The sequence below is a fragment of the Lampris incognitus genome, chromosome 20, assembly GCF_029633865.1.
Source record: "Lampris incognitus isolate fLamInc1 chromosome 20, fLamInc1.hap2, whole genome shotgun sequence".
Classification (NCBI taxonomy): Eukaryota; Metazoa; Chordata; class Actinopteri; order Lampriformes; family Lampridae; genus Lampris; species Lampris incognitus.
Window position 1 is genome coordinate 4,964,243 of NC_079230.1, and position 72,089 is coordinate 5,036,331.

General features: G+C 45.1%; 2 protein-coding genes across 2 annotated transcripts; both read right to left on the reverse strand.

Moving 5' to 3' along the window:
* Positions 1–14,742: 14,742 nt before the first annotated feature.
* LOC130130952 (uncharacterized) lies at positions 14,743–25,796 on the reverse strand. The gene is made up of 3 exons (XM_056300816.1): positions 25,718–25,796; positions 15,372–15,680; positions 14,743–15,026 (listed from the first exon to the last, which is right to left on the reverse strand). Exons 1-3 carry the CDS (start codon positions 25,785–25,787, stop codon positions 14,743–14,745), a joined length of 663 nt encoding a protein of 220 aa, XP_056156791.1. The 5' UTR covers positions 25,788–25,796.
* A 10,112-nt stretch (positions 25,797–35,908) lies between these two features.
* Positions 35,909–54,597, reverse strand: LOC130130873 (SLAM family member 8-like). Its single transcript, XM_056300729.1, has 7 exons — positions 54,478–54,597; positions 50,020–50,328; positions 49,487–49,762; positions 41,972–42,076; positions 40,487–40,548; positions 40,299–40,361; positions 35,909–36,105 (listed from the first exon to the last, which is right to left on the reverse strand). Exons 1-7 carry the CDS (start codon positions 54,545–54,547, stop codon positions 35,965–35,967), a joined length of 1,026 nt encoding a protein of 341 aa, XP_056156704.1. The 5' UTR covers positions 54,548–54,597; the 3' UTR covers positions 35,909–35,964.
* Positions 54,598–72,089: the final 17,492 nt, after the last annotated feature.

A 72,089-nucleotide genomic window follows, 5' to 3' on the forward strand; every position in this document is an offset into this window, starting at 1 on the left:
GGGGTAGACCCAGAACTCGTTGGAGGGACTACATGTCCAGTCTGGCCTGGGAACACCTTGGGATCCCCCAGGAGGAGCTGGAGGGCGTTGCTGGGGGGAGGGAGGTCTGGAGTGCCCTACTTAGCTTGCTGCCACCGTGACCCGACCCTGGAGAAGCGGCTGAAGATGAATGAATGAACGAATGAATGAAAATCAGATGTCCACCTTCTGAACTGTCAAAGAGAACATCATAAAAGAAATGCAGGCAGTAGGCCTATGGATTACAAGTTAAAGTATAGTCTATGTCTATACGTGTCCCACATTGTCCCACACAAACACACTGTTTGTCCCACATTTGATTTGTTGGCCTCTGGTCACCCTACAGGCAAGCCAGAGTAAAAGAAGGTGCCACAGAGACACATCTGGGCAGTCTGTCAGTAGGCTTGTCTCCTTTAGCTCAGAAAAGTAAGTGACACTTCTATCCCATCTTGGCTCCCACGACCGTCTTACCCCTGCAGGCCCCATGAACCCCACCTCAATGGAAAAGGTTGCTTTTTTTTTTAAATAAATAATTTCCTTGATTCTATGGATGCACATACAGTGTGGTGTTCAGAGTGTGGCAGGCTCAAAGGGTTCACGTAAAGGGAAACGTACAATAGACTAGACACCTGCCTACAGTATGTAGACCTGTGTCTCTAGAAAACACGTCTCAGTTAAGCGCTTTATTGGCGAACACACACAACAACACACAAAATAAATTCAATGAACATAATGTAGTATTATACAGATGTACAATGTGCTCTTTTATTTCTTAGCAGAATTATATTATTTGGAGCCCCGTCTCACCAGTCTTCGTACAAGAACACGATACTACGCTTTCACATTGCGTGCAGATGATACGTCAGTGCTTTGCGTTAACTTCTGCGGAGAGCTGATGCGTCCAAATACCACGCGTCACCTTGAACGGTCATGACGTCACCAGCGAGGCTCAGTTCGCCCAGTTCACGTGGTGCGCGGACAACCACAAGCAGGTAAGCAGGGCAAACAATCTTTTGTAATTAAATCATGGTATTAACGGTAGTACTTATTTCATTAACTCTAACCCTGACCCCAAACCTAACCCTGACCCCAAACCTAACCCTGACCCCAAACCTAACCCTAACCCTGACCCCACACCTAACCCTAACCCTGAACCCAAACCTAACCCTGACCCCAAACCTAACCCTGACCCCAAACCTAACCCTGATCCTGACCCCAAACCTAACCCTGACCCTGACCCCAAACCTAACCCTAACCCTGAACCCAAACCTAACCCTGACCCCAAACCTAACCCTGACCCCAAACCTAACCCTGATCCTGACCCCAAACCTAACCCTAATCCTGACCCCAAACCTAACCCTGACCCTGACCCCAAACCTAACCCTGACCCTAAACCTAACCCTGACCCCAAACCTAACCCTAACCCTGAACCCAAACCTAACCCTGACCCTGACGCCAAACCTAACCCTGACCTTGACCCCAAACCTGACCCTAATCCTGATCCCAAACCTGACCCTAATCCTGACCCCAAACCTAACCCTAATCCTGACCCCAAACCTGACCCTAATCCTGACTCCAAACCTAACCCTGACCCTGACCCCAAACCTAACCCTGACCCCAAACCTAACCCTGACCCTGAACCCAAACCTAACCCTAATCCTGACCCCAAACCTGACCCTAATCCTGACCCCAAACCTAACCCTGACCCCAAATCTAACCCTAACCCTGAACCCAAACCTAACCCTGACCCTGACCCCAAACCTGACCCAAATCCTGACCCTGGCATGCCCGCGCTTCTGGTGGACCGGGCAAACTGGGACTCGCTGGTGACGTCGTGACCGTTCAAGGTGGCGCCTGGTATTTGGACGCACCAGCTCTCCACAGAAGTTAACGGAAAGCACTGGCGTATCATCTGCACGCAAAATGGGATTTTGGCGTAGGCGCTGCACGCGAAGAGTACTATCGTGCTATTTGCAGCTTGGTGAGCCCGGGTTGACAGTTTCCAGGTGACGGAGAAGGAAGAAATAGGGAAACACCGCCTGCGTATTTCAAATCACCGAGGAACGTATAATCCCCTGCTAAAATACAGGACGATTCCGTATTTTAAGGGACGGGTGGCAGTATAATCAAGCACAAAACCGTCCAGAAATAAAATAAACTTCGAGTATACTATTCTTTGTAAGGGATACGCTTCCGTTTTATTAAATGCACCAAACCACACGACCCCTGTGTTTTTTAATGCTCCGAGTCTATTTTGTCCCGTTTTACTGAAGTGCATCTGCACAGACAGCTGTTTAAATCACACCAACACCCAGCTGTATGTGTTTGGAACTTATAAACCGTACTTACGTTGACTGGTCAAGGCCCCGGCCTGTCTGTGAGCTTGTCTGTTTCACTACAGGCCGATTCCTTACTTCCACGGTTGGCGTAGAAATAAAATCAATCAATACATACAAATATCAGTGGCGGCTGGTGCTAAAAATATGTGGGGGGGGGGGCGCAATGTACCTTTGCACAGCACACCTGGCAGCTGCTTTAATGTCCACACAGTCACAGAGTTATTAAGCAGGACCATGTAGCCTATAGATTTTATCAGGGTTCGTAGACGGTGGATGATTGACGGTCGAGACGAGGCGTCGCGGTGGGTGTGAACATGATTGACAGCCACGAGAATTGTCCAATCACATTAGATCAAAAAAACATTAAGACAATACCAATTCGCTGCTAATAAAAGTGAGAGTGTCTGGGGCGCCCCCTGGAAAATCTGAAGAAACCAATCAGACAGCAGCCTCAGGTCACCTGCTCGCCACAAGTTTGAAGGCTTACATAAGGTATCGTTTGGCCGGCGCCCCTCACCCAGGAAGTATATTGTAACGTGCATGGATAAGTAGACGCGTCGGGCCCTTTAGTCGAGCGGTTAGCGATGTCTCCCGCGGTGTGGGAGATACGGGTTCGCGTCCCAGCTGCGGCAGTTCCTGTGGTTGCCTCCCGAATTCGCTACAATATGTATTCAGACAGAACACATATTGTATTCTGTCTGAGTACATACCCAGCCACTGAGGATGCACAAGCCAGTGCAACCTTAGTGCCCGACAAATGGGGAAGGTTGCGTCAGGAAGAGCATCCGGTATAAAATCTTTGCCAAATCAAATATGCGGATCATAAATAAGATTTCCAACGACCGCCACCGGTACTGTTAACCAGCAGGGTGCCGGTGGAAACTATGCTACTGTTGGGCGAAGGAGAAGGAGAGGGGGGAAGTCATGTCCAGAGGCAGTGGGAGAGGAGGAAGGGTAGGAGTGTGGAGGTGAGAGTCAGAACTTTGAATCTTGGCACTATGACTGGTAAAGGGAGAGAGCTGGCTGATATGATAGAGAGAAGGAAGGTAAATATACTGTGTGTGCAAGAGACCAGGTGGAAGGGGAGTAAGGCCAGGAGTATCGGAGGTGGGTTCAAACTCTTCTACCATGGTGCGAATGGGAGGAGAAATGGGGTAGGGGTAATTCTGAAGGAAGAGTATGTCAATAATGTGCTGGAGGTGAAGAGAGTGTCAGACAGAGTGATGAGTATGAAGCTGGGAATCGAAGGTGTATTGCTGAATGTTATCAGCACATATGCTCCGCAAGTTGGGTGTGAGATGGAGGAGAAAGAAGAATTCTGGAGTGAGTTGGACGACGTGGTGGAGAGGGTAGCCAAGGAGGAGAGAGTGGTGATTGGAGCAGACTTCAATGGACATGTTGGTGAAGTGAACAGAGGTGATGAGGAGGTGATGGGAAGGTATGGAGTCAAGGAGAGGAATGTGGAAGGACAGATGGTGGTGGATTTTGTGAAAAGGAAGGAAATGGCTGTGGTGAATACATATTTCAAGAAGAGGGAGGAACACAGGGTGACGTACAAGAGTGGAGGAAAGTGCACACAGGTGGACTATATCTTATGTAGAAGGCGCCATCTAAAAGGGATTGGAGACTGCCAGGTGGTGACAGGGGAGAACGTAGCTAGGCAGCATCGGATGGTGGTCTGTAGGATGACTTTGGAGACCAAGAAGAGGAAGCGAGTGAAGACACAGCCAAAGATCAAATTGTGGAAGTTGAAGAAGGAAGGCTGTTGTGTGGAGTTCAGGGAGGAGTTAACAGAGGCACTGGGTGGTAGTGAAGAGTTGCCAGATGGCTGCGCAACCACTGCAGAAATAGTGAGGGAGACAGCTAGGAAGGTACTTGGTGTGTCATCAGGACAGAGGAAGGAAGACAAGGAGACTTGGTGGTGGAATGAGGAAGTACAGCAAATTATACAGAGGAGGGTGGCAAAGAAGAAGTGGGATAGTTAGAGAGATGAAGAAAGTAGACAAGAGTACAAGGAGATGCTGTGTAAAGCAAAGAGAGAGGTGGCAAAGGAAAAGGTGTATGGTGAGTTGTATGACAGGTTAGACACTAAGGAAGGAGAAAAGGACTTGTACTGATTGGCTAGACAGAGGGCCCGAGTTGGGAAGAATGTGCAACAAGTTAGGGCGATCCAGGATAGAGATGGAAATGTGCTGACAAGTGAGGAGAGTGTGCTGAGAAGGTGGAAGGAGTACTTTGAGGGGCTGATGAATGAAGAAAATGAGAGAGAGAGAAGGTTGGATGATATCAGGAAGTGCAGTGGATTAGCAAGGAGGAAGTGAAGGCAGCTATGAAGAGGATGAAGAGTAGAAAGGCAGTTGTTCCTGATGACATACCTGTGGAGGCATGGAGATGTTTAGGAGAGATGGCAGTGGAGTCTTTATCTAGATTGCTTGACACAATCTTGGAAAGTGAGAGGATGCCTGAGGAGTGGAGAAGAAGCATACTGGTACCGATTTTCAAGAACAAGGGTGATGTGCAGAACTGTAGCAACTACAGAGGTATAAAGTTGATCAGCCACAGCATGAAGATATGGGAAAGAGTAATAGAAGCTAGGTTAAGAGGAGAGGTGGTGATCAGCAAGCAGCAGTATGGTTTAATGCCAGGAAAGAGCACCACAGATGTGATGTTTGCTTTGAGAATGTTGATGGAGAAGTATAGAGAAGGCCAGAAGGAGTTACATTGTGTCTTTGTAGATTTAGAGAAAGCATATGACAGGGTGCCGAGAGAGGAGGTGTGGTATTGTATGAGGAAGTCGGGGGTTGCAGAGAAGTATGTAGGAGTGGTGCAGGATATGTATGAGGGCAGTGTGACAGTGGTGAGGTGTGTGGTTGGAATGACAGATGGGTTCAAGGTGGAGGTGGGATTACATCAAGGATCGGCTCTGAGCCCTTTCTTGTTTGCAATGGTGATGGACAGGTTGACGGACGAGATCAGGCAGGAGTCTACATGGACGATGATGTTCGCGGATGACATTGTGATCTGTAGCAAAAGTAGGGTGCAGGTGGAGGAGAGCCTGGAGAGGTGGAGGTATGCACTGGAGAGAAGAGGAATGAAAGTCAGTAGGAGCAAGACGGAATACCTATGTGAATGAGAGGGAGGACAGTGGAATGGTGAGGATGCAAGGAGTGGAGGTGATGAAGGTGTATGAGTTTAGATACTTGGGGTCAACTGTCCAAAGTAACGGGGAGTGCAGTAGAGAGGTGAAGAAGAGAGTGCAGGCAGGGTGGAGTGGGTGGAGAAGAGTGTCAGGAGTGATTTGCGACAGAAGGGTACCAGCAAGAGTTAAAGGGAAGGTTTACAAGATGGTAGTGAGACCAGCTATGTTATATGGTTTGGAGACAGTGGCACTGATGAGAAGATAGGAGGAGGAGCTGGAGGTGGCAGAGATGAAGATGATAAGATTTTCATTGGGAGTGATGAAGAAGGACAGGAGTAGGAATGAGTATATTAGAGGGACCGCTCAGGTTGGACGGTTTGGAGACAAAGCAAGAGAGACAAGATTGAGATGGTTTGGACATGTGTGGAGGAGAGATGCTGGGTATACTGGGAGAAGGATGCTGAATATGGAGCTGCCAGGGAAGAGGAGAAGAGGAAGGCCATAGAGGAGGTTTATGCATGTGGTGAGGGAAGACATGCACGTGGCTGGTGTGACAGAGGAAAATGCAGAGGACAGGAAGAGATGGAAACGGATGATCCGCTGTGGCGCCCCCTAACGGGAGCAGCTGAAAGTAGTAGTATTCTACTACTTAGTATTCAGACAGAAATCCACCAAATACCATTTGAACCAATATTTAATGCTGCTGTCAGACGCTCACAGACTGAAAACACTTTTATTTCATAATTATTTACATTATGCAACAAAATTATATTTAACATGTTTAAGTAGATTTTCATGTCTTGATGTTTGAAGGGGGCGGCGCCCCAGCGCCCCCTACTGGCCAGCCGTCACTGTTACTTATCTCATGTCTGCTCCTCCACTCCAGTAAATAACTGCTTAGCTTCTATTTTTTCCTCTTTTAAAACACAGCTCATTAATGACTGACTCCATAATTTCTTTAAGGTCATTTGCAGTTAGCATTAGTTATTAGTCGTCATTTCTTTATCAACACAAAGGAAAGCGTGAGAAAAACAGGACAATGAAAAACTCATTCCACACAGATGTCATTTTCTTTTAGAAATAGTATTGTTTCTTTTTACAGTATTTACAGTGTTTATACATAACTGGATTGGTGGAACATGGGCTTGCTAGCTGTCAGAGGACCAGCGCGTCTGAAGCGCCGAGGCCTGCCGGGGGCCCGGGGGGGGGAGGCGGAGGTGTGAAGAGGAGGAGGCGCAACAAAGTTCAAGTCGGAGCGAAATCAGAGATCAGATTCACATTTTCCTGTATAAAAACCTTAACCACGGCATAGTAAAACACCCAGGAACTGTTTTCCCATTTGTAAATGGCTAATATTGTGTTTTATCCCTTTATCCATAACTGTACCCAGCTGTCTCAAGAACTGTGAGGGAGTGGACTAGTGCTCGTTAATATTCATGAGCTGACCTTTGAGTGACAGGTACAAGCAAAGGGCGGTGGTAAGCAAGGGCATTGGAACAGGGGAGGGGAGAAGTCCCCCTCGATGTGGGGGGGGGGGGGCAAAAAAGTCCTCTCCAATAAACAAGAACACCCACTACGAGATATGTGCACGAATATATTGTAACGTGCATGGATAAGAAGACACGCTGGCCGCTGGCTGGCGGGTCTGACCCTTTAGTCTAGCGGTTAGCGATGTCTCCTGCGGTGCGGGCGATACGGGTTCGCGTCCCGGCCGCGGCAGGTCCTGCGGTTGCGTTGTCCCTACGCGAATTCGGGGGGCAGTCTGGGAGACCGTCGCCACAGCCGGGACGCGAACCCGTGTCTCCCACACCGCAAGCGACAACGTTAACCAGTCGACTAAAATGGCCGATCCGTCAGTCAAGGGCCAACGTGTCTACTTATCCATGCACATTACACTATACTGTGGCGAATACCGAGCTACATTGTCGCGACAGGGGTTGTTGTCAGGGTTACTAGAGAGGGAAGCTGCCATTGGGTGGGCACGCCATGTCGCGGGGATAGCCAGCTTGACCCGGAAGCGTAAGCAGTTGTTATCTGGACTCCTACAAGTGTACACGTGAGTCGAGCTGCTCCTCCCGTCTGTGCCGGGACCCGCCGGCTTACAACCCCGAGCCAATCCCCATACCAGCAGAGAGCCAGAGAGTGATCAGCTAGACCCCCTTTCGTCGCTGAACACCGGAAGGGTGAGTCTACAAACATCAAGTTAACGTCACGCTACCGAGCGTCGGGACGGCGGGTTAGCATAGCGCTGTCGCTAGCCGCCATCGCTAGCTAACAGTAGGTAACGGCCGACCGGTCTGTCGCGGCATCGTGTGTTCGCCCACGCCGCTCGTCAACACTGAGGTGTAAATATCAGCCCGCGACAATATGATATTGGACATATTCTCCCTGCATGTGTCGGCATTCATGTCATTCCCATCCCACAATATGTAAAAGTATTAGTTGTTAACAACAACAACAAGCCCCCCTCCATGTCTTTGGTACTGGGACGTCATGGTGACGCCCGCAGAGACGTGACTGCGGTGACGTGGCAGTGGCGCTGACGGCTGGTCAAGGAATGACGCAACAGCAGGAGGCGATAATGCTCCATCTGGTTGCAATTCGCCATTAATCCAAAAGAAGAAGAAGAAGCAGACGAAGAAGAACTTTTCAAGGCAGCAACGACGAATCCTCCCCCGTTCATCGTCACTCACAGGTTTGTAAATTCCCTCACAAGCTAAGTGTACTTACCCATTTTTAAAAGATAAACACGTGGCTATGATTAAACCTGAGCTTGAAACATATGTATTTAATTAAGTAAATTTATTTTTGCTAACTCCGCTCAACGCTAGTCAGTGAGCGGGAAGGCTAACTTTAGCTAGCAGAGGCGTTGTGATGGTCACACGCAAATAAACTCTAGAGGTTGTAACGGTGATACGGGACGGGTTACTTTAACCGGATTGTGAATACTGAGTTTTATATAGCCTGTACATTCATTTCACAGTACTGTGTTTTATATAGCCTGTACATTCATTTCACAGTACTGTGTTTTATATAGCATGTACATTCATTTCACAGTACTGTGTTTTATATAGCATGTACATTCATTTAACAGTACTGTGTTTTATATAGCATGTACATTCATTTCACAGTACTGTGTTTTATATAGCATGTACATTCATTTCACAGTACTGTGTTTTATATAGCATGTACATTCATTTCACAGTACTGTGTTTTATATAGCATGTACATTCATTTCACAGTACTGTGTTTTATATAGCATGTACATTCATTTCACAGTACTGTGTTTTATATAGCCTGTACATTCATTTCACAGTACTGTGTTTTATATAGCATGTACATTCATTTCACAGTACTGTGTTTTATATAGCATGTACATTCATTTCACAGTACTGTGTTTTATATAGCATGTACATTCATTTCACAGTACTGTGTTTTATATAGCCTGTACATTCATTTCACAGTACTGTGTTTTATATAGCAAGTACATTCATTTCACAGTACTGTGTTTTATATAGCCTGTACATTCATTTCACAGTACTGTGTTTTATATAGCATGTACATTCATTTCACAGTATTGTGTTTTATATAGCATGCACATTCATTTCACAGTACTGTGTTTTATATAGCACGTACATTCATTTGACAGTACTGTGTTTTATATAGCCTGTACATTCATTTCACAGTACTGTGTTTTATATAGCATGTACATTCATTTCACAGTACTGTGTTTTATATAGCATGTACATTCATTTCACAGTACTGTGTTTTATATAGCCTGTACATTCATTTCACAGTACTGTGTTTTATGTAGCATGTACATTCATTTCACAGTACTGTGTTTTATGTAGCATGTACATTCATTTCACAGTACTGTGTTTTATGTAGCATGTACATTCATTTCACAGTACTGTGTTTTATATAGTATATACATTCATTTCACAGTACTGTGTTTTATATAGCATGTACATTCATTTCACAGTACTGTGTTTTATATAGCCTGTACATTCATTTCACAGTACTGTGTTTTATATAGCCTGGACATTCATTTCACAGTACTGAGTTTTGGTAGTTTGGTAACTTCATAATGTGTTAACCAACTAACATGGTTTGCCTCAGTGACGTACAGATGTCTAGGCTTTACGTGTTTGTCTCAAATAGCTTAAAAATTCTTCATTTAGCTGCCGAAATTAGAAATAATATGAACAATCTTCCGGGGGAGGCTTTATCATATGGCCATGAAACATGTTTTTCTTTGCTGAAAACTGTTGTAAGATGGCAGTTTAAAACCGTTTTTTTAAAAAAGTTTTCCAGGGGACATGCCCCCGGACCCCTCTATAGGGTTTACCCCCCCCCCCCATTATAAAACTCTCCTACATCCTTGGTGATAAGGGTAGGCAGAGTGTCGTATTTTGATGACTTGATCTAATTGGCTGCTTGCAAATAAGTGTGATGACATCATGAGTATCCGGGGGGGGGGGATTGAAGAGAAGCTGGAGGGGAAGTTCTTTTAAAAAGATGAAGAAGTGAGCTCCACCCTTTATACACTTTCTTAGTAGAAAGAGATGGCACAAAATGATGATTAAAGTAATAAGTGATGTTAAAAATATTAACGTTTCAATTTCAGTCCTACTTTAAGCTCCAATCACAAATAAAGGATCAATAGCTCATTTAAATAAAAGCGTTCTTCCGTCATCAGAGTGTCTTTTGTTAGTTTACCACTTCTACTTTATTAAAGATGGTTTTTACTACAACTAAATAATCAACAACTGAACTGTTTTGTTTTTCTTTTTTGTTGTCAGCAGCCATTCCAACAGATGAGCTGTCATTTTATCCAGTGATGCAGTAAAGCTTGTCAATTATTTAATTCACAGTATCGCACACATAGTACATATGCAGCAGTACACATACAGTTTCCATCATTTATGTTAATTGACACCTGTTATTTTCTAAGAGTTCAATAAAGGGTTGAGTGAGTTTACTTGATTGTTTATGGTTTCATAGGCTGAGGGTGGATTTGCTGGGTTAATTGATGTTTCCTGGAAATTTGCAAGCACACACACACAATACAAAAAGTGTCAGAAGGAGAATATGTCATTATTCCTTGAACATTGATACTTTTAGCATCTGTAAATCAATGAAAGAAAGAAAAAAAATTTGGGCTGAACACTATTAGTGACGTCAGCATCAATTTCATCAGCGCCTGTTAGTGTATGAACAGTCTGGCGTGAGGTTCATGTACAGACACCCAACACAAACAGTCAGTGACCCCTGACAAAGTGTGCGTCTACATACAGTATATATGCACATCTGAACCAGTCTGCTGAACGGTAAGACTGATAAATAATAAAAAAAATGTTAAAAAATGTTAGATAATTAAAAATATATAGTATGAATTGGTAGTCTTTGCCAGAGGACTCTTTCTTACTTGCGCGTTTTCGTTTGCAGTAACAGAGAGTCCCGATGACAACCGAGAACAGACAAACCACTACTGCCCTGGCCACAATGTCATGCAACAGCAGTGGACCTGCAAGTGAGGATATTATCATTATAATTGCTATCATTCATATTGTTATCGTTATCACTTTTACATAAATCATCATTATTATCATTCATACAGTAGCAGTAATAGTAGAAATAGTAGTAGTAGTAATAGCAGTAGTAATAATTGTAGTAGTGGTAGTAATAGTTGTAGTAGTTGTAGTAATAGCTGTAGTAGTAGTCTTAGCAGGAGTAATAGTTGTAGTAATAGCAGTAGTAATAGTTGAAGTAGTAGTAATAGCAGTAGTAATAGTTGTTAAAGTAGTAGTAGTAATAGCAGTAGTAGTAGTAGCAGTAGTAATAGTTGAATAGTAGTAGTAATAGCAGTAGTAATAGTTGTAGTAGATGTGGTAATAGCAGTAGTAATAGTTGTAGTAGTAGTCATAGCAGGAGTCAACCCTCCCTTCTAACCATCTCTCAGCGTGTTTTCATTCTTGTGTGAAATAAACTGCAGCTGAACTAACTTCACTTAAATATGCTTTGTAATTCAAGTTGGATTGAATAATAGATGAAGATTTACAGAAACACGGTGATTAACCCAGCCCTTGTGCTGGTTCTTGTCTTCCTTAGTCACGTCGCTTGTAGGCATGTCTTCTAGGGGCATTGTGTAATATTTCAGCTTTACGGAAGTCATTGTCTCACCAGGGGATTTTGGGCATAGTGACTGAAACACCCCCTCTCCCCACATCTCTGCATTTTGTAACACAGGCTGCCTGGGGCACCGTAAGGGGGGGGGTAGGACGATTCCAAGGGCCCAGCACTGACAGGGGCCCTTCAGAGAACACTATTATTATTTTTATTATTATCATAAGTAAGTGAATGTACTTAAAATTATAACTGTATGTATTAAAAAGTTACAAATGAAACAAATGTGTTTTGTTTCTCCATTTTTGGCAAAATTATCAGGATGGATTGGCCTTATTTCACCCTTCTCTCTATGCATTGCATGGTTCAGTCTTACAAAGCGTGCTAGCCTAGAACAGTTGATTCAAGTAGAATAACGTTAGGTGACGAGATGAAGAGATGTCTTCCAAACCTAAATCAGGTTGTCAGAAAAGAAAAGAACGACAAAAAAAGCTGCGAGTGACATTAAGGGGCGACAGCTAGTCACAAAGTTTTTTCAAAAGAAAGGTATTTATTCATGACCCCTTCCTTTGGTGCCCATAACATGTAGCTAGCTAACTTAGCCAACGTAGCTATTCCGTGTGGCTTAATCACTGCGTGGATGATCTAGCTAACTTCAAGTAAAGTTAACTTACAGTGCAGTGTCGGGGTAATTTCAGTTAAATATTTATTGCCACCACAAATGAGATGAGTGCAAATTTGCTCCAAATATAACTAGAGCTCAGTGAATTTGTAGCCTATATCCAGCAGCTAGTATGCTAGGCTAGATAACTAGCATAACATTACATGCTCACAAGTTTGTTCACTCCTTAATCACATCTGCCCTCGTCATGCACAGATGCAGCTTCAGAATCAGAAACCCTTCCATAAACCCAACCCCGGTTGAAGGAGAAGGAGGTGAGCAGTAGGGGTTTGGGGTTAAGGCTCATACAAACGGATTTTGAATATTTTAATGTATGATGTATTACCATGTGAGCAGGTAGCTAGCTTGCAAGCAAGCATTGAATACAACTTCAGCTAATAGTCACATTTAGTTCATCTAGTTCTTCCAGTAATTGCAATAACATTGACCACTGGCACGTTAAAATAAGGTTGTTAGCTAACTAGATAACATTTAAGATAGCTCATCTGGTGTAATATATTTATGTTAATACTATTATAGGACAGATTATGAATGATGTACCTTGTGGTTACTCTAGAGCCAGGGCCCTCTTCAAGCAAGGCAGTCAGAGAAGAGAGCAGAGGTAAAGAGGTAGAGGCAGAAGAAGAGGCAAAGGACAGTGACAGCAGCACAGATGAGGAGGAGGAAGAGGTTCCATGATGAGACCCCCGAAAAAACAGGTCAGGAGGACAGGCCAGAAACAACATTTTGTAACACTGTTTTTCACTGCCATGGACCAGATAATAAGTGACTTGGACACTCGGTTCCAAACCGCAGCAAATATTGTTGAAGAATTTGCGGCCATACCTAAAGTAGGGCAGTTGAGTGACAGTAATATTGCTTCTGTGTGTCTGCCACTGATAATGAAGTACACAAAGGACCTCACACCTCGGTTTGAGTGTGAAATCAGGCATCTTAATACAATATTTTTTGCCACTTTCCTCTCTGACTGTACCTCTCTTGCTCTCCTGAATGCAATCTATAAAATACAACTCCAGAGCATTTTTGGAGAGGTTTGCAGTGCTCTTCGGATATTTTGCACTCTCTCAGTTACCGTTGCTGGTGGAGAAAGGGTATTTAGCAAACTGAAACTGATCAAGAGCTATCTGAGATCAACAATGTCTCAGGAGAGGTTGAACAACCTTGCAATACTGTCAATCGAAAGAAAGTTGGCTTTATCACTTAACTTCAGGGATTTGATTCACGATTTTGCTAGCCAGAAGGCCCGGCATTTGGCTTTTGGCATTTAAGTCATGGGCTGGGAGAATAACATTTAGTTTCACAGCTATAGACCTACTGTAACAACTGCCCCGGCGTTGTTACATTGTAATAGCCCATGTCTTGCCTGTTGCTGATTACATTGTAAACTAGAGATAAACTAGGCCGGGAATAGACGATGTCGGAGAACGTAAAGTAGGCTAAAGCTTTATAAGTCAAACGTATTTCCTCACCGTTGACACTGTGGATTAGTATTTCCAAGAGCATGCAGCCAAGAGCTGTATGGTAAACCAACAGCCATGGACTCCACATAGTTTTATAGTTGCGCTTCTGTTATTTAGATACAAATACCACCCCATTGAATTTATATTTTTACTTTTTGTATGATTGTACTTTTTGTCCTTGTGTTTAAATCTTCATTTAATTGAATAAGTTGATGAATGTTGAGGGTTTTTTTTTTTTTACTGGATTGTTGATTACTGTATTTACTGTATTCTGTTACATTTACAAAAGATAGCCTTCAGTGGATTTCTTGCAGTGCATCAAGTAATCTTCTATCGATGAAATAGTTCTTCATCAAACATCAAATTCAACTGGGTTTTCTAGGTTGATGGGTGGTTTAGGTGGGTGGGGGGGATGGGGGGCCCCAATATTATATTCTTTCATGGGGCCCAGAATCTCTAGCAGCGCCCCTGCAGGCAGCAGACCGGCTGAACTGTTGATGTGGTAGTTGGATTCCCAGAGGCCCATCGACTCTGCAGGCTGTCATGGTAAACCCAAACCCCAGTACGAACCCTCGATTTATCTCCTGAGGATGCTGGGAAACGGCAGCTATCGCTAAAAATGCTGCCACCTTTCCATTGAAAATAGTTTGTCCATTGTCTATTCTTTATAATTATTATTCATTTTTTAATGTAGTTGTAATGTAGTCAACTAGGTTGACTTTACAGATGACCCCTGAACCATAAATCCCTCATCTTTCTATCCTAAGTTGATTAAAAGTCCCACTTAACCATCTCCTGTTCGACATTTTCCAACTTGGATTTGATCAAACTGTCAGACTACATGAACGTATGTACGTGATGGAGTAGTACAGTGAAGAGTAGAGTTACTACTGCTGTTTACTCTCGGTGAAACACTGTCATTAGTGTAGTGAGAAGAAATGAATACTGTGGTACTTTGTGGAGGAAGGAGCCATTCGTCTACATACCCGGCGGGGCGTCTGTAGACGTGGTGTTTACACACGTCACCATTTTTAATGTAGACGTCTTGTTGAATCTGTTGGAAGCGTTGCAGATGACAGTCTCGTTGTCTTGCAGCTGCAGGGAGACGAAGACTTTGGCGCCTGTGTAGCTGTGACTGCCGACAGTCAAGCTGAAGGACACACTGCTGAGATGGAGGACGCTGCACTCAAGGAAAACGGTGCAGGAGCTGTTAGACTCATGCCAGGTAGAGTTAAGCCATATGACTGGCTCCATAATGACCTCTGAAAGACATTAAACACAGAGACAGAGAGAGAGAGACAGAGAGAGAGAGATGGGTGGATGGATGGATGGATGGATGGATTAATGATGGATGGATGGTTGATAGATAGATAGATCGATGGATGGATGATGGGTGAGTGGATGGATGGTAGATAGAGTTGTAAATGGGTGAGACATGAGGACAGAAGGATGGATAGATAAAGAAAAAACACGGACAGATTGAGAGAAGGAGTGATAGACAGAAATATGAAGAGATAAAGACAGTATGTGTGTGCATGAGGCAGTCGTGTCACAGTACCGCCGGGTATTTTCTGGGATGGGAGACGACGATGTGAGAAGCAGCTTACCGTAGACTTGCAGAGTGATGACGGTCGAGGGTATTAGCACTCCATGTCTGTCTGAGCTAAACTCATAAGTCCCTGAGTCATCAAGGGTCAAACTTTTCAAGATTAAAGACAAATTTTCAAGGTTCATGTCTATTGTTCTTTCAAACTCTGGAACTTTGTGACTTCTGTTATCATACCACTCTATAATGGTCTGCTGTTTGAATCTCCATTCTGCATAGTTGACCCCTTCACTTGATGAGCATATGGGGAGCTCCACATTTTCTCCAACCTTTCTATGGATTGTATCGTTGCATTTATTGGCCTCCACATCTGGAAAAAAAAACAGAACAAGCTGAATCTTTTTGAAATTAGATTGGCAAGATTGTCATCTTTTGTATTTTTTTTTTTTTAATTTATTTCTGATTTTTCCCTTTTTTTTCTCCCAATTTAGTGGCCAATTGATCCCTATTTTAATTCAAACACCCACCCTCGTATTACATGCGTTCGCCAACTGCATCTCTCCGGCCGGCAGTCTCGAAGGAAAGTGCCTCCCCACTTTCGTGACAAGGCGAATCCAAGCCGAACCACTGTTTTTCCGACACACACAGAGACGCATTCACATGACGAACACAAGCCGACTCCGCCCCCCTCCCGAAGACAGCGTTGCCAATGATTGCTGCTTCATTGAGTCCGGCCATAGTCGGATCTGACGAGACCGGGGCGCGAACCCCAGTCCCCAGTGGGCAACTGCATCGACACCAAGCCGATGCTTAGACCGCTACGCCACCGCGGACCATCTTTTGTATTTAGATGCAATGTGGCTAATGATTGTTTCTGCTTGGAGAAAAAGAAGCAGACATCAAATGAGAGATGACAGAACTTAAAACTGTACTCAGTGAGAATGTATGTGGTATAAATCAACATTAAGAAATAGGATAATAGTTTGTGCTTTTGTCAAAAAAGTCCAAGAAGTCTAGGTCTCACACCTCTGGGCGCAAGTACTTCCGATGGCCTCACGGTCTCACCATCCCACTTCTGACACCAATGTAGGCGGGAATCGCCGCAGCCGGGACGCGAACCCACGTCTCCCACACCATGAGCGACTGCGCTATCCAGTCAACTAAAGGGTCCGACCCGTTAGCCAAGGGCTATCAAGTCTAGTCATCTGTGGTCGTTACACTATCCCCTCTTTCAGGAAGTGCGTCCCTGCGCTTCAACATATCCAGACTGTCCTCCACCAAAAAATTACCCCATAGGTCGTTTGTACAAGCAGCTTATTACGACCTATAGTTACATTTTAAAGTTAAGCAACCTCTAGCAGTTGTGTAAATAATGACAAGCTGGTGTCTCAGGTGTATTGTCATCATATGACCTTTGACCTTCATTACCAATCAAAATCTGACGAGCCAAGAGAGGAGGGAGTGGTCTACACCTTTCACTGAACATCTTAGCTCTGGTAAGTCCAGCAAGTTTATGTACCGGTACTGAATTGTATTTGGTTAAGTTTTTTTAAGTAATCGTGCTGATTGTCTGCAATAACGTTACATGTGTAACCAAGTTAATTCAGTTTGACGTTTTAGTTACAAATCGGTTGCGAATGCCACTGAAGGCATGTGATTTTACCTATCCATAAGGTGCTGGTGCTAGCACACATGCAAACATTCCAGCTAGCTAACAGTTAGTTCGTGCTCTAATTAATGCAACATTCCTGCATCTGAAATAACTGCATCTGCAAAACTGCACTGACTATATATTCTGCTACTACTACTTTAGGCTGCTCCCGTTAGTCGCCACAGCGTATCATCCGTTTCATCCATTTCCATTTCTTGACTGAATCTGCAAAAATGCGCTGACTACATATTCTATTGTTCTCAAATTATTTTTATCACCATTTACTGACCACTTGCCTTCATTAGCCTATCTTTGAGGTGTTGTAAAAAGGATGTCAACAAGTAGATAAAAACCCACAATGCACAGAGGTGAAAAGTATCTGTGGCATATCTCCTGCCGCCAGTAGGGGCACTAATACAGGAAACGTCCCTGTGGGTCGTATTAGAGGGTAGGAACAAACGACCTATGTGGTCGTATGGGTTGGAGGACTGACTTGTTGGCATATCAGCTCCCTCACGCCTCTGGGCACATGCGCTTCATATGGCCTCATGGTCTCACCATCCCACTTCTGACACCAATGTAGCAAATTCAGGGGGCAGCCAGGAACCGCAGCAGCCTGGACATGAACCCGGGTCTCCTGCTCCACGGGTGGTTGTGCTAACCAGTTGACTAAAGGGTCCGACTCCGAGGCGGGCAAGGGCTAGCGAGTCTAGTCATCCAAGGTTTGTTGCAATCCTTTGGACTATTTTGTGCTCGTCACTTAACCTGGAGCCCGCCTCCTTTGAAGCACATTGATAATATATTATTCATGGTCATCGTAAATGCTGTTAGTACATTATTCCACTGATGTATTCTAATCGAAACTGGATTCTATTCTCTATATTGTTATCTGCTATGCCTTTTACATTGCATTTTAAATCTGATTTGTATATTGTATTGTTTTGGTCCTGTACCTTTAATCATCTAGCTATTGGGACCCCCAGCCCCTATTAATAGGACTCAGGTGTGTGCCCTGCCCTCCTTATTGCAGGCTGAAGAAGGTATTTTACCAAAACGTTTCTTTCTTTTTGTTTCTCACCTTACACCTATTTGGGAGGCACTTGTGTTCGCACAGCATTCTTCTTTTGGCTTATTCCCTTATTTTCAGGGGTCACCACAGCGGATTTCATCATGTGAGGGCACAGCACCATTGTGGACCATTTAATACTTGAGAAGATTTTTGCATCCTCAGTGTTGAAATTCCTGTGGTTTGTTATCAGTGTGCGAGCATTTTTCTGTATCTCATAATATCAAACGTAACAGAACAATGCAACGTGCCACAGGAGCCCAATTGAGACACCAAGCTAATACAGTGACCCAGTGTACCAAGCTGTCAATTGTTCATTTAGTTCAGTGCTTCTCAATCAGGTCCTCAGGTACCTCCAGTACTGCTGGTTTTCTATTTTACCTGATAGTTCCTTACATTCATCTGTTGTCCAAGTTGTTCTAGTCAAAGCACTTGAAAAGAAACAAAAAGCCATTTCAATAATTTACCTGGACAATAAAGCAGTTGTAAACGTTAAAAGGAGTTATGTACATTACACACAGGTCAGACTGATTAAAAATTAGTATTAGATAGTAGTTAATATGGATTATAATGATTACTAAATTCAAATTTACGTGGGAATGTTTTAATTCATTGTGAACAGTAGTAGCATGATAGCCAGATAGGCTCCTTGTCATTCTGGGTGAACCTGCACTCCCCGACTCACCAACGCCTAGCGGTTTAGGCTACATTGCAGGTTTAGTGTAAGGCTATGGGCGATGATTGGCTAGTTTTGTTGTCCGATTTTTTTTGTTTGCAGCATCTAATCAGGGAATTTTCAGACCTGGAACAACGGGTGAACTATTAAAGCAGAAAAATCCTACTTCAGTGCTATGATACTCTCCTACTTATCATATGGACCTAAGTAGCAATGCCATACAACCCTTAAGCCTGTTCTGTCTATTTACAAGGTACGAGCCAGAAAAACCATCATGTACCAGCACTGCAAAATTCTCAATAAATATGACATAAACTGGGAGAGCCTCATGAAATACACATATGCATGTCTGATGTATAAGATTGTCAATTATAGGGCTCCTCTGTCACTTGATGAAATTATTAAGCAAGAAACCATAAAAATCAGGAATGCCCTAAAATGGATCTACTACATACTCACCCATACACCAATCTTGTTTTACAGTAGGGGACTCTAAATTCTGGAAAACCTGGTACTGATTTTCAAGACTAAGGGTGATATGCAGAGCTGTAGTAACTACAGAGGTATAAAGTTGGTCAGCCACAGCATGAAGATATGGGAACGAGTAATAGAAGCTAGGTTAAGAGGAGAGGTGATGATCAGCAGCAGCAGTATGGTTTCATGCCAGGAAAGAGCACCACAGATGTGATGTTTGCTTTGAGAATGTTGATGGAGAAGTATAGAGAAGGCCAGAAGGAGTCGCATTGTGTCTTTGTGGATGCAGAAAAAGAAATAGCAGTCTTTGTAGAGGACACTATAAAGGCTACATTGTCACATTTTAGTGGCCCAGCAAGAAAGGAGTTCTCCCACATCTGGGCTTTAAATGATGAAGAATACAGCCACCTGGTCACTTACAGGCCTTGTGGCCTGTGTAGAGCGCTTCGTGGGACTTCGAGCCAGCCTCGTACAATATTCTGAGAGCACTGCAAATGGAAGCGAGGGTCCTGTTCGCTATCAAGAAAGTTGCGGTACATTGGGTGACATGCTGCAGAATCCCAAATTAATTTTGTACTTACTGTTTCTTAACTCGATTTTGCCGCTGCTGGCTAGAATTAACGAGGCACTACAGATGGAGAACGTGAGTTTGTACTCTGCCTATAATAACATCCAGATCCAGAAATACATGCGTGTAATTCTGAACCCATTCCTGTTTAACAGAAATGATGACACCTCGTTAATTGATCCAAGAGACTTGAAAATTCCAAATGCAAGTTTCAACCAATTCATTGACAAATGCAAATGTGAACACCATCGCTCAGATTCAGAGATACTTAACTTCAACATTGCGTTTCTCAACTACGCAAAGAGGCTACAAAATGCCTTCCGGACAAGATTCCCAGAAAGAGAACTGGTCAAACAAATGCTCTTTCTTGAGCCCCTGAACCCCAAACCAGCAGAGAGCGATACGGCAAATATCACGCAGAGGTTCGCAAAACATGTCCGTTCCCAAACTGCAGTCATAGTACCTTGTCTTTTGCGAAGATGATGGCAAAAAGACATGATTCATGTCTGACTGATGCAACGGTGACACTGTCAAATTCTGGTGCCATCTGTTTGAGAACAGCGAGGAGTACAATGAACTGAGCAAACTTGCAATATCCCTGCTCACATTAAGCGCAGACACCTGCAGCTGTGAGTGAGGTTCCAGTCACATGAACGCTATTAAATCTCAAACACAAAACAGACCTGGAGCATGCCTCATTGATGCCTGTCTTAGGATTGCAACCTGCCCAGATACAACGGCTGACTTTCCAGTCTCCCAAGTTTTCATCATAACAAGGTCGGGCACTGTTTTTTAATGTTAGAAATACTATCATTTTAAAATCATGTAGCATATTGAAATATGTACTATGGCACATTGCGAGGTTTAACATGCAATTGTGTGTTTCTGGTAATATGTGACCACTTCAAATTTTGCGTGTCCATGGTAAAAATCGCATTTTGACCAAAAAGTCGATCACAAGCTGACACGGTGATGACCCCTGAGACACACCATGAAAAGTATGATTAACTACTACTACTTTCGGCTGCTCCCGTTAGGGGTCACCACAGCGGATCATCCGTTTCCATCTCTTCCTGTCCTCTGCATCTTCACACCAGCCACCTGCATGTCCTCCCTCACCGCATCCATAAACCTCCTCTTTGGCCTTCCTCTTTTCCTCTTCCCTGGCAGCTCCATATTCAGCATCCTTCTAATATACCCAGCATCTCTCCTCCACACATGTCCAAACCATCTCAATCCTGCCTCTCTTGCTTTGTCTCCAAACTGTCCAACTTGAGCGGTCCCTCTAATATAATCATTCCTAATCCTGTCCTCCTTTGTCACTCCCAATGAAAATCTTAGCATCTTCAATTCTGCCACCTCCAGCTCCCCCTCCTGTCTTTTCATCAGTACCACTGTCTCCAAACCATACAACATAGCTGGTCTCACTACCATCTTGTAAACCATCCCATTAACTCTTGCTGGTACGCTTCTGTCACAAATCACTCCTGACACTCTTCTCCACCCACTCCACCCTGCCTGCACTCTCTTCTTCACCTCTCTTCTGCACTCCCCGTTACTTTGGACAGTTGACCCCAAGTATTTAAACTCATCCGCCTTCGTCACCTCCACTCATTGCATCCTGACCATTCCACTGTCCTCCCTCTCATTCATGCATAGGTATTCCGTCTTGCTCCTACCGACTTTCATTCCTCTTCTCTCCAGTGCATACCTCCACCTCTCCAGGCTCTCCTCCACCTGCTCCCTACTCTCACTACAGATCACAATGTCATCCACAAACATCATAGTCCATGGAGACTCCTGCCTGATCTGTCCGTCAACCTGTCCATCACCACTGCAAACAAGAAAGGGCTCAGAGCCGATCCTTGATGTAATCCCACCTCCACCTTGAACCCATCTGTCATTCCAACCGCACACCTCACCATTGTCACACTTCCTTTGCACCAGTAATGAGAGACGATATCAATGAATCACACAACGCAGATGGAAACGTGCGGCAGCAGCCATTTAGTTAAAACCGGAAGAACAACCCGGACTGCAACGCAGGCAGACCGGAAGGGGGGCTTGGTAACTGTAGCAACCACAACCACTACTGGCGTCACCCCTTTTTTCCCAAAAGAAAGACCCCTCCCTTCACACAGTACAACAATACCACCACAGAACACCAGGCAACATCACAGCTCAGGCTATATAACTAGACTTGTAAGGTAAGACAAAACATTATCACCAGTACACACAAACAACTGGCCTAAAATTCAAAGTCCTCTAAATGCCGCGGCAAGCGCCGGCGACACTCCGAGCATCGAGGTGCAGCATCAGGTGCAAGAGCAGGCACACACTCGCCAGGGGAGCTCCCCCCAGGCTTGACCTCGATGGGAGGAACAGTCTCATCCCCCAGCCTCATATCGTTATTACAAGGCAGGCAAGGTGCAGGTGGGGGCTCGGCAATGGCTGGTGGTATGCCAGGGCAGTGCGGGGCAGGGTTGTCCCAGTCCTCATCAGACGCTAAATCGTCCGCGAGGGGTTCAGAGGCTGTAGAGGGACCTTCCACTGTGTAGCAGTCACCCAGCCTGACCCTGTAGGAGGTGCGACAGAGTTGAGACCCCGTGAACATCTGGATATTGCACCATGAACCATCCACGCTCATGACGAGGTACCTGTCACGGGCCTTTGACTTATTCCGATCACCATACCGGTACACCAGTTCACCAGGTCGAATGGCGGGAGGTACGGCCACACGACCAGAGGGCACCTTTGACTTCATGCTGTACAGATGGTTGGTGACACGCTCCAAGTGTTGTTTCAAGATGAGGTCCCTGGTCGACCACAGGCAACTGCCTATGGGAGAACTGGTAACGCTGAAGCAGCATTCCACGGGCAGACAATCCACGCGACCTAACATGACTGTTCAGGTTGGCCGTAGCGACAGAGGGTAACGGGAGTAACAGCCCTATAGTTAGGCTCGAGATGAAGAATCTCCCCCTGAATCTCTTGAACAGCCTTCTCCGCCACTGGGTTCTTATTGACATTCTTGGCGTTGCCCACCTCAACAACTAGTTTGTGCATAGCGAGGGCCCCATCCCCTGCCAATGCAGCAAAACCAGGGGCAGGGTCAGTCCTGATCACAGCAAAGGGGCCGTTGAGAGGGCACAGACCCATACACAAGCGGGTTAAAGCGTCCCTGAGAGTGTCTCTGCGCTCGTCGTCGATGAGACAAGACAGCGTGAAAGACGTGACACACTCCCGGACAATCAGAATGAACTGGCGGTCCCGCCTGAACACATCAGCCGCGAAAGAAGACCCGACGACTTCCGGAGGGTCACTTGTAGACTGGTCAGATACGAACGCAGGGGCTTTCTTCAGAGCTGCACACTGGTGGCAGCCGCTGGAGACATGTTGCACAGCAGAGTCCATATCCAACGTGTAGAAGTAGCATTGCACACCTGTCTTCAACTGGGTGCGGGTGGGGTGATCGAGCTTGATATGGAGAGAGGTCAGTAGGCCATCGAGGACAGACCGAGGCACAACGATGCAGTCCGTTGAGGCTGCGAGGGGTGTGTGCCGGTGAACAGCTAGGAGGCCATCCTTAGCCACTGTGGTGACGTTCAGGTAACGTTTCACATCACGAATGTTAGTCAGCTTCTTGGATGGAGGCGTACCCTGACGGAGGTGAGCGCGGGTCCGTCTAAGGTCAGAGCATCCTGCCTGTATGGCAAGCCAGGCCGACCTGTTGGTGAAGGGCAGAGGTAGGACAGGTCCCATGTTCACCCTGGCCTGTAACGGACCCACAGCGTTGTTATATCCTTCAAAGTGGGGATCAAACACTACATCAAACTCTCTATGCAGGGCGCGGAACTCAACTCTGATGTCAGCAGGCATGATGTTATCTGGGTCCAGAGCGACAAGGTCAGAGGACAAGGCTGACATGGTCGTCGGGGCCAGTTTGGGGGGATCAGCTGGCACGGCGGCGTCACTGAGTGACGGGACATATGTAGCGCGGACATGGCATAGGTGGTGGCTTTTCTGGACCAGCCGCAATTCGCCAGTGAGATTTGGAACACGGATCTTCCCGGTCACACCCTGTAGCAAAGTTGGGGCAGGCCACTGCTGTGTGTCAGACTGGTCACATGAGACATCGACGTGTGGTTCAACAGCCAGCTCACTGTCCACATTGCACAGCTCAGGAGGCAGCTCGAGCTCGATGTACTCCCCTGGCCACACAGTAGATTTATCCGGAGCGCGGAGCACGTGCGCGCCGTACGGCATGCCTGTCCATCGGTGTTTGGAGGGTGCCGTAGCGGTCTATATCCTCGCCCAAGCAGATGTAGTGTTTGGCTGGTCTGACGGAGACGTCGTTCTTTTCCATAAAGGGAATTCCAGCCAGGATGTCAGAGCTGAGATTCTCCACGACGAGGCCCTCAAAATAGAGGTCATGGCCATCTCTCTGGAAGTGTGTCCGTGTCTCTCCCAATACTTTCAAAAGGTACGAGCCAGCTGCTTGGAATGCGGACTGGGTACTTCCTGTGACGGTGACGCCCAGCCTGGTCGCGCATGAGGCCCTCATCATGTTGCCTGTTGCCCCACTATCAACGGTGAGACACACAGGGCAGTGTTCATGGAAGGCATCGAGGTAAGAGACTGTTTGACACGTTTCACACTACTAGATGGCGCTGGCTCACCACTAACGCACTCCTCTACCTCATCATCAGTCTCGACCTGCTCTCCCAAAACCTGACGCGACTTTGCCATGTACATTTTATCCTGGGGGGGGGGGCAGAAAGGAACATTTGCTGAGGAAGTGATTATCAGGCCTGCCGGCACATTTACAAAGGGGACATGACCTCCTTGTCCGGACAGGGATAGATTGCTTTGACTTGGGGAGTTCAGACACAGCCCCGGTGCACTGAAAGCCCTAATGTAGAAGAATAGCTTGCCATATGCCGTCAATAGATGTGGAGTGCCTGACTATGCTGTGACGAGAGATTACAGAACAATAATTGGCTAGCTGTCCCAACATTAGCTCTAACATGGCTACCTTCTGTTCTTTATTGCGACGTCGGGACAGGGGGACGTTTTAGACTTCTTCTCCCACTCCACGCCATCGAGCAGGAAGGGGGCAAACCCGGCGTCGAGCGACAGTATATAAAGCAGGTTCTGACGCCAGTTCTCAACAGAATTCACCGTCTCGGTCTTTGTTAAACACCACTGCTTCGGTGCTCCGTGTGTCGCCATGCTGCCCACTTAGCTAGCACAACTGTGTCTGAGCTAGCTCAGCTGCGTCTGGTGGTAGACGTAACTACCCTGTGATTCCCCTGGAAGGGCTACTGCGATTAGTTCGGTAAATATCAGTCCTTGGGACGTAAGTCTGGTAAGCGCTGCCACCACGCCAGTAATGAGAGACGATATCAATGAATCACACAACGCAGATGGTAACGTGCGGCAGTGGCCATTTAGTTGAAACAGGAAGAACAACCCGGACTGCAACGCAGGCAGACAGGAAGGGGGGCTTGGTAACTATAGCAACCACAACCACTACTGGCGTTGTACATATCCTGCACCAGTCCTACGTACTTCTCTGCAACTCCCGACTTCCTCATACAATACCACACCTCCTCTCTCGGCACCCTGTTGTGTGCTTTCTCTAAATCTACAAAGACACAATGTAACTCCTTCTGGCTTTCTCTAATAAATGAAAAGTATGATTATATGTAAAAAAAAAAAAACGAAAGAAAATGGAGAATAACAACACTGAAAAACCCACACATACATTTCCACAGAGTCAGCAAAGACGTCTGGGGAACCAACTGTTGAAATGAGACGCAGCCATTTAATGAACAACTGCATTGCACAACTGCTCTTACATGCAGTCTGCATCTTCAACATGTTTAACAAGGATGATGTACAATATGAGACACCTGGATCATTGATGTCTGTGATACAGATTGGACTGAATGGCTGATATGAGGACGTACCGTGGAGGAGCAGCAGGATGAGGCTGTATCTGAAGAACCAGAGCAGACAGGAGACGATACCACCAGCCATTTCTGTGGAGCACCGAGCAACTTCTGTTTCCTCTTCTGGTGAACTACCTGACTCATAGCACATACCCCCTGACAGAGAGAGAGAGAGGGAATTTAATTTTAAAACCAGTCTATTTAACATACTTTTTAAACAAGTTTAACAAGAAAAAATTTAACGAAATTATTTAACAAAAGACATCTTTTTAACAATATGAATAAAGAAAAAAAAAGGTGAGAGAGAGAGAGAGAGAGCGACAGACAGAGAGAGAGAAAATTTGAATTTACAACAACTATTTAACAAGAAAACTAACTTTAACAACAAATAATATCAGACATAGTCACTACTTTAAACAGTTTCTTCATTGTCAATCAAACGTGGCATCACCATTGATAGCGAGGTCATTATGTTAACAAACATGGAGCTGTATGTATTTCAGGAGAGGTGAGGTTGGTGGTCATACTCATGTAGTACATCACATTTTCACACAGTCTTGGGAGTTAGGCTATGACAAGGGCCCATTTAACACACATGTATCTGTTTTTAGTTGTAATTTTGCAGTATGCTTTCCATAATATATCATTCTTTTACTTTCACTTTCACCCTCCAATGTTGTATTTTTGGAGGGTTTGTATTTTTCCAGTTAATACTAATTTTTTTGCAATTAGCAGTCGTACCCCAAGAAGATATTTTTGGTTTCTTACAAGGTCATCTGGAACAACACCTAAAATATAGCAAGCTGGATTTTGTGGGAAATCAAATCCCATAATATTTTGAATTTCCCTCTGGGCATCTTCGCAGTATTTAGATAGTTTAGGGCAGTCCCAAAAAATGTGTGTGTGGTCTCCAATAAATCCACACTCCCTCCAGCACAAGTTTGATGCCCCACCATATCTTGCTATAACAAGGGGAGTTTTGAAAAACCTAATTTTGACCTTCCAGTCGAACTCTTTCCATATTGGACTATTTGTTAGTGTCCATCGCTACATGAATTTTCCCAGGTTTCATCCTCAATATATTTTTGTATTCTCTTAGCCAATATAGCACGAAGGATTTTTTTTGGTCATTGCATAAGAGGCTTATACTAGGTCTGTATCCTTCACACTAGGTGGGATCCTTTCCCTCTTTGTGGATGACTGAAATTATGGCTTCTGTACAGGACCTTGGTGGCTTTCCTTCCGACAGTGATTAGTTATATAACCTGACTAGAAAGGACGCCAACTCCTCCAGAAAACATTTTATAAAATTCACCTGGCAAACCGTCAGCCCCCGGTGATTTGTTGTTTTTTAATTTTCTAATAATGGCTGATATTTTCTCTTCTTGAATAGGATTAACAATTTGTGTGGCCTCCTCCTGGGACAGTGAAGGAAGTTTTACTCTAGAAAAAAAAGTTGTCGTTTTTTCTTTTTTCGAAGAATCGTCAGATGAATCATATAACTCTTGGTAGAAGGATGCAAATGCATCTGCTATATCTTTTGGGCGAGAGGCTACTTTTTTGATTTTAGATGTGTGATTTTTGAGACTACTCGATTTGCCTGTCCTTTGCATAGCGGGAAGGTTAGGAGACGGCTCACCCTATTTCCCCTTTCATAATAGTTTTGGTTTGAGAATTTGAGGGCACGTTCAGCTTTATGCGTTAATAATTCGTCCAGCTCTTGTTTTGTCTGTTTTAATTCCTTGAAAATATCTTTATCTCCCCCACACTTATGTTTTGTTTCCAGTTCTTTTATTTTGTTCTCCAGCTCTAACTGAATTAATCCACGCTCTTTTAATCCTAGTTGATATTTCAGTAAGCTTCTGTCTTATTACTGCTTTCATACCCTCCCAAACCATGTCTGGTGATACTTCTCCGTTATTGTTCGGATCAAAGTATTCATTTATACTTTTTCTTGTACCACTGCATTGTCTGTCAATAGTGAGATGTTCAATCACCAATATTTGAAATAGTTATCTTTTGTCAACTTGAGCATGGTCACTTAGTGTTATTGATTTGATGCTGCAGTTTGTTACTTTATGTGTATGCTGTCTGGATGTACAAAAATAGTCAATACGTGAGTAACTTCCATGTACATTAGAAAAGAAACTAAAGTCCTTGCCTTTGGGGTATTTATGCCTTCATATACCTGTTAAACCTAATTCAGCTAGCATTCCATTTAGCATTTTTGTTTTTCTTGATTGAGGTCCTAGGTCTGCTGGGTTCTTATCTTGTTTTCCATCCATTACTGCATTAAAGTCCCCTCCTAAAATTATCATCCCCTTTGCATTGCTAGCAATTAAGTTTGCAATGCTACTGTAAAAAGAAAGTTCATCTTCATTTGGTGCATATATATATATATATATATATATATATATTTGTAATGGATACATATAAGCCGTCTATTGTGCCAATGATCATGATATGTCTTCCCATTTTATCTTGAATTATTTTTTCTAGAGAAAAGCAAATGTTCTTATGCAGTAGGATGGTGACTCCTCTTTTTTCTTTTTTCTTTTGCCATGAGAGGCACTGAACACCTTCTCCACTCCTTCCCTTCTTAGTGTTGCATGCCCCTTTTCCTCTAAATGTGTTTCTTGTAGTAATGCTACTGAACGGTTAAGTTTTTTCAGTTGGTCCAGTATTTTTTTCCTCTTTAATGGGTGGTTTAAGCTGCGAATATTATAGCGTATTAACCTCAGATTTTGCATTTAAATTACTGTTAACCTTTTTTTATTATTTATAATATAGTTTTGATACCCCTCTATATAGGATTGTTGTATTCTTAAACTGTGTAAACATCCTCAACCCTGAAAAACATAAATGAAAAAATAAACACAATAACCTCAGCAGACTTCCAACCAAAAAGGTAAACCCCAGCTGGGCTCTGGAACCTCAAGCTCCCAGAAAGAAATGAGGGTGGAGAGCTGTGACTATCTCTCCAGGGGTAAGCACAATAAAAGTGTAGAGTGCAACCTGAATAGAACTGAACAGGTTGCAAGTGTTCCTTTATAAGGAGTTTTCTTTGTAGGCTACATCACTGCTGCCCGGAATAACCACGTAATTCTTAAAATGATATTTCCTTCAGAACAAAACAAAACTAGCCAGTGCAAAGTACCAAACAAAACGATCAAGGAGTACTTATTTTTCATTTAAAGTAATAGCTGTTATATTGACATATCAAACAAGTTGATAATTTTCTTTAAAGTAATCCTTCTATTAATCCTTCTATTAACTACATAACTCATGAACATATAATGACAATCAACAGGTGGGAAATTAATAGAAGGATTACTTTTAAAGAAAATTTACCAACCTGTTTGATCTGTAAATATAATAGTTATTACTTTAAATGAAAAAGGAGTCATGTAGTAAGATGCGGACATCAGCTTCAGACATTTGTCCTCGTCCAGCTCCCCTCCCGGCCACAGGCCACTGGTCCTGCAATATTTTTCTCTCCAGCATCTCTCTGCTAACCACCTTAACAGGAATCCCCAGCTTTTCCAGTGTGGGTACTACCTTGGCAAGTGTTTGGAAAGTTTTTGTCCCATTGTCCATAGAGCTATTGAGTCTAGCAGGGTATGGAGACCTGGCTTTGATGTTAATTTCTCAGTTGTTTGATCACCTGTTGTACCTCTTCACGTTTCTTCTGGACTTCCAGGGAGTAGTCCTGGTCGAAAAACACTCTGTCCCCTTGGTACGTGATTTGTTTCTGTTTCCAGGCCCGCTGCCTGCTCTCGACTATGGTGACTTACTGTACATGAAGGCATCGGCCCATTGTCTCCATATGTTAGACACTGTGTATCATGGAGCATTAGGGTTTGTTACAAACTGTAGCGCTCTCACTCATCACTGTGTCCTTTACCCCTAAGTCAATTGGCCTGCTCTACCAACACGGCGACTTAGTCACTGGTATGTTTTTATCTGTAAGGCCATTCTGGGTACCCTCCCCTGTTATTTATCTATCTTTCTGTCCATAAAACATGGCACTTATGGATTACGGTCTCAGGACACCTTGCAAATGACTGTTCCTAAAGTTCGGACTGAGCTGGGCAAGAAGGCCTTTATTTTTTTCTGCGCCATCTGCCTGGAATAGCCTGCAGAATAGACTTAAACTCCAGGGCTTGGTTACTCAATCAGAATTTAAATTAATGGTTAAGTCCATAGAATCTGAGTCGATTGGAAATTGTAACTGTTTCCGTTGATAACAGGTTTGTATCTTTTCCCTTCATTTTTATGCTGTTTTGCACTTTGAGCTATTCTGTCGTCTTCATGCGAGTGTGTGCTGAAACTGGTGTACTGCTGCCATTCTTGGCCAGCTCTCTCTTGTAAAAGAGATTTTAATCTCAATGGGACTAACCTGGTTAAATAAAGGCAAAGAAGAAGAGAGAAGAATTCCTTAGTGCTATAGTCTATGAATTTCACGATCACCGATCTCGGAGGTGCTTGGGTCGATATTGGTTTATCAGTCAGAGAGCTGTGCGCGCTCTCCAAACGGGTATCTATCTTGCGGTAGTTGTAGTGACTTATGCATCAGTTCTGTGGCGTGGCCCAGCATATCACTGTTCTCCTTGCCCTCCGTCACACCGTAAAGTCGCACGTTATGTCTCCTTGCTGGGTTCTCCAGGTCAGGGCATTTTGCCGTTAGAGTAGCTTCCTTGTGTAAGAGGTAGCATGTAGCTTTCCCGTGGCAAGCGCCCTGTTCTTCTGCTGAACTGATACTTTCCTCCGTCTCCTTTATTCTTCCTTCCAGTACTTCGGTTCGACCTGGGATACCCTTAATCGTTTCTTCAAGTCTTCTCAATCTTTGTTCAGTGTCTCCCGCTGCTCCTTTATGTTCTTTCCTAAGTTTGCCAATCTCCACGAGAATGATATGATCTTCTCCCTCGGACTCCGTGTCTCTGTCTGGTTTTTCTCCCGGGGAACGTTCTCGAGTTGACTCAATCGTGTGTTTGTCTTTGGCATCGTTATGCTTCTTTCGCCCCATATTTACCTGGATTTTTTAATTTGGTTTGTATGTCTATTACTTTCTAGATATTGTTGTTTTTTGGCTAGTTTTTAAGTGATTTTCCGAGTGTGCAGTGTAACTATGCTGTTGCTTCCGTCACTGCGTCACCGGAAGTCCAATCTGGTTTTTATACTGCACCTGTATATTGTAGCGAATTCGGGGGGCAGTCCGGGAGACCGTCGTCACAGCCGGGACACGAACCCGTGTCTCCCACTCCGCAAGGGACAACGTTAACCAGTCGACTAAAGGGTCCGACCCTTTAGCCAAGGGCCGACGTGTCTACTTATCCATGCACGTTACAATATGTTCTGATTCCTTGTATCTGTCTATGTATAAGTACATGTTCGGTATATGGCAGCAATGTTCGTTTTGGAAAGCAGTGGCTTTCTCCTTGCAACCCTGCCATGCACACCATTGTTATTCAGTGTTCCCCTTGTAAGGTGGGCACTTGATAGGTATACAATAAACTGCAAGTGCTGGTTTAAGGTACTTTTCAAAGAGGAGTAGAGGAATGAAAACATCAAAACACCTATTACGTTTAACTCAAACGGCCAGCATTTGCTTTACTGTAACATTAAACAGAAAATAGAAAATGAAAAAAAGCCTTTCAGAGCTCTGAAGAAATAGCCCCTCAAGAAATAAAAGTAAACAATGTTCATCTACCCGGGTAGTGTGTTTTTGTATGAAGTGTGGTGAGAAGTGTGGTCAGAGTTTATCTGCCCGATGAAATGAAGACACGTGGAGTAGAACACTTCCGGTTGCTGGCCGGATGTTCCTCTTCACGCTCTCTGCTCGTCAGCCGCGGGTCCATTGGCGATTTGTCCAATGGACTGTCCCAAATCATCTGAAGAAGAAAAAACAACCGGAGAAAAGAGTACAATTCTGGGAAATCCCCGTCAGGATTTCAACCCCGTTCTGTTTGTTCCTTACTTAGAGGTGGATTCTGTGGAGAAAACCCTCTAACTATTTCTTTAATTCCGTTGTTTTCTTTGAGCTCGCGTTTCAACTTCAGCCCACTACTCCCTGCCGTTTTCCGACTTCGCTCTTCCTCTCCCTGAGAAACATTGCAGTAGGTTTCTCTACCTGCAGCGCCACTACTGCTCTGCTGGGCTAAAATAATATGCAGGTGAAACATGTAATTGAAATATACCTAGATATGGGAAATTAAGACTGTAAATAACCTAACCCTGCTTGTAGGTTATTTTTGAGTGGGGTACATCCTGATGGTGGACTCATGAACATTAGCCAATGTGAGAGAGGCCTTTAGTTGCTTAGAAGTTACCCTGGGTTCCTTTGTGAGCTGGCCGACTATTACACGCCTTGCTCTTGGAGTGATCTTTGATTGTCGACCATTCCTGGGGAGGGTAACAATGGTCTTGAATTTCCTCAATTTGTACACAATCTGTCTGACTGTGGATTGGTGGAGTCCATACTCTGTAGAAATGGTTTTGTAACCTTTTCTAGCCTGATGATCATCAACAACGCTTTTTCTGAGGTCCTCAGAAATCTCCTTTGTTCTTGCCATGATGCACTTGCACAAATATCTGTTGTGAAGACCAGACTTTGATAGATCCCTGTTCTTTGAATAAAACAGGGCGCCCACTCACACCTGATTGTCATCCCATTGATTGAAAACACCTGACTCTAATTTCACCTTCAAATTAACTGCTAATCCTAGATGTTCACATACTTTTGCCACTCACAGATATTTAATATTGGATCATTTTCCTCAATAAATAAATGGCCAAGTATAACATTTTTGTCTCATGTGTTTAATCGAAAGTGTTTTTAGAATTTTTTTTGATGTCCATCACTTCGAGTCTATTTTGTCCCGTTTTACTGAAGTGCAACTTGCACAGACAGCTGTTTAAATCACACAAATATCCAGCTGTATGTGTTCTGAACTTATCAACCGTATCTACGTTGACTGATCAAGGCCCCGGTCTGTCTGTCGGTCTGTCTGTCTGTCGGTTTGTCTGTGAGCTTGTCTGTTTCATTACAGGCAAAGTCCCCTCACGCGCCACGGTGGACGTGGAAATACAGTCAATCAATACATACAAATACTGCTGATTTCTTCCCATGGAGCCGACATGAGAAGTGTTTTGGTTCAGTAAACGAGTCAGTCAGCCTGGTGAAAGCAGGTCAGCCTGGTGAAGGCAGGTCGGTCAGCCTGGTGAAGGCAGGTCGGTCAGCCTGGTGAAGGCAGGTCGGTCAGCCTGGTGAAGGCAGGTCGGTCAGCCTTGTGAAGGCAGGTCAGCCTGGTGAAGGCATGTCGGTCAGCCTGGTGAAGGCAGGTCGGTCAGCCTTGTGAAGGCAGGTCAGCCTGGTGAAGGCATGTCGGTCAGCCTGGTGAAGGCAGGTCGGCCTGGTGAAGGCAGGTCGGTCAGTCTGGTGAAGGCAGGTCAGCCTGGTGAAGGCATGTCGGTCAGCCTGGTGAAGGCAGGTCGGTCAGCCTGGTGAAGGCAGGTTGACGATCCGCTGCAGAGCTTTCTGGTCTACTGAGGTGCAGTTGCCGTACCACACTGAGATGCAGATGGTCAGGATGCTCTCTATGGTGCAGTGGTAGAAGTTGGTGAGAATTTTGGGGGGTAGTTGGGCGCTCCTCAGCCTCCTCAGGAAATGCAGGCATTGTTGGGCCTTTTTCACAAGGGCCTGGTTGTTCGATGTCCAGGAGAGGTCCTCGCTGATGTGGACTCCAAGGAATTTAAAGCTGGAAACACGCTCCACTTCCACTCCATTGATGTGTATGGGGAAGTGGCTGCAGCTTCTAGACCTCCTGAAGTCCACAATCAGCTCCTTCGTCTTCTGCACATTGAGGACAAGATTGTTGGTAGTACACCATGATGTGTGGTGCTCAATCTCATCCCTGTAGGCCGTCTGCTCATTGTTGGTGATACGGCCGATGACTGTGGTGTCATCTGCAAACTTAACTATAACATTTGAAGGGTGAGTTGGCAGGCAGTCGTGGGTAAAGAGGGAGAAAAGGAGGGGGCTCAGAACACAGCCTTGAGGGGCACCTGTGCTGAGGGTCAGGGTGGAGGAGGTGTGGTCACCTAACCTAACAAACTGAGGTCTGTTGGTCAGGAAGTCCAGGATCCAGTTATGGAGGGAGGGGTTGAGGCCAAGGGAGAGGAGTTTGGTGGTTAGTTTGGCGGGGATGATAGTGTTGAAGGCAGAGCTGTAATCTATAAACAGCATCCAGATGTATGTGTTGTTAAGTTCAAGGTGGGTCAGGGTAAAATGCAGGGCAGTGGCAATATATATGTCTTAAAGTAAATTATTAACAAATACAGAGGCCAAAACTCATTGGTTCTTATTGTTTTATTGATGCTTCTAAAGCTTTTGATCGTGTTAATCACAGAAAGTTGTTTGTTAAATTGAGTCAAAGAGGGGTGTCTAAATACATTGTGAGAATTCTGGCTTATTGGTGTGCCCACCAGACTATGCAAGTGAAATGGGGTAATAGTGTTTCAGCCCCATTTGGGGTTAGCAGTGGTGTCAGACAAGGGGGAATTCTGTCCCCAGTTCTCTACAATTTATATACTGATGATTTGTCCAAGCAGCTGAAAGTCTGTAACACCAGGTGCATGATGGGTAATACCTTGGTGAACCATATTCTGTATGCAGATGACCTTGTCATTCTTAGTCCCTGTAGCGCTGGTCTCCAGCAGCTCCTTGATATATGTTGTGTGTCTGGTGTGCAGCATGATATCAAACACAATGCTAGTAAGAGTGTTGTCATGATCTGCAGAACCAAAGAGGTCAATAATCTAAAATGTCCTGGTTTTAAATTGTCTGATAATAATCTTGGGGTGTGTAATAAGGTGAAATATCTTGGACATTATATTACTGAACAACTGACAGACGATGATGATGTTTATAGACGATGCTGCATGATGTATGCACAAGCAAACACTCTGTCACGCAAGTTTGGTATGTGTTCAGTTAGTGGGAAGATGTCTCTGTTCAGAGCATAATGTACACCACTTTATACTGCCCCCTGTGGTCACACTGCATATTGTACACCACTTTATACTGCACACCTGTGGTCACACCACATATTGTACACCACTTTATACTGCACACCTGTGGTCAAACTACATATTGTACAACACTTTATACTGCACACCTGTGGTCACACTACATATTGTACACCACTTTATACTGCCCCCTGTGGTCACACTACATATTGTACACCACTTTATACTGCACACCTGTGGTCACACTACATATTGTACACCACTTTATACTGCACACCTGTGGTCAAACTACATATTGTACACCACTGCCTACCTGTGGTCAAACTACATATTGTACACCACTTTATACTGCCCACCTGTGGTCACACTACATATTGTACACCACTTTAAACTGCACACCTGTGGTCACACTACATATTGTACACCACTTTATACTGCACACCTGTGGTCACACTACATATTGTACAACACTTTATGCTGCACACCTGTGGTCACACTACATATTGTACACCACTTTATACTGCCCCCTGTGGTCACACTACATATTGTACACCACTTTATACTGCCTCCTGTGGTCACACTACATATTGTACACCACTTTATACTACACACCAGTGGTCAAACTATAAAAAAGCAAGCTTACAGGGGCTTCGAGTAGTTTATAATGATGCAGTGAGAATACTACTAAAAAGACCTAGATGGTGTAGTGCAAGTGAATGTCTGTGGCTGCAGGAGTCAGCACCTTTCAGGCTCTTCTAAGAAATCTCATGTATACATTTATTTGCCAGCTCAGTGACTCTGATAATGTAATCATCAAGAGTTTAACTAATATAAGACTCGGTACCACACGCTACCAGTCCCGGCAGTGGGACCACTGGTACAGCTGCCTTCTTATAACACATCGACTTGTTCCTTTTATGTTGTTTTATTGTGTTTACTCTTTGTATTGTCTTTTACCTGTTTGTCTTTGTCTGTTATTGACCCTGAGTCTGTAATAAAGTTTTGAATTGAATTGAATTAATAACTGACTCCATAATTTCTTTATGGTCATTTGCATTTAGCGTTAGTTATTAGTCGTCATTTCTTTATCAACACAAAGGAAAGCGTGAGAAAAACAGGACAATGAAAAACTCATTCCACACAGATGTCATTTTCTTTTAGAAATAGTATTGTTTCTTTTTACAGTATTTACAGTGTTTATACATAGCTGGATTGGTGGAACATGGGCTCGCTAGCTGTCAGAGGACCAGTGCGTCTGAAGCTCCGAGGCCTGCCGGGGTCCTGGGGGGGGGGAGGCGGAGGTGTGGAGAGGAGGAGGTGGGGGTCTCCGTCCGCCGGTTAAAACAGACCTTCTCGTAGAGTGTGCAGATCTGGGGGCGCTACGAGAGGAGGCGCAACAAAGTTAAAGTCGGAGCGAAATCAGAGATCAGATTCACATTTTCCTGTATAAAAACCTTAACCACAGCATAGTAAAACACCCAGGAACTGTTTTCCCATTTGTAAATGGCTAATATTGTGTTTTATCCCTTTATCCATAACTGTACCCAGCTGTCTCAAGAACTGTGAGGGAGCGGACTAGTGCTCATTAATATTCCTGAGCTGACCTTTGAGTGACAGGTACAAGCAAAGGGTGGTGGTAAGCAAGGGTGTCGGAACTAGGGTTGGACGGAGGGGACAAGTTCCTGTCAATGTGGGGGGGGGCGAAAAAGTCCCCCAATAAACAAGAACATCCACTACTAGATATGTGCATAAATATATATAATATTGGACATATTCTCCCTGTACGTGCCAGCATTCATGTCATTCCCATCCCATGATATGTAAAAGTATTAGTTATTGACAACAACAACAACAATAACAAATCCCCTCCTCCTCTCCATGTCTTTGGTACTGGCCGCGGCCTGCTGACGCAGAGACGCAGCTGCGGTGACGTGGCAGTGACGTGAACAGCTGGTCAAGGAATGATGCAACAGCAGGAGGCGATAATGCTCCATCTGGTTGCAATTCGCCATTAATCCAGAAGAAGAAGAAGAAGCAGACGAAGAAGAACTTTTCAATGCAGCAACGATGAATCCTCCTCCGTTCATCGTCACTCACAGGTTTGTAAATTCTCTCACAAGCTAAGTGTACTTACCCATTTTTAAAAGATAAACACGTGGTTATGATTAAACCTGAGCTTGAAACATATGTATTTAATTAAGTAAATGTATTTTTGCTAACTCCGCTCAACGCTAGTCAGTGAGCGGGAAGGCTAACTTTAGCTAGCAGAGGCGTTGTGATAGTCACACGCAAATAAACTCTAGAGGTTATAACGGTAATACGGGACGGGTTACTTTAACCGGATTGTGAATACTGAGTTTTATATAGCCTGTACATTCATTTCACAGTACTGTGTTTTATATAGCATGTACATTGATTTCACAGTACTGTGTTTTATATAGCATGTACATTCATTTCACAGTACTGAGTTCCTTTCACTGCCCTGTAGGCTAGCACCAGAGTCTTAAACTGGATGCGAGCAGCTTCTGGGAGTCAGTGTAGCGACATGAGAAGGGGAGCTGTGTGGGAGAACTTAGGGAGGTTGAACACCAGACGAGCTGCAGCTTTCTGAACAAGCTCCAGAGGTCTGATGGCCGATGCCGGGGCGCCAGCAAGGAGGGAGTTGCCGTAGTCCAGTCGGGAGATGACCAGAGCCGGGATGAGCACCTGTGCCGTCTCGTCGGTGAGGAATGGGCGAATCCTCCTGATGTTATAGAGGAGAAATCTGCAGGAGCGAGCAACCGATGCAACGTTTGCAGCAAACGACAGTTGGTCGTCCAGGATCACACCCAGATTCCTCGCAGTCCGACTTGGCGTCACCACGGTGTTGGTGATGGCCAGGTCTCGGTGCGGGCAACCTTTGCCTGGGAGAAACATCAGCTCTGTCTTGTCGAGATTGAGCTTCAGGTGGTGTGGCGCCATCCACTCTGAGATGTCAGTCAAGCACGCAGCAATGCGTGTCTCTACTTGTGTGTCAGAGGGAGGAAAGGACAAGATCAGCTGGGTGTCATCGGCATAACAATGGTAAGAGAAGTCATGCGAGCGAATAACAGAACCCAGGGATTCAATTCCTTTTGGATAACCCAGGGATGTCGTATACAGGGAGAAAAGGAGAGGACCCAGAATACTCTGTGAATACTGGAGAAAAAACAAAAGCCAGGTTCCCTCTTCTGGCAAAGCTGGCAAAGAAGCATCTTTGCATCCCAGCAACCTCCGTTCCGTCTGAGTGAGTTTTCTCCGGTGCCGGCCTTCTGGTCAACAAGCTCAGAAACCACTTGATGGCAGAAAATGTTGACATGCTACTGTTTTTAAAACGCAATCTCAAGTACACCGAGCTGTGAGTTGAAATATGCTAGAGGATATGCGGCAGCCCCTGTGAAAAAGTTCAGAGCGACCGTACTCGAGGAGCTCACACAAAGATTCCCGAACAGCACGGAGAGTGCGATGGTGATCGCAACCGCACTTGACCCATGGTAGAGGCTAGTTCCCATCGATGCAGAGAACGATCAACTGAGCATGCGCAAGTACTCGTTGCCTCCATTGTTTGGGTAGGTTAAGGTTAGGGTTAGGGCGGGGTTAGGGTTAAAGTCAGCTAATCAGACGCAGAGTAGGGGGCGGGTCTTCCTAGAATCCTAGCGCCTGGATGCTACGCGGGGCGTGTGGAGGCATGGTAGAGGCATTTCGCGCATTCTCAGTTGACCGTTCTCTGCTCCATTTCCGTTCTCTGCATCGATGGGAACTAGCCTCTACCCTTGACCCACGCCGCAAGCACCTCTCATTCCTTCCTCCCGATGTTCGCTCCGAAGTGTATAACAAAGTCAAGCGGTTGATGATTGCCATGTCAACTGTGCCCCCTCCTGACGAGTCAACTGAAAAGCGGCAGCGGTTGGGTGAGTCCACGGACTCACGGAGTCACTCCACGGAGTCAGCGCTGTCCTTCCTCCTTGGTGGACAGTACGGAATGGAGGCCGTTGAAAAAGATGAGCTGGCCAGATACACAGAGGAGCCTGTTGAGGGGCTCAGTGCGGATCCCTGTGAATACTGGAGGGAAAACGAGGCCAGGTTCCCTCTTCTGGCAAAGAAGCATCTTTGCATCCCAGCAACCTCCGTTCCGTCTGAGCGAGTTTTCTCCGGCGCCGGCCTTCTGGTCAGCAAGCTCAGAAACCACTTGACCGCAGATAATGTTGACATGCTACTGTTTTTAAAACGCAATCTCAAGTACACCGAGTTGTGAGTTGAAATATGCTATAGCCTAGTCTGGCCAAAAATTAAAGTCTAGTTTTCTAGTTTAAATAGCCTACAGGGTAACTTTAACATAGTAACCAATTAGACCAGTGTTTCTCAACCCTGTCCTCAAGGAACCCTTATCCTGCATATTTTCTTTGCAACCCTGAATAGGTACCTGTTTGTAGTTATTCAACCAATCAGCAACGAATTTTGTCAGATGTTGCACACCTTGCATAATTAAGTGCTGCGACATAATTGGTCTGGAGGCCTATATGTAGTAGGGTACAGGAGGCTTATATGTAGTAGGCTACAGGAGGCCTATATGTAGTAGGCTACAGGAGGCCTATATGTAGTAGGCTACTGGAGGCTTATATGTAGTAGGCTACTGGAGGCCTATATGTAGTAGGCTACTGGAGGCCTGTGTTACGATAGTTGCGTTTAGTTTTTTTCATTAATTATTTCATGTGGACCAAGTACAAGCAGGGCTACCTATGCAGGGTTACAATGAAAATCTGCAGGATAGGGGTTCCTTGAGGACTGGGTTAAGAAACACTGAATTAAACAGTCAAGAACTATGCTTCATTGTAGATCAGATTGTTCTGTAAGTTTTTGACGCACTGCAAATCCTCACGTTAGGCTACTGTCAAGCACAAAATGGAAATGGTTCAAGAGCTGACTTTTTTTGTCGAGATTGATAAATGCTGATGTCAATCAACGTTGTATGTATTACAAATAAACTTTGAGCTTTTCTTTATTCATTTATTATTATCATTACCATTATTATCATTAGTAGTAGTAGTATAATAGACGTTGTATTATAATAATAGTAGCCTACCCTGATCTGTAATGATAGTCACGAGAGGCATGTCACGTGATATAATCCGGACGCGGTTGAAGGTCTGTCACAATAACAAAAACACTCCGTGATTGAATTGTAAATTGATAGTAAGGCTGTTTTATTTGAATGTCGTGACACTAGTTTATTTTATGAAAACATTTTGAGACAGTAAAGCATATTCTAACCTATATTTACCTCCTAACGTTAATCCTTCATCACTGATTGCTTACTTTACAACCAGCTACCACAGAGTTTCTGACCAGTATCGTTGGCCTATGACATCATCGCCTAAGCGGTGACGTCATGTTATGGTTAACCGCGGGTACCCGCCAACATTCTAAGTGTAAACGTGTACAACAACAAAAAAAGCCAAAACCCCCATCTCTAGTACACATACAGTTTCCATCGTTCATGTTAATTGACACCTGTTATTTTCTAAGAGTTCGATAAAGGGTTGAGTGAGTTTACCTGATCGTTTATGGTTTCGTAGATTGAGGGTGGATTTGTTGGGTTATTTGATGTTTCCTGGAACTTTGCAAACACACACACACAATAAAAAAGTGTCAGAGGGAGAATATAACATTATTCCTTGAACATTGATGATTTTAGCATCTGTAAATCGATGAAAGAAAGAAAGAAAAGTCAGCTGTACTTACACATTCGGGCTGAACGCTGTTAGTGATATCAGCATATATGGTGGGATCAATTTCATCAGCGCCTGTTAGTGTATGAACAGTCTGGCATGAGGTTCGTGTACAGACACCCAACACAAACAGTCAGTGACCCCTGACAAAGTGTGTGTTCACATGAAGTATATATGCACATCTGAACCAGTCTGCTGAACGGTGAGACTATGACAAATAACCAAACAAATATACACTCACTGGCCACTTTATTAGGCACACCCGTCCAACTGCTCGTTAACGCAAATTTCTAATCAGCCAATCGCATGGCAGCAACTCAATGCATTTAGGCATGTAGACATGGTCAAGACGATCTGCTGCAGTTCAAACCGAGCATCAGAATGGGGAAGAAAGGTGATTTAAGTGACTTTGAACGTGGCATGGTTGTTGGTGCCAGACGGGCTGGTCTGAGTATTTCAGAAACTGCTGATCTACTGGGATTTTCACGCACAACCATCTCTAGGGTTTACAGAGAATGGTCCGAAAAAGAGAAAATATCCAGTGAGCGGCAGTTCTGTGGGCGAAAATGCCTTGTTGATGCCAGAGGTCAGAGGAGAATGGCCAGACTGGTTCGAGCTGACAGAAAGGCAACAGTAACTCAAATAACCACTCATTACAACCGAGGTATGCAGAAGAGCATCTCTGAACGCACAACATGTCGAACCTTGAGGCAGATGGGCTACAGCAGCAGAAGACCACACCGGGTGCCACTCCTGTCAGCTAAGAACAGGAAACTGAGGCTACAATTCGCACAGGCTCACCAAAATTGGACAACAGAAGATTGGAAAAACGTTGCCTGGTCTGATGAGTCTCGATTTCTGCTGCGACATTCGGATGGTAGGGTCAGAACTTGGCGTCAACAGCATGAAAGCATGGATCCATCCTGCCTTGTATCAACGGTTCAGGCTGCTGGTGGTGGTATAATGGTGTGGGGGATATTTTCTTGGCACACTTTGGGCCCCTTAGTACCAATTGAGCATCGTGTCAACGCCACAGCCTACCTGAGTATTGTTGCTGACCATGTCCATCCCTTTATGACCACAGTGTTCCTATCTTCTGATGGCTACTTCCAGCAGGATGACGCGCCATCATGTCATAAAGCTCGAATCATCTCAGACTGGTTTCTTGAACATGACAATGAGTTCACTGTACTCAAATGGCCTCCACAGTCACCAGATCTCAATCCAGTAGAGCACCTTTGGGATGTGGTGGACCGGGAGATTCGCATCATGGATGTGCAGCCGACAAATCTGCAGCAACTGCGTGATGCTATCATGTCAATATGGACCAAACTCTCTGAGGAATGTTTCCAGTACCTTGTTGAATCTATGCCACGAAGGATTAAGGCAGTTCTGAAGGCAAAAGGGGGTCCAACCCGGTACTAGCAAGGTGTACCTAATAAAGTGGCCAGTGAGTGTAGTATGAATTGGTATTCTTTAGAAGAGGACTCTTTCTTACCCGTACGTTTGCATTTCCTGTAACAGGAAGTCCCGATGACAACCGAGACCAGACAAAGCAATACTACAACTGCCCCAGTCACAATGACATGCAACAGCGGTGGACCTGCAAATGAGGATGTCATCGTTATTATTACTATCATTCGTATTATCGTTTTTATCAGCATCATCGTTATTATCATTGATATTATTATTATTATTACAAGTTGCAGTAGTAGTAATTGTAGAAATAGTAGAAGTAGTGGTGGTAAAAGTTGTACTGTAGTAATAATAGTGGTAGTAGTGGTTTTTAAAGTATTAGTAGTAGTTGTACAAGTGGTAATAGTAGTAGTGTAGTTGTAATAGTAGAAGTACCAGTAATAATAGTTGTAGTAGTACTAGTGGTAAAAGTAGTATTGTAGTAGTAATCGTGGTAGTAGCAGTTTTCAAAGTATTAGTAGTAGTTGTACAAGTGGTAATAGTAGTTGTGTAGTCGTAGTAGTATTGTAGTAGTAATAGTAGTAGTAGTAATGATCATAATGATAATCATAGTTACATTTATAAAGCACTTTTCTAGACACCCAAAGCGCTTCACTTTGAAGGGGGTAACTCACTTCAACCCCCACCAATGTGTAGCACCACCTGGGTGATGCACGGCAGCCATTTTGTGCCAGAACGCTCACCACACATCAGCTTGAGCTGGAGAGGGAGGAATCATTGATCCAATTACATGGGGGGATGATTAGGTGGCCAGATGGAGAGAGCCAGGTTGGGAATTTTGCCAGGACACCGGGGAATCTCCTACTCCTTGACATAAGTGCCGTGGGATCTTTAATGACCACAGTGAGCCAGGACCTCGGTTTAACGTCTCATCCGAAGGACGGCATCTCCTACAGCACAGTGTCCTCGTCACTGCACTGGGGGCATTGGATTTGATTTGTGTTTTGTTTTTTTTTTGTTTTTTTTTTAAATTAGGGCCCGTGGGAAGACTGCCCCCTACTGGCCCACCAGCACCACTTCCAGAAGCAACTCATTTTCCCAGGAGGCCTCCCATCCAAGTAGTAGCCAAGCCCACACCTGCTTAGCTTCCATGATTTGGCAAAACCAGGGTACATGTTGATGTGGCTGCTGGTAAAGGTAATAGTACTAGTAGTAGTAGCAGTAATAGTAGTAGTGTATGGGTAACAGTGGCGTGTCGTCCACTAGGGGCGCTAGTGCGCCGCCCTACCTACAGTTCCAACTGGAAAATAAGTATCGTAGTAAATAAATTATTTTTCAAATTGTGGTGGCGTGTGTGTATACAATCCAATTGTTATGTTTACAGAAAGCATGTATTATATTAGAAAAGTGTGATAACTGATGGAAAAACATTGCTTGCAACCTTTGTCTGTGTGCCGAAGGGCGCATTTTTTTCCGCCTGACAGGAGAGACGCGAGTTTAAATGCAGCCACACCACCGCACACTGAGAAGAGCTGATTCTTGGGCGGAGAAATACCCGCCCGATTAGGTAGATGGCGCTGTGTAAAACTATGCATAGTAGTTGTTAGTGGTAGAGCATGAAGTCGGGGAGTTGGCTAGCTGTTAGTAAAGTGGCTAATGTAACGATGGCTGATGTGCTAGAGGAACAGCCTGCTCCTAGCAGTGTTGGTTCTTTATTTGAAAAACCATTTGAACGGAGAAGTTTGTCTGACAAGCTTATCGTGAAGCAGGTGGGTCCAGATCAGCCTGAGAACATCAACACTCGACAGCCCCCCGATGATCGTGGTAAATCACACGTCAGGAGTTTTGCTAGCAGCCGGTATGCAGGGAAACCGTGGCTCTGTGGAGGTGACAAGCGGCATGCTGTGTTTGGCTTTGCGTGCTTACTTTTCCAACGTCCACATCGGACCAGGCGTGGACTGAAACTGGAGTGAGCGATCTTAAGCATCTTACCGAAAAAAATAAAAACCATGAAGACAGTAAGGCTGGTATGGATAATGCCATGAAACTAGCCATGTTTGGGAGAACTAACATTGCTAGCCAACTTAGCGACAGCTACAGGATCGGCGCTGTTAAACACAATGAAGAGGTGGGCAGGAATGGAGCTGTACTTTCAAGGACTGTTGACTGGGTCACATTTTGTGGCGCATATGAAGTTGGATTATGTGGCCATGATGAGAGCAGTGACACTGTCAACCCTGAGGTTTTTATTGGACTAGTGAATTTTGCTGCTGAATTGGACACACACAGTGTGTTGAAACAACATTTGGAAACGGCAACCGTGTTTAAAGGTACATCAAATATTGTTCAGAATGAACTGCTGGATTGTATGTTGGGGATCATGCGTGTGTACATAGTAGATGAGATTAAAAACTCAGACTTTCTGGCCAGTCAGGCCGACGAAACCACTGACGTATCAACGCAGTCTCAGTTAGTACTGGTACTACATTGTACTGACAAATCACATCAGGTTCAGGAGCCCTTTTACACTTTTACTCCCATACAGACTGCCATTGCCGAGACTGCTGCCTCATCAACTCTCAATCAGTTAGAACACATCTTGCCAGAGAAGGGAGAGCAGCAGAGAGATAAAGTGATAGAAAGGAGAGCAGCGCAGATAAAGTGATAGAAGGGAGAACAGCAGAGAGATAAAGTGATAGAACGGAAAGCAGCAGAGAGATAAAGTGATAGAAGGGAAAGCAGCAGAGAGATAAAGTGATAGAAGGGAAAGCAGCAGCAGAGATAAAGTGATAGAAGGGAGAGCAGCAGAGAGATAAAATGATAGAAGGGAGAGCATCAGAGATAAAGTGATAGAAGGGAGAGCTGCAGAGAGATAAAGTGATAGAAGGGAGAGCAGCAGAGATAAAGTGATAGAAGGGAGAGCAGCAGAGAGATAAAGTGATAGAAGGGAGAGCAGCAGAGATAAAGTGATAGAAGGGAGAGCAGCTGAGAGATAAAGTGATAGAAGGGAGAGCAGCAGAGATAAAGTGATAGAAGGGAGAGCAGCTGAGAGATAAAGTGATAGAAGGGAGAGCAGCAGAGATAAAGTGATAGAAGGGAGAGCAGCAGAGAGATAAAGTGATAGAAGGGAGAGCAGCGGAGAGATAAAGTGATAGAAGGGAGAGCAGCTGAGAGATAAAGTGATAGAAGGGAGAGCAGCAGAGATAAAGTGATGGAAGGGAGAGCAGCAGAGAGATAAAGTGATAGAAGGGAGAGCAGCGGAGAGATAGAATGATAGAAGGGAGAGCAGCTGAGAGATAAAGTGATAGAAGGGAGAGCAGCTGAGAGATAAAGTGATAGAAGGGAGAGCAGCTGAGATAAAGTGATAGAAGGGAGAGCAGCAGAGAGATAAAATGATAGAAGGGAGAGCAGCAGAGAGATAAAGTGATAGAAGGGAGAGCAGCAGAGATAAAGTGATAGAAGGGAGAGCAGCTGAGAGATAAAGCGATAGAAGGGAGAGCAGCAGAGAGATAAAGTGATAGAAGGGAGAGCAGCAGAGAGATAAAGTGATAGAAGGGAGAGCAGCTGAGAGATAGAATGATAGAAGGGAGAGCAGCTGAGAGATAAAGTGATAGAAGGGAGACCATCAGAGATAAAGTGATAGAGCAGCAGAGAGATAAAGTGATAGAAGGGAGAGCAGAGATAAAGTGATAGAAGGGAGAGCAGCAGAGAGATAAAATGATAGAAGGGAGAGCATCAGAGATAAAGTGATAGAAGGGAGAGCAGCAGAGAGATAAAGTGATAGAAGGGAGAGCAGCTGAGAGATAGAATGATAGAAGGGAGAGCAGCTGAGAGATAAAGTGATAGAAGGGAGAGCAGCAGAGAGATAAAGTGATAGAAGGGAGAGCAGTTGAGAGATAAAATGATAGAAGGGAGAGCAGCAGAGAGATAAAGTGATGGAAGGGAGAGCAGCCGAGAGATAAAGTGATAGAAGGGAGAGCAGCTGAGAGATAGAATGATAGAAGGGAGAGCAGCTGAGAGATAAAGTGATAGAAGGGAGAGCAGCAGAGAGATAAAGTGATAGAAGGGAAAGCAGCAGAGAGATAAAGTGATAGAAGGGAGAGCAGTTGAGAGATAAAATGATAGAAGGGAGAGCAGCAGAGAGATAAAGTGATGGAAGGGAGAGCAGCCGAGAGATAAAGTGATAGAAGGGAGAGCAGCTGAGAGATAGAATGATAGAAGGGAGAGCAGCTGAGAGATAAAGTGATAGAAGGGAGAGCAGCAGAGAGATAAAGTGATAGAAGGGAGAGCAGCAGAGAGATAAAGTGATAGAAGGGAGAGCAGCAGAGAGATAAAGTGATGGAAGGGAGAGCAGCCGAGAGATAAAGTGATAGAAGGGAGAGCAGCTGAGAGATAGAATGATAGAAGGGAGAGCAGCTGAGAGATAAAGTGATAGAAGGGAGAGCAGCAGAGAGATAAAGTGATAGAAGGGAGAGCAGCAGAGATAAAGTGATAGAAGGGAGAGCAGCAGAGAGATAAAATGATAGAAGGGAGAGCAGCAGAGAGATAAAGTGATGGAAGGGAGAGCAGCCGAGAGATAAAGTGATAGAAGGGAGAGCAGCTGAGAGATAGAATGATAGAAGGGAGAGCAGCTGAGAGATAAAGTGATAGAAGGGAGAGCAGCAGAGAGATAAAGTGATGGAAGGGAGAGCAGCTGAGAGATAAAGTGATAGAAGGGAGAGCAGCAGAGATGAAGTGACAGGCGCAGGCTTACGACAGCGCGAGCGTGATGCGGGGACTTCCAAATGCTTATGGATCAGCATGTAGTAGGCTAATGGAGGCTTATATGTAGTAGACTACTGGAGGCTTATATGTAGTAGACTACAGGAGGCCTATATGTAGTAGGCTACAGGAGGCCTGTATGTAGTAGGCTACTGGAGGCCTATATGTAGTAGGCTACTGGAGGCTTATATGTAGTAGGCTACTGGAGGCCTGTATGTAGTAGGCTACTGGAGGCTTATATGTAGTAGACTACTGGAGGCCTGTATGTAGTAGGCTACTGGAGGCCTGTATGTAGTAGGCTACTGGAGGCCTGTATGTAGTAGGCTACTGGAGGCCTGTATGTAGTAGGCTACTGGAGGCCTGTATGTAGTAGGCTACAGGAGGCTTATATGTTGTAGGCTACTGGAGGCCTGTATGTAGTAGGCTACTGGAGGCTTATATGTAGTAGACTACTGGAGGCCTATATGTAGTAGGCTACAGGAGGCTTATATGTAGTAGACTACTGGAGGCCTGTATGTTGTAGACTACTGGAGGCCTATATGTAGTAGACTACTGGAGGCCTATATGTAGTAGGCTACTGGAGGCTTATATGTAGTAGACTACTGGAGGCCTATATGTAGTAGGCTACAGGAGGCTTATATGTAGTAGACTACTGGAGGCTTATATGTAGTAGGCTACTGGAGGCTTATATGTAGTAGACTACTGGAGGCCTATATGTAGTAGGCTACTGGAGGCTTATATGTAGTAGACTACTGGAGGCCTATATGTAGTAGACTACTGGAGGCCTATATGTAGTAGGCTACAGGAGGCCTATATGTAGTAGGCTACTGGAGGCCTGTGTTACGATAGTTGAGTTTAGTTTTTTTCATTAATTATTTCATGTGGAACACTTTCTGTGCACAATATGTACGTATGTTTGTTGGAAACTTTCCCGCATTTGCACTGTTAATTTAATGAGATTTATATGGCTGTGACTGATGTTTATGGGTGGAAATTTGATTGCTTTGTGAAATATAAATTTGATTAGTTTTGGCTTAAATAGAATAACTGTTGCAAATGCAAAAAAAATCCCTAATAGCCTATCATTTTAATTTAATTGTCTAATTCAATTAATGCATGTTAGCAAGCCTACATTACATAAATGAAATCTAGTGTCAGATAATGACAGGCAAACGGAAAAATAAACGAGTTCTGTTAAATATATGCTATTTGTTTTTATTTCTGAAATGTGTTAGACGTTTGGAAGTAGACTTGTGTATGTTTCTTAAAAAAATGATTAAATTATGTATCCTAGGGGACTAGACTCTTATGCCTGCTGTGTGTCAAGAAAAATAATAATTCTGACGTGCTGGATTCAAAGCAGCCCCACCTAGTGGAAAAGTCACACCACGCCACTGATGGGTAATAGTAGTAGTAGTAGTAGTAGTGGTGGTGGTAATAGTAGGAGTGTTTTAGTTTTAGGGAGTTGTTCCTTATCTGATGTGAGGGTCTAAGGACAGGATGTTGTGTTGCTGTAAAGCCCCTTGAGGCAAAATTGTAATTTGTGATATTGAGCTACACAAATCAAATTGACTTGACTTGATTAGTGTAGTGGTAATAGTAGTAGGAGTGGTAGTGGTGGTAATAGTTGAAGTCGTAGTGGTAATAGCAGTAGTAATACTTGTTGAAGTAGTAGTAGTAGTAATAGCAGCAGTAGTAGCAGTAGTAGTAGTAATAGCAGCAGCAGTAGTAGTAATAGCAGTAGTAGTAGTAGTAATAGCAGTAGTAATAGTTGTAGTAGCAGTAGTAATAGTAGTAATAACAGTAGTTATAGTTGTAGTAGCAGTAGTAATAGTCAAAGTCCTGGTAGTAATAGCAGTAGTAATAGTTGTTGAAGTAGTAGTAGTAATAGCAGTAGTAATAGTTGTAGTAATAGCAGTAGTAATAGTTGCAGTAGTAGGAGTACACACACACACAGTGTCTTACCTATGCATTAGTGAATGTTTTCATTCTCAGCCCTCCCTTCTAACCATCTCTCCCAGCATTTTCCTTCTCATGTGTGACATAATCTGAAGCTGAAGTAACTTCACTTAAATATGCTTTGTAATTCAAGTTGGATTGAATAATAGATGGAGCTTTACAGAAACACACGGTGATTAACCCAGCCCTGGTGCTGGTTCTTGTCTTCCTTAGTCACGTCTCTTGTAGGCATGTCTTCTAGGGACATTGCGTAATATTTCAGCTTTACGGAAGTCATTGTCTCACCAGGGGATTTTGGGCGTAGTGACTGAAACACCAACTCTCCCCACATTTCTGCATTTTGTAACACAGGCAGCAGACCGGCTGAACTGTTGATGTGGTACTTGGATTCCCTGAGGCTCGTCGACTGTAGGCAGCCATGGTAAACCCAAACCCCAACACGAACCCGCAACTTATCTACTGAGGATGCTGGGAAACGGCAGCTATCGCTAAAAATGCTGCCACCTTTCCATTGAAAATAGTTTTTCCATTTTTTTTATTATTATTATTTATTTTTTTAATGTAGTTGTAATTAACGTCACAGAACAATAGAAGTCACAGCTAGGTTGACTTCACAGATGACCCCTGAACCATAAATCCCTCATCTTTCTATCCTAAGTTGATTAAAAGTCCCACTTAACCATCTCCTGTTCGACATTTTCCAACTTGGATTTGATCAAACTGTCAGACTACATGAACGTATGTACGTGATGGTGTAGTACAGTGAAGAGTAGAGTTACTACTGCTGTTTACTCTCGGTGAAACACTGTCATTAGTGTAGTGAGAAGAAATGAATACTGTGGTACTTTGTGGAGGACGGAGCCATTCGTCTACATACCCGGCGGGGCGTCTGTAGACGTGGTGTTTACACACGTCACCATTTTTAATGTAGACGTCTTGTTGAATCTGTTGGAAGCGTTGCAGATGACAGTCTCGTTGTCTTGCAGCTGCAGGGAGACGAAGACTTTGGCGCCTGTGTAGCTGTGACTGCCGACAGTCCAGCTGAAGGACACACTGCTGAGATGGAGGACGCTGCACTCAAGGAAAACGGTGCAGGAGCTGTTAGACTCATGCCAGGTAGAGTTAAGCCATATGACTGGCTCCATAATGACCTCTGAAAGACATTAAACACAGAGACAGAGAGAGAGAGAGAGAGAGAGAGATGGTGGGTGATAGATAGATAGATAGATAGATAGATAGATAGATAGATAGATAGATAGATAGATAGATAGATAGATAGATAGATAGATAGATAGATATGATATGATATGATATGATATGATATATGGTGGGTGGGTGGTAGGTAGATAGATAGACAGTACCGCCGGGTATTTTCTGGGATGGGAGACGACGATGTGAGAAGCAGCTTACCGTAGACTTGCAGAGTGATGACGGTCGAGGGTATTTGCTCTCCATGTCTATCTGAGCTAAACTCATAAGTCCCTGAGTCATCAAGGGTCAAACTTTTCAAGATTAAAGACAAATTTTCAAGGTTCATGTCTATTGTTCTTTCAAACTCTCGAACTTTGTGACTGCTGTTATCATACCACTCTATAATGGCCTGCTGTCTGAATCTCCATTCTGCATATCTGACCCCTTCACTTGATGAGCATAAGGGGAGCTCCACATTTTCTCCAACCTTTCTATGGATTGTATCGTTGCATTTATTGGCCTCCACATCTGGGGAAAAAAAAACAGAATACGTGGAATCTTTTTGAAATATGATTGGCAAAATTGTCATCTTTTGTATTTAGATGCAATGTGGCTAATGATTGTTCCTGCGTGGAGAAAAAGAAACAGATATCACATGAGAGATGACAGGACTTAAAACTGTACTCAGCACTTATACCAAAGCCTTTCCAATGGGAATGTATGTGGTATAATATCAACATTAGAAAATAAGATAATAGTTTGCTGCGCTTTTGTCCAAGACGTGTAGATCTTACACCTCTGGGTGCACACGCTTCCGATGACCTCACGGTCTCACCATCCCTCTTCTGACACCAGTGTAGTGAATTCAGGGGGCAGCTGGGAATCCGCCGCAGCCAGCCGGGAAGCAAACCCACGTCTCCTGCAGTACGAGCGACTGCACTAACCAGCCATCTAAAGTGTCAACCCATTAGCCAAGGGCTAGCAAATCTAGTCACGCGTGGTCGTTACACTACTATGGATCATTTTGTGTTCATCACTTAACCTGGATACGGGTGAACTATTAAAGCGGAAAAATTCTACTTCGGTGCTATGATATTCTCCTACTTACCATATTGATCAACTAGCTGGACCTAAGTAGCTCTGCCATACAACCCTTAAGCCTGTTCTGTCTATTTACAAGGTACTAGACAGAAAAACCATCATGTACCAGCACTGCAAAATTTTCAATAAATATGACATTATAAACTGGGAGAGCCTCATGAAATACACATATGCATGCCTGATGTATAAGAGTGTCAGTCATAGGGCTGCTCTGTCACTTGATGAAATTATTAAGCAAGAAACCATAAAAATCAGGAATACCCTAAAATGGATCTACTACATACTCACCCATACACCAATCTTGTTTTACAGTAGGGGACTCTAAATTCTGGAAAACCTGGTACTGATTTTCAATACTAAGGGTGATATGCAGAGCTGTAGTAACTACAGAGGTATAAAGTTGGTCAGCCACAGCATGAAGATATGGGAAAGAGTAATAGAAGCTAGGTTAAGAGGAGAGGTGATGATCAGCAGCAGCAGTGTGGTTTCATGCCACGAAAGAGCACCACAGATGTGATGTTTGCTTTGAGAATGTTGATGGAGAAGTATAGAGAAGGCCAGAAGGAGGTACATTGTGTCTTTGTGGATTTAGAGAAAGCATATGACAGGGTGCCGAGAGAGGAGGTGTGGCATAGTATGAGGAAGTCGGAAGTGGCAGAGAAGTATGCAGGAGTGGTGCAGGATATGTATGAGGGCAGTGTGACAATGGTGGGATATGTGGTTGGAATGACAGATGGGTTCAAGGTGGAGGTGGGACTACATCAAGGATCGGCTCTGAGCCCTTTCTTGTTTGCAATGGTGATGGACAGGTTGATGGACGAGATCAGGCAGGAGTCTCCATTGACGATGATGTTCGCGGATGACATTTTGATCTGTAGCGAGACTAGGGTGTAGGTTGAGGAGAGCCTGGAGAGGTGGAGCTATGCACTGGAGAGAAGAGGAATGAAAGTCAGTAGGAGCAAGACAGAATACCTATGCGTGAATGAGAGGGAGGGCAGTGGAATGGTGAGGATGCAAGGAGTAGAGGTGACATTTAAATACTTGGGGTGAACTGTCCAAAGTAACAGGAGTGCAGAAGAGAGGTGAAGAAGAGAGTGCAGGCAGGGTGGAGTGGGTGGAGTGTCAGGAGTGATTTGCGACAGAAGGGTACCAGCAAGAGTTAAAGGGAAGGTTTACAAGTTTATATAGTTTATTCTTATTTGTATTTCTTATTTTATCTTCTATTTCTATTCATTTCTGTTTTTCTTATTTCTGTTTATTTCTATTTTCTTGTTATCTTGTATCTTGTTACTTTTTAGTTTTTCTTTACTAGTAGAGTGTGAGTGTCTGTAATAGAAGCCAATTTCCCCTCTGGGATGAATAAAGTATTTTTGATTCCGATTCTGATAGAGTTGTGAAATGTGTATATTTGTGTAACCCAGCTGGAAAATATGAGTTAAAATAGAAGTGAAGTTAAAAAGAAATTAATTTACAAACTAACTACTGTTAACTTAAGTCTCAAGTTAATGCTTTTATTTTGTTATTAAATAATACAGTCTGGTGACTTAATTTCACCATTTCCGCCCCTACTCAAGGGAACAGGAAGTTGTAAGCAGAGGAGAGGGTCTGATGAAAAAGTTTTTCAGAGTCGCCATGTTGTGCACCATAAGAAGTTGCTTCATGCACCACGTTGAGCTCTGCTAAGGTAGAAATAAAGTCCGAACAGTTACTGAAGTTGAGCAGTTAACTTATGACAGGGATACGAGTCCCTGCAGAGAGCACAAAACCACCAAGAGTGACGGTTCTGTCTTGATTAGTTCACTTCACGTGTCTCGGTCAGGCGTTTTATTGAGAGAGAGAGAGGATTCCAGAAACGTTCATTGATCCCAGTAGATGGCGATCTATTCCATTCTATTCTATTCTCTTCGTCAGCCACTTCTCCGGGGTCAGGTCGCGGTGGCAGCAAGCTAAGTAGGGCAGTCCAGACGTCCCTCTCCTCAGCGATGCCCTCCAGCTCCTCCTGGTGGATCCCAAGATGTTCCCAGGCCAGATTGGACAAGTAGTCCCTCCAGCGAGTTTTGGGTCTACCCTGGGGTCTCCTCCCAGTTGGACGTGCCCGGAAGACCTCCAAAGGAAGGCACCCAGGAGGCATCCGAATCAGATGCCCAAACCACCTCAACTGGCTCCTGTCGACACGACGGAGCAGTGGCTGTACTCTGAACTCCCTCCAAATGTCCGAGCTCCTCACCTTATCTCTAAGGCTGAGCCCAGACACCCTACGGAGGAAACTCATTTCAGCCGCTTGTATCCAGAGTCTCACCATTTTGGTCTCTACCCAAAGCTCATGACCATAGGTGAAGGTTGGAATGAAGATTGACTGGTAAATTGAGAGCTTTGCCTTCCTGCTCAGCTCCCTCTTCACCACAACGGTCCAGTATTTCCACATTACTGCTGATGCTGCACCGATCTGCCTGTCAGTCTCCCGCTCCATCCTACCCTCACTCGTGAACAAGACCCTGAGATACCCGAACTCCTTCACTTGAGGCAACAACTCATCCCCAGCCCAGAGGGAGCAATCCACCATTTTCCAGTAGAGAACCATGGCCTCATACTTGGAGGTGCTGACTCCCATCTCGGCCATTTCACACTGAGCTGCAAACCGCCCCAGTGTGTGCTGGAGGTCGCGTTCTGATGAAGCCTATTCTATTCTATTCTATTCTATTCTATTCTATTCTATTCTATTCTATTCTATTCTGTGTCACAGTGGCCAAGTCTGGTTAAGACAGCGTTTACTCAGAAACGGTTCATATTTCAGTAACTGTTAAATGTGATGTGCATGTGTCAGAGCTACACGACAGTCCTTCATGAACAACAGAATATCTTTGATAAAAACAACAGTGTGACCGCTAAGTAGAGACAGGCAGATTGTCACTGCTCTGCCCGAGTTGTTTTAGGATCACTTGCTAAGAAAACACAAGCAGGAAATTTAATGGCACAAAAAATAATTAATCAACGCTTGAAGTCCGCTGCACACCATAAAAACATCAGTCGATACAAAAAATACTTGTGTGTGTGTGTGTGTGTGTGTGTGGGGGGGATTCCAGCTATTCAACAAGATGAGGAACATAGCAGGTTTTAAATGAGTAAAAATGAGAAACATAATTTGGATACTAAAGCAGCATTCATGCCTTGTACAGCAGAAATGCCAGCAGAAAAGCTCTTATGACACGACACTTTTCAGCAAAACACAAAAGCGCTGCTGCTCTTTTTTTCTTTTTTCTCTCTCTCTCTTTTTTTTTTTTAACAGACATCCACAAAACAGAAAAAGCATCAGTAGGAAATGTTGTGAAGTAAAGAGAATAACAACACTGAAAAGCCAACACATGCCATTTCCACAGAGTCAGCGAAGACGTCTGGGGAACCAACTGCTGAAGTGAAACGCAGCCATTTAATGAACAACGGCATTGCACAACTGCTCTTACATGCAGTCTGCATCTCCCCAATCCCTTTAGAACAAGGATAACGTACAATATGAGACGCCTGGATCATCGATGTCTGTGGTACAGATTGGACCGAACGGCTGATACGAGGACGTACCGTGGAGGAGCAGCAGGACGAGGCTGTATCTGAAGAACCAGAGCAGACAGGAGATGAGACCACCAGCCATTTCTGTGGAGCACCGTGCGACTTCTGTTTCCTCTTCTGGTGAACTATCTGACTCATAGCACATACCCCCTGACAGAGAGAGAGAGAGAGACTGACAGAGAGAGAGCAAGAGAGAATTTGAATTTACAACAGCTGTTTACTTAACAAGAAAACAAACTTTAACAATGAATAATATCATCGGACATAGTCACTACTTTAAATTAACATGCACAAAGGGTTCAACTTCCATCACTGAACAAAGATCGATTCAAAGAGAGAAACTTTCATGATCAAAAATTACAACAAAACATTAATTCAAAGACGAAAAAGAGAGAGAGGGGGAGAGCGGGGGACAGGTAGAGGGAGATCAAATTCCTGCTGTACGCAGATGACTTGATACTGTTAAGTGCAACAAAACATGGACTTCAACGGGGTCTGAACATACTTGAATGTTGCTGTCAGACCTGGGCCCTGGCAGTTAACATAAAAAAGACCAAAAACAATAATATTTTTTTTAAAAAAAGATCCAGATGTCAGAGAAACAAATAGCACTTTACAGTTGGAGCACGTCTAATGGAAAACTGTTTGGAATATAATTATTTAGGCTTGAAAATAAGTTGCACTGGAAATTTCAACCCAACAGTCAATGAACTATGAGAGAAAGCACGCGTGGCATTTTATGCAATCAAAAGACAAATTCACATTCAGATTCCAATTTTGATTTGGTTCAAATTATTCAGTCAATTATAGAACCCATTCTGCTCTATGGACCGAAGTGTGGGGCCCGCAAACAAACCTGAACTTTGTACAACGGGAAAAACATCCAGTGGAAAATGCACACTGAGTTTTGTAAAAGCACCCTGCAGGTGCACACCACAGCAACTAATAATGGCCTGCAGAGCTGAACTGGGCCAATTTCCATTATGTTTGAATGATCAATTAAATATTGGCTTCATCTAAAAGAAAGTGACCCCCCCCTCCTCCCACCACAAAGCCCTGCAGAGCCAAGAGATGAGCAAAGACCAAGGTCACCTCACTCAGCTGGTCCTGACGCTCCGTTCCAGTCCAAGCAGTGTTCTGCCTCAGGACCAGTATGACACCAGGACCGTCAGAGTCAACCAAATTATAACACACGGACACAGAAGTACCTCACCTACTGGAACACAAAATCACTCACACACAGTAAAATGCAATGCTATCTGGCCCTAAAAGACCGTACACTGTGGCAACCTACCTGACCACAATGACTGGTGTTAAATACAGACACATGGTAACACAGTACAGACTGAGGCTCATAGCCTGGCCATAGAAACACAGACACATGGTAACACAGTACAGACTGAGGCTCATAGCCTGGCCATAGAGACACAGACACATGGTAACACAGTACAGACTGAGACTCATAGCCTGACCATAGAGACACAGACACATGGTAACACAGTACAGACTGAGACTCATAGCCTGGCCATAGAGACACAGACACATGGTAACACAGTACAGACTGAGGCTCATAGCCTGGCCATAGAAACACAGACACATGGTAACACAGTACAGACTGAGGCTCATAGCCTGGCCATAGAGACACAGACACATGGTAACACAGTACAGACTGAGGCTCATAGCCTGGCCATAGAGACACAGACACATGGTAACACAGTACAGACTGAGACTCATAGCCTGGCCATAGAGACACAGACACATGGTAACACAGTACAGACTGAGGCTCATAGCCTGGCCATAGAGACACAGACACATGGTAACACAGTACAGACTGAGGCTCATAGCCCGGCCATAGAGACACAGACACATGGTAACACAGTACAGACTGAGGCTCATAGCCTGGCCATAGAGACACAGACACATGGTAACACAGTACAGACTGAGGCTCATAGCCTGGCCATAGAGACACAGACACATGGTAACACAGTACAGACTGAGGCTCATAGCCTGGCCATAGAAACACAGACACATGGTAACACAGTACAGACTGAGGCTCATAGCCTGGCCATTGAGACACAGACACATGGTAACACAGTACAGACTGAGGCTCATAGCCTGACCATAGAGCCACAGACACATGGTAACACAGTACAGACTGAGGCTCATAGCCCGGCCATAGAGACACAGACACATGGTAACACAGTACAGACTGAGGCTCATAGCCTGGCCATAGAAACACAGACACATGGTAACACAGTACAGACTGAGACTCATAGCCTGGCCATAGAGACACAGACACATGGTAACACAGTACAGACTGAGACTCATAGCCCGGCTATAGAAACACAGACACATGGTAACACAGTACAGACTGAGGCTCATAGCCTGGCCATAGAAACACAGACACATGGTAACACAGTACAGACTGAGGCTCATAGCCTGGCCATAGAGACACAGACACATGGTAACACAGTACAGACTGAGGCTCATAGCCTGGCTATAGAGACACAGACACATGGTAACACAGTACAGACTGAGGCTCATAGCCTGGCCATAGAGACACAGACACATGGTAACACAGTACAGACTGAGGCTCATAACCTGGCCATAGAAACACAGACACATGGTAACACAGTACAGACTGAGGCTCATAGCCTGGTCATAGAGACACAGACACATGGTAACACAGTACAGACTGAGGCTCATAGCCTGGCCATAGAAACACAGACACATGGTAACACAGTACAGACTGAGGCTCATAGCCTGGCCATAGAAACACAGACACATAGTAACACAGTACAGACTGAGACTCATAGCCTGACCATAGAGACACAGACACATGGTAACACAGTACAGACTGAGGCTCATAGCCTGGCCATAGAAACACAGACACATGGTAACACAGTACAGACTGAGGCTCATAGCCTGGCCATAGAAACACAGACACATGGTAACACAGTACAGACTGAGGCTCATAGCCTGGCCATAGAGACACAGACACATGGTAACACAGTACAGACTGAGGCTCATAGCCTGGCCATAGAAACACAGACACATGGTAACACAGTACAGACTGAGGCTCATAGCCTGGCCATAGAAACACAGACACATGGTAACACAGTACAGACTGAGGCTCATAGCCTGGCCATAGAAACACAGACACATGGTAACACAGTACAGACTGAGGCTCATAGCCTGGCCATAGAAACACAGACACATGGTAACACAGTACAGACTGAGGATCATAGCCTGGCCATAGAGACACAGACACATGGTAACACAGTACAGACTGAGGCTCATAGCCTGGCCATAGAAACACAGACACATGGTAACACAGTACAGACTGAGGCTCATAGCCTGGCCATAGAAACACAGACACATGGTAACACAGTACAGACTGAGGCTCATAGCCTGGCCATAGAAACACAGACACATGGTAACACAGTACAGACTGAGGCTCATAACCTGGCCATAGAGACACAGACACATGGTAACACAGTACAGACTGAGGCTCATAACCTGGCCATAGAAACACAGACACATGGTAACACAGTACAGACTGAGGCTCATAGCCTGGTCATAGAAACACAGACACATGGTAACACAGTACAGACTGAGGCTCATAACCTGGCCATAGAAACACAGACACATGGTAACACAGTACAGACTGAGGCTCATAGCCTGGCCATAGAGACACAGACACATGGTAACACAGTACAGACTGAGACTCATAGCCTGGCTATAGAAACACAGACACATGGTAACACAGTACAGACTGAGGCTCATAGCCTGGCTATAGAAACACAGACACATGGTAACACAGTACAGACTGAGGCTCATAGCCTGGCTATAGAAACACAGACACATGGTAACACAGTACAGACTGAGGCTCATAGCCCGGCCATAGAGACACAGACACATGGTAACACAGTACAGACTGACTGCTCATAGCCTGGCCATAGAAACACAGACACATGGTAACACAGTACAGACTGAGGCTCATAGCCCGGCCATAGAAACACAGACACATGGTAAGACAGTACAGACTGAGGCTCATAGCCTGGCCATAGAGACACAGACACATGGTAACACAGTACAGACTGAGGCTCATAGCCCGGCCATAGAAACACAGACACATGGTAAGACAGTACAGACTGAGGCTCATAGCCTGGCCATAGAAACACAGACACATGGTAACACAGTACAGACTGAGACTCATAGCCTGGCTATAGAAACACAGACACATGGTAACACAGTACAGACTGAGGCTCATAGCCCGGCCATAGAGACACAGACACATGGTAACACAGTACAGACTGAGGCTCATAGCCCGGCCATAGAAACACAGACACATGGTAAGACAGTACAGACTGAGGCTCATAGCCTGGCCATAGAGACACAGACACATGGTAACACAGTACAGACTGAGGCTCATAGCCTGGCCATAGAAACACAGACACATGGTAACACAGTACAGACTGAGGCTCATAGCCTGGCCATAGAGCCACAGACACATGGTAACACAGTACAGACTGAGACTCATAGCCTGGCCATAGAGACACAGACACATGGTAACACAGTACAGACTGAGGCTCATAGCCTGGCCATAGAGACACAGACACATGGTAACACAGTACAGACTGAGGCTCATAGCCTGGCCATAGAGACACAGACACATGGTAACACAGTACAGACTGAGGCTCATAGCCTGGCCATAGAAACACAGACACATGGTAACACAGTACAGACTGAGACTCATAGCCTGGCCATAGAGACACAGACACATGGTAACACAGTACAGACTGAGGCTCATAGCCTGGCCATAGAGACACAGACACATGGTAACACAGTACAGACTGAGGCTCATAGCCTGGCCATAGAGACACAGACACATAGTAACACAGTACAGACTGACTGCTCATAGCCTGGCCATAGAGACACAGACACATGGTAACACAGTACAGACTGAGACTCATAGCCTGGCCATAGAGCCACAGACACATGGTAACACAGTACAGACTGAGACTCATAGCCTGGCTATAGAGACACAGACACATGGTAACACAGTACAGACTGAGACTCATAGCCTGGCCATAGAAACACAGACACATGGTAACACAGTACAGACTGAGACTCATAGCCTGGCCATAGAGACACAGACACATGGTAACACAGTACAGACTGAGGCTCATAGCCTGGCCATTGAGACACAGACACATGGTAACACAGTACAGACTGAGGCTCATAGCCTGACCATAGAGCCACAGACACATGGTAACACAGTACAGACTGAGGCTCATAGCCCGGCCATAGAAACACAGACACATGGTAACACAGTACAGACTGAGACTCATAGCCCGGCTATAGAAACACAGACACATGGTAACACAGTACAGACTGAGGCTCATAGCCTGGCCATAGAGACACAGACACATGGTAACACAGTACAGACTGAGGCTCATAGCCTGGCTATAGAGACACAGACACATGGTAACACAGTACAGACTGAGGCTCATAGCCTGGCCATAGAGACACAGACACATGGTAACACAGTACAGACTGAGGCTCATAACCTGGCCATAGAAACACAGACACATGGTAACACAGTACAGACTGAGGCTCATAGCCTGGTCATAGAGACACAGACACATGGTAACACAGTACAGACTGAGGCTCATAGCCTGGCCATAGAGACACAGACACATGGTAACACAGTACAGACTGAGGCTCATAACCTGGCCATAGAAACACAGACACATGGTAACACAGTACAGACTGAGGCTCATAGCCTGGTCATAGAAACACAGACACATGGTAACACAGTACAGACTGAGACTCATAGCCTGGCCATAGAGACACAGACACATGGTAACACAGTACAGACTGAGGCTCATAGCCTGGCCATAGAAACACAGACACATGGTAACACAGTACAGACTGAGGCTCATAGCCTGGCCATAGAGACACAGACACATGGTAACACAGTACAGACTGAGGCTCATAGCCTGGCCATAGAGCCACAGACACATGGTAACACAGTACAGACTGAGGCTCATAGCCTGGCCATAGAGACACAGACACATGGTAACACAGTACAGACTGACTGCTCATAGCCTGGCCATAGAGACACAGACACATGGTAACACAGTACAGACTGAGGCTCATAGCCTGGCCATAGAGACACAGACACATGGTAACACAGTACAGACTGAGACTCATAGCCTGGCCATAGAGACACAGACACATGGTAACACAGTACAGACTGAGACTCATAGCCTGGCCATAGAAACACAGACACATGGTAACACAGTACAGACTGAGGCTCATAGCCTGGCCATAGAGACACAGACACATGGTAACACAGTACAGACTGAGGCTCATAGCCTGGCCATAGAGCCACAGACACATGGTAACACAGTACAGACTGAGGCTCATAGCCTGGCCATAGAGACACAGACACATGGTAACACAGTACAGACTGACTGCTCATAGCCTGGCCATAGAGACACAGACACATGGTAACACAGTACAGACTGAGGCTCATAGCCTGGCTATAGAGACAGGCAGATATAAGAAAACATGGCTGCCAAAAGAGGAGCGACGGTGCCAACAGTGTGGAGGAGCTGCTGTAGAGACAGTGGCCAACATTTCAACTTATCAGGGAACGAATTTTCCCAAAATTCAGCAACAAACACCCACAATGTATTAAACCAGATGAGGAAAAAGTAAAAATGATACTGGGGGAAATGAAAGGAAGTTGCGTTGCCGCAGGACAGTTTATCTCTGCCTGCCACCACACGAGGGACTCAGAATGACCTGCTGATCCACATCAGGCCTCAGCTTTAACTTCCCTTCTTTTTATTTATGTATTATATGTATATATTATGTATTATATGCATAGATTATTGTCTTCTTTTTATTTATGTATTATATGTATATATTATTGTCTTCTTCCTGTATGTATATTAGTTAACGTTTATTATTTGTTCAATGCTCTGGCAAAACTGTATTTTGTGGTCATGCCAATGAAGCGATCTGAATTTGAATTTGAGAGACAGACAGAGAGAGAGAGTGAGAGAGGAAGAGAGACAGCGACAGAGACAGACAGACTGACTGACAGACAGAGACAGAGAGAATTGAATTTTTGAATTTTTAAAACAAGTATTTAACAAAAAATTAGCAAAAAACAGACGAAGTCTTCTTAACAATATAAACAATATTTGTCAAATTATAAACAAACACTCAACATGCATCTTTCAACAATCCCAAAAATAATCATTCAACAACTCAAAACATTAAAAGACAGGTGATACCCCTTTCATCCGAGCTCTGCAGCAAAAACTAGCTCATCCTCCCCGGCTGAACACAGCAGCCCTGCCTAACACCACATGCTGTGAATGTGTCCGCACCCTTCACTGCCCTGTAGTAATTATGATCTACCCTTAACCTGGCCTTGACCATGAGACGGAGAGAGAGACATACAGACAGACAGAGCGAGAGATGGAGAGAGGCAGACAGAGAGAGGGAGGGGGAGAGACAGACAGAGAGAGGGAGAGAGACAGTCAGAGTGAGGGAGGGGGAGAGACAGAGATAGAGGGAGAGACGGAGAGAGACAGAGAGGGAGAGAGACAGAGAGAGAGAGGGAGGGGGAGAGACAGACAGAGAGAGGGAGAGAGACAGTCAGAGTGAGGGAGGGGGAGAGACAGAGATAGAGGGAGAGACGGAGAGAGACAGAGAGGGAGAGAGACAGAGAGAGAGAGGGAGGGGGAGAGACAGACAGATAGAGGGAGAGAGACAGACAGAGAGAGGGAGGGGGAGAGACAGATAGAGGGAGAGAGACAGAGAGAGAGGGAGGGAGGGAGACAGAGAGAGAGGGAGGGAGGGAGAGAGACAGACAGAGAGGGAGAGAGATGGACAGAGAAGGAGAGAGAGGGAGGGAGGGAGACAGAGAGAAAGGGAGGGAGGTGGACAGAGAGAGGGAGAGAGACAGACAGAGAGAGGGAGGGGGAGAGACAGATAGAGGGAGAGAGACAGAGAGAGAGGGAGGGAGGGAGACAGAGAGAGAGGGAGGGAGGGAGAGAGACAGACAGAGAGGGAGAGAGATGGACAGAGAAGGAGAGAGAGGGAGGGAGGGAGACAGAGAGAAAGGGAGGGAGGTGGACAGAGAGAGGGAGAGAGATGGATAGAGAGAGAGACAGACAGAGTGAGAGAGAGAGAGGGAGGGGGAGACACAGATAGAGGGAGATGGACAGAGGGAGAGAGAGGGAGGGAGACAGAGAGAGAAAGGGAGAGAGATGGACAGAGAGAGGGAGAGAGATGGACAGAGAGAGAGCAAGATAGAGAGAGCGAGAGAGAGACAGAGCAAGAGAGAGAGAGAGACAGAGAAAGTGAGAGAGAGACAGAGAAAGTGAGAGAGAGAGAGACAGAGAGAGAAAGGGAGAGAGATGGACAGAGAGAGGGAGAGAGATGGACAGAGAGAGAGCAAGATAGAGAGAGCGAGAGAGAGACAGAGCAAGAGAGAGAGAGAGACAGAGAAAGTGAGAGAGAGAGAGACAGAGAAAGTGAGAGAGAGAGAGACAGAGCAAGAGAGAGAGAGACAGAGCAAGAGAGAGAGAGAGAGAAAGTGAGAGAGAGACAGAGAAAGTGAGAGAGAGAGAGACAGAGCAAGAGAGAGAGAGACAGAGCAAGAGAGAGAGACAGAGAAAGTGAGAGAGAGAGAGACAGAGCAAGAGAGAGAGACAGAGAAAGTGAGAGAGAGAGAGACAGAGCAAGAGAGAGAGACAGAGAAAGTGAGAGAGAGAGAGACAGAGCAAGAGAGAGAGAGACAGAGAAAGAGAGAGAGAGAGAGATCACAAGTGTGTCGGAGCATGTTAGTGCGGAAAGGACAACACCGCTTCCTTCAACACGTCAGCCATCACCACCCACACTGTGTGACAGTGTGGGTGGTGATGGTTCTGCACACGCACCTGTTGTCAGTTCTAATTCTGTTTCAGTGACTTTTACTTGTTCTGTCTTTGACCCTTATAACAGGTCTGTAAACTCATAACAGGTCTGTAAACTCATAACAGGTCTGTAAACTTAACAGGTCTGTAAACTTATAACAGGTCAGTAAACTGGCCTCGTGTCTCGGCTGAGGATGTTCTTGTGCGCCTCATGAAAGGAGGTGAAGCACAGAACACGAAGCCAAAGACAGACACTCGTATTTCAGCGAATTATAACAAAGTGGTTTTTACAGATAATGTGTTTTTATTCTGACCTGTAACTGCTCCCGTTTAACCGTCTGCAAAACGCCCAGTAATCCCCATTTTTCTTGTAGGTTTACGGTTGCAGGTTTGAATTTCTCGAGGTAGTTTGCCCTCAAGCAACGACACTCTCCTGAGGGGGCAACAGCAGAAGACTGGTTGGATAGTTTTGCTGTTAATCTGGGGAAAGAACGGTATTATCTCTTGAATTATCATCACATTTAACTAATTAATGCATTTATTTCCTTATAAAAAGCCTTTCGTTTATGTTGCATTTCATTTTTGCCACGTTAGCGTCAGTCTTGCCCGGTGTTTGTGCAGAAGTGACGTGGGCTGCTGCATGCACGCTGAGTTTAGTTCCCTTTAAAACAGAGATGCAATTTTGGGGTTTTAACCACACAAATGAATGCTGCATTGTGATGCCGGCCATTTCACGACACAGATGCTCGGCGTCACAGGTTCAGTGTGAAATATCACACTAAACTGCATCGTGAGAAACATCTTTTTAATTTATGTCTTCAGCTATCGAGCCTTAAAACCAAGCCTGTGAAAACAGCTAATTTTTTCACTTGGGTGAGATAACATCAGTTAATTCCAACTCAGTTTCATGGGGGTGGGTTGTCACATGACAAGATTTTGAGATTCTTGAGATAAACTGGTTTGAATTGTAGGCAAATAAAACTGTCTGTATACCCAATGTGCAGGCTTTTTAAGCCCCCCCCCCACATAAAACATGTCAGACTGAGTTACCAATGAATTACAGCTTCTTCTTTTTTTTTGCTACAGTGATGAAAGATAAGGAGAAAGAGAGGGGGAGGGCATGTCCAGAGGCAGCTAGAGAGGAGGAAGGGCAGGAGTGTGGAGGTGAGAGTCAGAACTTTGAATGTTGGCACTATGACTGGTAAAGGGAGAGAGCTGGCTGGCATGATGGAGAAAAGAAAGGTGTGTGTGCAAGAGACCAGGTGGAAGCGGAGTAAAGCCAGGAGCATAGGAGGTGGGTTCAAACTCTTCTACCGTGGTGAGAATGAGAGGAGAAATGGGGTAGGGGTAATCCTGAAGGAAGAGTATGTCAAGGGTGTGTTAGGAGGTGAGGAGAGGGTCAGACAGAGTGATGAGTATGAAGCTGGAAATCGAAGGTGTATTGCTGAATGTTGTCAGCGCATATGCCCCGCAAGTTGAGTGTGAGATGGAAGAGAAAGAAGAATTCTGGCGTGACTTGGATGAAGTGGTGGCGAGGGTACCCAAGGAGGAGAGAGTGGCGAAGGGAACAGAGGTGATGAGGAGGTGATGGGCAGGTATGGTGTCAAGGAGAGAAATATGGAAGGACAGATGGTGGTGGATTTTGTGAAAAGGATGGAAATGGCTGTGGTGAATATATATTTTAAGAAGAGGGAGGAACACAGGGTGACTTACAAGAGTGGAGCAAAGTGCACACAGGTGGACTATATCTTATGTAGGAAGCGCGACCTGAAAGGGACTGGAGACTGCAAGGTGGTGACAGGGGAGAACGTAGCTAGGCAGCATTGGATGGTGGTCTGTAGGATGACTTTAGAGACCAAGAAGAGGAAGAGAGTGAAGCCAAGGATCAAATGGTGGAAGTTGAAGAAGGAAGACTGTTGTGTGGAGTTCAGGGAGGAGTTAAGACAGGCACTGGGTGGTAGTGAAGAGTTGCCAGGTGGCTGGGCAACCACTGCAGAATAGTCAGAGAGACAGCTGGGAAGATACTTTTGATATATTTTTTTTAATTTTGAGATACTTTGATGATCCCCATAGGGAAATTACGCTCTGCATTTAACCCATCCTAGCTGTGTAGCTAGGAGAAGTGGGCAGCTGCTGTGCAGCACCCGGGGACCAACTAGTTTGTCTTGCCATGCCTTGATCAAGGGCAAAGGGCAGGAGTATTAACCCTAACATGCATGTCTTTTTTGGTTTGTCACCTGGACAAAGGAAGGACGACAATGAGACTTGGTGGTGAAATGAGGAAGTACAGCAAAGTATACAGAGGAAGAGGTTGGCAAAAAAGAAGTTGGCTAGACAGAGATGAAGAAAGTAGACTTTCTGGACTTGTACCCAAGGGTGGTTTTGTAGGTGTTGAGGATGGAGGATTTGAGCAGGCTCAGTGCTTTCAGTCTCATCAGGCTATTCCTGTTGGAGGGTTTCCCCAGTAGAGGCCTCTGAAGTTGCTGCTGGGTGGCAGTTTCATTCAGGCTTTTAAGGTTCCGTCTTGGTCGGATCTGCTGCTTTTGAACCCTCTTCTTCCTCTTGAGTTTGATGGACATCATGGAGCAGATGAGGCGATGATCTGTCCCGCAGTCATCTGCACTGATAATGGCCCTCGTGATGTTCACATCATGGCGGTCCCTGGTTCATACAATGACATAGTCAAGGAGATGCCACTGTTTTGAGCGGGGTTGTCTCCAAGATGCCTGAAATTTGTTTTTCTGGCGAAACAGAGTGTTAGTGATGGTGAGGTCATACTGAGCACTTTTGCTAAGAAGCAAAACTCCATTGTAGTTGATTTTCGTATAGTGTCCTTCCAGAGGTGTTGATTCCGGCCAACCCTGTCGTTGAAGTCTTCTAGGAGAATAATCTTATCTTCCTTGAGGATTCTTGACAGTGTCTCATCTAAGCAGGCGTAGAAGGTCTCTTTTACTTCCTCTTCAGAGTCTAAAGTAGGGACATAGGCACTCACAACTGTTGCCATCTGGTTGTTGGCAAGCTCCAGACGGCTTGTCATGAGACGCTCACTGATCCCCATAGGAAGCTCAGAGAGGTGGCTGATGATCTGGTTCCTCGTGGCAAATCCAATGCCATGGATCCTGGGCTCATCAGTAGCTTTTCCTTTCCAGAAGAAAAGTGTAGCAACCCTTCTCCTCTTTGAGTTGTCCTTCGTCTGCCCGTCGGGTTTCGGAAAGGGCATCTATGTCAATCCGGCATCTCTTCAGTTCTCTAGCGATGATCGCAGTTCTCTGCTGCGGTCTGTCACCGGTTGCACTATCCATCAGTATGATAGATAATAATAATAATAATAATAATAATAATAATAAATAGATTATATAAAACTTTGTTAAAAGAAATGCTCAACGCTAGGGAAAGTGCTCAACAAATAAGGAGCAAAATAATCCAGTGAGTCAAGTAAATTCTTTATGAGACAGTACAAGCCTGTTTCATGCCATAAGCAATCATCAGCTGTCAAATGTCAAAGAAATATCAGCTGGTATTGGAGATGGTGACCTCATCAGTGTCAGGCCCTGTCCAGCACCAGGAGCAGTCGCACCACCCCTTCCAGTGTCTTGACTGTGGCAAGAGCTTCCATTGGTATCTAGGCTGACCCATCAATGAGTGACCCTATCGCTACAACTTCTGTCCCAAGGCCTTCAAGGGCTCCTCAGCTCTACTCTACCACCAGAGGTCTCACTCAGGAGAGAAGCCTTACAAATGTCAGGACTGCGGTAAAGCCTTCAAGCGTTCCTCTCTTCTCCAGAATGTGGGCCCCAGCCAGACGCAGTTTGACCTGCTGCATAGCTTTTCAGAGGTGACGCACAGCTCTGCCAATGTCCAGGCCAAGGCCAGAACCACAGGGGCAGGGCTGCAGTGTGGCAACTGCAGCAAGATCTTCAAGACCAGCGGAGGCCTCAACAGACATGTCTCAGTGACGCACTCTCTGTTATCACAGTCCCGCTCCCAGTTCAGCTGCTCGGCGTGCAACCGCTCCTTCCCCTGGGGAAGGGGATGCTGGATAAGCTCCAGCATCCCCATGGTCCTGAGAGCAGGATAAGCGATTCGGATAATGGATGGATGTATATATATATTTATGAATACTGATAATTCCAGCTGGTTTAATCATTACAAAACACGGTGAATATGTTTCATAACAATGTTGAACCCATCCATCCATCCATTATCTTAACCGCTTATCCTGCTCTCAGGGTGGCGGGATGCTGGAGCCTATCCCAGCAGTCACTGGGCGGCAGGCAGGGAGACACCCTGGACAGGCCACCAGGCCATCACAGGGCGCCACTGGTTCCAAACTTGTGCATGGGTCTGGCAAAAATTTGGCCATAAATCAATGACAGTTTGTCCAAACATCACCAAACTTGTTGGACATTTCTAATTAAGCTGATGAAGCTTTCAACTTCTAACGATCCATGTTGGCTTGAACCCTGGTTGCGCCAATATTTAGGGTTTAAACCCTAAATATTGCCCACTGGGGACCGGGGTTCGTGCCCCGGTCTGGTCAGATCCAACTAAGGCTGGACTCGATGAAGCAGCAATAATTGGCAACGCTGTCTTCGGGAGGGGGGCGGAGTCGGCTTCTCTGTGTGTGGGGAAAAGCAGTGGTTCGGCCTGGATTCGCCTTGTCACGAAAGTGGCGAGGCGACTCCTTCGAGACTGCCGGCCGGAGAGATGCAGTTGGCGAACGCATGCAGTACGAGGGTGGTGTTTGAACTAAAATAGGGACCGACTGGCCACTAAATTGGGAGAAAAAGGAAAAATCAGAGATAAATTTATATAAAACCCTAAATATTAAATATTGACCTGAGGTATATTTGTCTCTTATATAGTCACACACTTAATGCGACAGACATGGCCGCAAGTCCATGAATACGGGGATGGCATCCAGCGCTTTACCTGTGCCCCCGTCCATAGGGTTAGTGGTTGTGCCAGGAAAGGCATCCGACGTAAAATTTTGCCAAATTAGTATGTGGCTTGACAAGACCATACCGGATCAGTGAAGGCCCGGGTTAACAACGGCCGCCATTGGTGTTGTGCCCTCACATGGTACCAATGAAAACTACAAAATCTGCTGTGGCGACTCCTGAAAAACGGAACAAGCTGAAATGGCTTGAGATGGCAGCACGAATTCACATTTGCAGCAGCCTCACCCGGTACCGGCCATGCAGTGTCTTTGTCCACATCTGCGTCGTCTAAGTTTGTCTTCGTTTGATGGCTGGGAGAGCTGGCGCTGTATCGGCAGGGAGAGCTTGGTCTGCTGCGCCCTGTGGGCCCAGGGACCACAGCCCTGCTTGGAGCTGTGGCTGAAGAGGTAACACTGAGGGCGGTCTGAAAGGGCGCAGAAGCGGGGCAGGCTAAGCTAACTGCTATTCCATGTAGACCGGCAGTGTCGATAACACCGAGGGTGGTCTGGCGGCGGCCTCGCCTAGCCTTGACAGTGTTTCTAGTGTCGTCGTGTGGAGTGCGGGGAGGTGTGTCGAAGGTGTCTGGCTGGGTGAGCTGGCGTTGGATCGGTTAAGGGAGCTTGGTCTGCTGCATCTTGTGGGCCCAAGGACCACAACCCTGATCAGCGCTGCGCCCGAAGAGGAAACACCGAGGGCGGTCTGACAGGATGTGGAAGCGGGGCAGGCTAAGCTAACTGCTAGCCCATGCAGACTGGCAGTTCCGACAGTCATCCTGGCTGGTGTTTGTTCTCCTGGGCAGTGATTTTTTTGTTGTTGTTTTGTTTAGAAATATGTGTTGTGAACATGGAGCTGCCAGGGAAGAGGAGAAGAGGAAGGCCAAAGAGGAGGTTTATGGATGGGGTGAGGGAGGACATGCAGGTGGCTGGTGTGACAGAGGAAGATGCAGAGGACAGGAAGAGATGGAAACGGATGATCCGCTGTGGCGCCCCCTAACGGGAGCAGCCGAAAGTAGGAGTAGTGGTTGTAGTACTTTAGATATACTATTGTGTAGTGACCTACTTGCAGGTTAGATTTTCACCATGCGGGCCAGAGACGGCCCCTTTTAAGACAGTTGGCGGGGGTTGGCAAGGGGTATTGTGGGTAGACACGAGGCTCAGGTTTTGAGCCTAGTGAACTGTTGACTTGAGAGTTTGTTGGAGGAAATAAACGACTTGTGTGTTCAAAAGGAGAAGTGGTCTCGTCTCCTTTCTTTCATCCTCCACAGTGTATTAGTTTGGTTATATGTGTTCTTGTAGTTCTTGTAGTTTTTGGATATGTGTTTTTGTCTTTGTGTTGCACTGCTGTGGGCTGGGGCAACGATGTTTCATTTAATTTCATGTGCGCGAGTGCATGAAATGAAATGACAACGTGTTTCTGATTCTGATTCTGAAAGAACACACTTGAAAAGTTAAAAAAAATATATGCATGAGGGGAAAAATCATCCAAACGCTTTTCAGTTTGTCGATCAGATAAGTAACAAACTGAAGGAAACCTTCCCAAGTGTGTGTGTCTGTGTGAAGACTTATGACTAGTTGACCTCAGCGTCTTTGTCAGCTCAGTGCACCGCTGTGAGAATGTGTTTCCCCTCGCACATCCGCAACCTGAGATCTGTTGACATGACAACTGAATTTGACAAGAATGATGCTGTGTTGATGCCATAAATAGTGTTTGAGACACCACAAGAAGGAACTACAAAAACCAACACACCCAGCTGAGTCACATTTTCCGAGGAGCCACAAATTTACACAGATCCCCAGCACACAAGTTTATAGAAAATAGATGTGACTGTATTGCCAGTTAACTGGTGGTCTAGAATGGAAGTTAAGCTCTCTCCACTTAAGCAAACACACTTGTGGTAGGAGGTGATGAAAACGGAGGGGGGGGGCAGTTGGATGAACAGAGTATGAGCGGTTATACTACGTCTTAACATCGGCTAGACGCTACACATAACATTTCTGCTTTACTTCACACAGATGAGAGGTGTTAGGTGGTGCAAGCACCTACACGAGGCTGTGTGAAAGACGGGACCAGAGTCCTTCCACAAGGTCTTCAGTGCCGTTCTTAAGACTTACCGGACACTTCTGAAACCATTTTAACATCTCGGTAACGCTGGGCGGCTGTCGTCCTAGCCCAGCCAAACAAATTTCAAACGTGACCCAACAAATGTAACGGCGTCCTGACACAGGAGTACGTTACTGTGGTTGGTAATGACGGCTCAATGCGTTTACAGGAAAACGTTTATTCAAATTAGTCGCTGCCCATATGGTCGGGGCAGTTTGGGAGTGAGCGACGGTACCTGGGGTTAAAGCTGTGTTCATATCAGTCCTCGTCTGGTTCAGCAGACGTCCCTGGTGGGAAAAAGAAAAACTCTTCTCTTTTAGTTGCATTTGTTATGGGTCACTTTACCAGGCTGGTTTGATGCAGGCGTGCAGCTGTTTGTGAGTGAAGAGGTCCGATTTGTTGTATTTCGGTGCACTCACCCGCCTCCGTCTCGTCGACCTTTCTGAGTTCAGTCAGGGAAGATGTGACGTCCTCGTCTTCAGGTGTAGTTTGTTCCGAGAGACCGATTTCTCTGCTGACTTGATTAGCGCTTCACTTAATAAGGCGATGGAAGGAAGCGGTGGAGTCGGTCCCCGGGACCTGCAGCTGCCCACTGCCCCTGGACAACAGGATGGGTTAAATGCAGCGCACACATTTCATTGGAACCTGTAGAACGACAACATAAAGTGGCTTTCACTTCATAACATATGCTCAAGTTAGTTTTTCCCTGTGAAAACACAGAGGCTAAAAGCACCCGTGACATATAGCCCAGGGTTTTTGGACTGCGGCCCTCAGGACCCCCCCCCCCCCCCCAGTACTGCTGGTTCTCTGTTCTGTCGGGGATTCCAGTCGTTGAATCGGGGAGTTTTCAGACCTGACACAACACAAGGATGGAACCAACTAAGAAGAGTAAGAACCCTTTAGTACTGATGGGTCCCTTAGGAACAGCGCCGAGAAGCCATCGGTACCCCGTGTACTCTCCTCAGAAACAGGTGGCCATATAATTGACAATAGCACCACCTACATGTCATCAGTTGGTATTTATAGTATGTTCATTTTGTTTCGCCATCTTGTGACAGTGGAATGGCCACTAGACTCCTGTAGTGCTTTTCTAGTAAGAGGACACAACGTGGTTTGCACTGAAACAACTACAGTATTTCCCCAATGGGAATCGAACAACCAACTTTAAAAGCAATAATGGTGTTTCTGGTACGTTCAAGTGCGACATAAAAGGAATGAATATGAATACATAATAGTTGACCAAAAATATAGAGAGGCCTTTCTTTGTTCAAAGCCTTTGGGATCGATTAAAGCTGAAGGTGTTCAAAACAATGTTCGAGTTTGAAACTTTTGTGTCGCGAGCCTTGGGGTCGTGTAACCAATTATTTGACCTGCCGATTAGTTGAATGATTGATTGATGGATTGATTGATTAACCAATCAACTAATCCGTGCACTTATTGATCAGTTAAAGGTAGACCGAGTAGTATTTTCCCTCTCAAGCGTCACCCACTAGACCAGGGGTCCCCAATAGGTGGCCCGCGGGCCACGTCCGGCCCGTGACGGGTTGATGTATGGTCCGCGAGAATTTTTGGAGAAATGCCAGAAGGAAGATTTTTTTTTATTTCCCTAGCAGAAAAACAAAAATTTTAATTTCTTAGTAAA

Excerpts from the sequence above, each read along its gene's own strand:
- LOC130130952 (XM_056300816.1), bottom strand. The coding sequence starts at position 25,787 with ATGGCTGGTGGTATCGTCTCCTGTCTGCTCTGGTTCTTCAGATACAGC. Across the intron at positions 15,681-25,717 it reads CATCCTGCTGCTCCTCCACG|ATGTGGAGGCCAATAAATGC; the intron begins GTACGTCCTCAT and ends TTTTTTTTCCAG. Across the intron at positions 15,027-15,371 it reads CATCACTCTGCAAGTCTACG|AGGTCATTATGGAGCCAGTC; the intron begins GTAAGCTGCTTC and ends AATGTCTTTCAG.
- LOC130130873 (XM_056300729.1), bottom strand. The coding sequence starts at position 54,547 with ATGGCTGGTGGTCTCATCTCCTGTCTGCTCTGGTTCTTCAGATACAGC. Across the intron at positions 50,329-54,477 it reads CGTCCTGCTGCTCCTCCACG|ATGTGGAGGCCAATAAATGC; the intron begins GTACGTCCTCGT and ends TTTTTTCCCCAG. Across the intron at positions 40,549-41,971 it reads CAGGAAATGCAAACGTACGG|GCGCTGATGAAATTGATCCC; the intron begins GTAAGAAAGAGT and ends ATACACTAACAG.